The 68,752-nt window shown below is 55.0% G+C and overlaps 3 protein-coding genes across 3 annotated transcripts; 1 reads left to right on the top strand and 2 right to left on the bottom strand.

Annotated features, from left to right (window-relative positions):
• Positions 1-8,043: 8,043 nt before the first annotated feature.
• NID2 (nidogen 2) lies at positions 8,044-23,279 on the top strand. Its single transcript, XM_074149598.1, has 22 exons — positions 8,044-8,247; positions 9,325-9,633; positions 12,459-12,691; positions 12,952-13,364; positions 13,960-14,109; positions 14,187-14,432; positions 14,994-15,194; positions 15,365-15,583; positions 15,854-15,997; positions 16,295-16,423; positions 16,517-16,660; positions 17,170-17,289; positions 17,373-17,609; positions 18,186-18,422; positions 18,611-18,832; positions 18,993-19,162; positions 19,987-20,116; positions 20,294-20,465; positions 20,979-21,136; positions 21,417-21,540; positions 22,312-22,424; positions 22,512-23,279. Exons 1-22 carry the CDS (start codon positions 8,044-8,046, stop codon positions 22,520-22,522), a joined length of 4,086 nt encoding a protein of 1,361 aa, XP_074005699.1. The 3' UTR covers positions 22,523-23,279.
• RTRAF (RNA transcription, translation and transport factor) lies at positions 22,819-35,122 on the bottom strand. Its single transcript, XM_074150013.1, has 8 exons — positions 34,987-35,122; positions 33,450-33,574; positions 32,256-32,355; positions 30,943-31,029; positions 29,944-30,032; positions 27,778-27,846; positions 24,407-24,455; positions 22,819-23,780 (listed from the first exon to the last, which is right to left on the bottom strand). The coding sequence occupies exons 1-8, from the start codon at positions 35,045-35,047 to the stop codon at positions 23,626-23,628; spliced, it is 735 nt and encodes a 244-aa protein (XP_074006114.1). The 5' UTR covers positions 35,048-35,122; the 3' UTR covers positions 22,819-23,625.
• A 6,907-nt stretch (positions 35,123-42,029) lies between these two features.
• On the bottom strand, positions 42,030-63,900 carry GNG2 (G protein subunit gamma 2). Its single transcript, XM_074148919.1, has 4 exons — positions 63,633-63,900; positions 44,858-44,924; positions 43,592-43,707; positions 42,030-42,461 (listed from the first exon to the last, which is right to left on the bottom strand). Exons 3-4 carry the CDS (start codon positions 43,676-43,678, stop codon positions 42,333-42,335), a joined length of 216 nt encoding a protein of 71 aa, XP_074005020.1. The 5' UTR covers positions 43,679-43,707; positions 44,858-44,924; positions 63,633-63,900; the 3' UTR covers positions 42,030-42,332.
• Positions 63,901-68,752: the final 4,852 nt, after the last annotated feature.

Raw genomic sequence — 68,752 nt, forward strand, 5'->3', positions numbered from 1 at the left:
AGGAAGGAAGGGAGGAAGGAAGGAAGGAAGGAAGGAAGGAAGGAAGGAAGGAAGGAAGGAAGGAAGGAAGGGAGGGAGGGAGGGAGGAAGGGAGGGAGGGAGGGAGGAAGGAAGGAAGGAAGGAAGGGAGGGAGGGAGGGAGGGAGGAAGGGAGGGAGGGAGGGAGGGAGGAAGGAAGGAAGGGAGGAAGGGAGGGAGGGAGGAAAGGAGGGAGGGAGGGAGGGAGGAAGGAAGGAAGGAAGGAAGGGAGGGAGGGAGGGAGGGAGGGAGGAAGGAAGGAAGAGAGGAAGGGAGGGAGGGAGGAAAGGAGGGAGGGAGGGAGGGAGGAAGGAAGGAAGGAAGGAAGGAAGGAAGGGAGGGAGGGAGGGAGGAAGGAAGGAAGGAAGGAAGGAAGGAAGGGAGGGAGGAAGGGAGGGAGGCAGGGAGGGAGGAAGGAAGGGAGGAAGGAAGGAAGGAAGGAAGGAAGGAAGGAAGGAAGGAAGGAAGGAAGGAAGGGAAGAAGGGAGGGAGGGAGGAAGGAAGGAAGGAAGGAAGGAAGGAAGGAAGGAAGGAAGGAAGGGAGGGAGGGAGGGAGGGAGGAAGGAAGGAAGGAAGGAAGGAAGGAAGGAAGGAAGGAAGGAAGGAAGGAAGGAAGGAAGGAAGGAAGGAAGGAAGGAAGGAAGGAAGGAGGGGGGTGTCCTGCCGTGTGTGTGTGTGTGTGTGAGGATGTGGATCCTGCCGCGTGTGTGTGTGTGTGTGAGTGCAGCCCCGCTCGCCGGCAGCAGGCGGCGGCAGCGGGACGGGACTGGATGAGATGAGACGGGATGGGACGGGACGGGACGGGACGGGACGGGACGGGACGGGACGCGCTGTGCCCGCCCCCGGCGGCACCGGCCGCTCCCCCGGCCGCCCCGACCCCGCTCCGCCATCCGCCTCTTCCCCTCCTTCTCCCTCCCCGGCAGCGCTGCCTTGCACCAGGAAAAGGATCCCGCCGCAAAATACTCTTTTTCTCTTTTTCCCCTTTAAACTGGGGGGGGTGGGGGGGGGTGTCAGCGGTTCCGCTCCCCGGGCAGGGGCTGAGCTCAGCCTGGGCTCAGCAAAGGGGTTTAATTCGCCCCAGCCACTGCAAAGGGGTGAGGAGAATCCCCCTGGGAGCTGCACCCATCGACGAGCTATTCTGCAGCCGCAGCTCCTTCGGTGCAGTATCCCCTTTAGTATTAAGTGAGAAACCTCTCAATTCTCGTCTGAGCCTCGTGTTCCCAATCTGCATGGAGCCCCCAGGCCAGAGGCAAGCCCAGGTGGGGTGCCCCAGCTGCTGTGGGGCAGGGACCCACGTCCTGGGCGAAAAGGGACCCATGTTGGGGTGAAGGACCCCGAGAAGCAAAGCAAGACAGCCCTCAGCAGAGTTAGGTCTGCTGCAGAGCAGCCCATACTTCTGTGGGAAAATATCCTGGGAGATATTGAAGCTCACTTTAAGGGGAGATGGATCCTAAAGTTAAAAAAAAAAAAAAAGGAAAATAGTAGGAGAAAAAAAAAAAAAAAAAAAAAAAAGATGTATTAAATTAAAGCAGCCTGGCTTGCTTCTTTAGGCATGGGAGCCTGGTCAAACCTATATCCGAGAGCTTACACCCCTCTGAAACTTGGTGGGTCCGCAGAGCTTCCCTGCGGATGCGCAGGCTGTCCCGAGGAACGGGTTGAGCGGAGAAGGCAGCTCCCAAATCTGCTGCCCATGTGTTTCGTTATTTCCCATTGAATTTCAGACCGGCCCAACCGCTCTGTCCCCATTTAGCCGCATCGCTCAGCCCTAAAAATCCCTTTTAGCAAGAAACGCCCCTGGGTCTGCATCAGTCTTCAATTTAAAGAACAAATCCTCTTGCCTCCAGTTCGAGCTGGCCCATCCGCTGCCAGGGGCAGGGGTGACCTCTGCGCCGCTGGGTGCCTTTTTTTTGGTCACCGGTTTGATCACAGCAGACGGAAGGGACACGTGTCGGGGGAGAATAACCTCTTCACCCAGCTTGGAGAGGCTCCTGCGGGACAAAAGGCTGTCGGGAGAGCTGGAGCCAGGAAAATGTGGCTAAAAGCATATTTGCTCGGAGAGGCTGTCAGGGGGAGACAAAGGCAGGAAGCAGATAAACGCAGGGAACGAGGCTAATTGCTGGGATTAGTCACCCCGGAGCATTCGGGTGCCACAGAGGTCAGGGCTAGAGGTCCAGGGAGGTCAGGCGAGGAAAGATGAGCTGGAGAGAGGTTTTGGGGAGAGCCGTGGATTTGTTAGATCCATGGGAAGGGCTGTTTGGGTGAAGAGCAAGGGGGTGACCAGGGCCTGGACCCCATCTCTGATGGTGCTCCCAGGACACGCCACGGGGTCCCAGCTCCCCCAGGACTCCCTGCTGGGTTGAGCAGGTTCCAGGGACACCTAACTCTTACAGCAAATGAAGTCTAATTCTGCAGAGGACTCTTGATTCAGGGTATAAACACCCAGGAAAGTGTCTCAAAGCTGTATCAGCTCAGCCCGGCGCGTATCCGGGACGAGAGCACTGGGATGGGGATGGAGTAGGACCAGACCTACTGCGGGGGGTGATGGGGAGAAGCAATCCATCCCTGCTGCATTTTGTGCCACAGGAAAAAACACAAGGATCCCCCCAGGAACACAGAGCATGGGCTGATTTTATCTTCACTGGGATAAAGCTGCCATCCCGGCGGATGCTCCCGGCCCCAGCACAAACCCATCTGGGCTGTTCTCCCTGGCAGATGAAATCCCCTCTCGCCAGGGAGTTTGCTGGAGCCCGGACCAAATAAGGAACTTGTGGCTAATCCTGGGGGAACGGTGGCGCAGGAATCAGTCAGTGTCAGGAGAGCTGCTCCCTGCGAGCTCTGCGCCGAGATCCCGGCTCGGCACGCTCATCCGGCAGCTGCGGTACCAAAACCAGCTTTGTGGCAATATTTAGAGAGAGGAAGGAAGGAAGGGAGGAAGGAGAGCCCCAGAGATTAAAAAAAAAAAAAACAAAACCAAAACCCAACCGTTTTCTTTACCTTTATGTCTTAAAATACACTTTTAAAACCTGGAGCGATCCTTTGGACCAGAGCTCAGATGCCTTGGGAAGCTTTTCCACATGGGAGCGGCGTTTCCATCCCGCAGGTCTCCGGGTCCCCAGGCTGCTGGCAGAGCCAAGCTCTGCTACCTTTCCAGCTGGGAGGGCTCAGCACTCGCTATCTCACCTTCTAGAGCAGCAGCTTGATTATTTCTTGTCTCCATGGACCGAGCTGCTTCAGCCGAGTTGCCCAGGGCCAGGAATTCCTCCTCTTTTTCTATAAAACCCTTGTTTTTCCATATTATGGACTCACCTGTGACCTAGCACCCCATCTTCCCAGCTCTCCGTAAGGACAACTTCTCTCCCAGAGCATGTTTGATGCCCTGAGCAGAAAGATCCCACAGCTGGAGCGTGTGGGATGGACCATGCGTATGGAAATCATCTGCAGCGTGGGTGGACGCCCTCCAGGCGCTGCAGGCGGCCGTGCCTGGGCCAGGAACCTTGGGTGGCTTGGGATCACTGGGTGTCCACTGGGTGCTCTTGCTACTTGGGGGCTGGTAGCCTCCAGACCCACCCGGGCAACTCGCGCATCCTTGGGGATGCACCTGAGCAAGTCCTGATGTACCTCCTGGTCCAGACCCTCCAGGGAAGGGTGTCCGAGCGGGTGGGAGTGGTGGGCCAGGGCGAGGAGGAGGTGGTGAGTCATGAGGCGAAGCTGATTCAAAGAAGCGAGACCGAAGTCCGTGAGAACCGTTCCCAAAAATGGCAATGCCCGGAGAGCTGGGTGCTGTGCTGGTGGGAAGCAGCCCCCGCTGCCGCGGCTTCCCCGCTGTCAGCACCCGGCGGGATGTTCCCGGGACAGAAAACAGCCACGGGGAAGGCAGTGAGCCCAGCTGGGAGCTACGGAGCCCTGGATGGAGCCACCAGGAGAGATACCTTGACAGGGCCCGAGGGGAAGCAGAGCCACCCCACAGGAGGGGCACGAGCAGGCAGCCATTCTCCGTTTGCCCCCGACACAAGGCAGAGGTTGTTCCTGCCACCGGCAAGCTGGGCTCAGCCCAACCGCGCACTCTTTGTGGAGTCTCAGATGGCTCGTAAGGACTGAGCTCAAGCCCAAGGCTGTGCCCACCTCCTCAGGCAGCTAACAGGACCTCTCGTTCTCCTCTCTGATTTTACAGACCCTCAGAGATGCTACCGTCAGATTTGGCCGAAACCAGCCAGCAGATTCCAGTTTTTAAGGGGGGGTTGGGGGGGGAAAACCCTGTAGACATCTCTTTGTCTTAGGACACAAGGCCAAAACATCTTGTGCGTGCCGATTCAGGCAGCTCAGATGTGCACAACCCCTTCCCTGCCAGAGCCCTTTCCTACCACATCCAGAAGGATGTTTAAGGCACTAATTTACTGCCCTTCCTGCCAAATAGCTCGACCCTGAGCAGGGCTGGTTTCCGATAACCAGGAGGAGAAACGCTCCGAGGGGATTATAAGGGTGACCCCCTAACCCGGCTGGCAACGGGATACTGCCGGCAGATCCCACACCGGAGCTGACCGAAGCCCTGCTCTTACCCTTGCCCCACGCCATCCCTGCTCCTGCCCAGCATCCCAAAGCACCCATGGGTCCCGGTGCATCCTGTGAGCCCTTGCTTTCGTGCGGCAGCCCCCAGCCCCGCTCCGGTCGCCAGGAATCAAGTTTCCTTTCCCGGCCGCCCCGGGAGAGATGCATGTTTCCTGCTGCTTCCTTTATCTCCGCCGGCGGCTGCGGCTCAGCCATCCCAGGGCTGCCAGGTCTCGGGGAAGAGGCTGCTGGGATTTCCTGCCCGAAACGGACCCCGCGCCATTCCTGCCCTTCCTCCTCCTCACTGGGAGCCCAGGGCGAAGGCGAGCCTTCAGCGGGGCAGGGGGTTTCTGCTCCCCCCACACCCCCTCCCATGGGCCACATCTGGCAGGAGCCTCGTGGGGTGTTTGCTGGGCAGTGAGTGGTTTGTCCCAGTTTTCCCAGTTTAGCAGAGGGAGTTGTGTTTGTGGCGATGGGGGCTTCTGTGTCTGGCTGGAGCCCTCCCCAGCCCCATCACACAGACCTTCCTCCTCCAACTTCAGCACATCTGTTTCTGCACAAAATGCTGCCAAGTAAATGCCTATTGATTTCTTTTTTTTTTTTTTTTTTTTTTTTATGCCCAAGCAACGAGAAGAGCACACACCCCCCCGGCCAAAGGCCCTGCTGAGGCACATGGAAGCCATTACAGGAATCAGTCCCTGCAGGCATCTCCTTTCCAGGCACAGGGTGTCAGGCGAGCACAGCCTGTCCCCATCCCTATTTGCATCCTCGTCCATATTCCTATCCCCATCTTCATCCCCATCACTGTATTCATCCCCATCCTTTTCCTCATCCTCATCCTCATCTTCATTGTTATCCTCGTCCCCATCCCTATTCCTGTCCCCTTCCCCATCCCCATCTTTTTCCTCATCCTCATCTTCATCATTATCCTCATCCCCATCCCCATTCCCATTTCTATCCCCATCCCCACCCTTATATCCATTCCCATCCCCAGCTTTGTCCCCATCCTCATCCCCATCTCTGTTCTCCTCCCCATTCTTGTCCCCATCCCCATTCTCATCCCCACCCTCATCCTCACCCCTGTCCCCATCCCCTTCCTCATCCCTGTTCCCAATCCCATCCCTGTTCCCATCCCCAACCTCATCCCCATCCTTGTTCCCATTCCCATTCTTGTCCCCATCCCCGTTCTCATCCCCATCCTCATCCTCAACACTGTCCCCATCCCAATCCCTATCCTCATCCCTGTCCCTATCCCTATCCCTATCCCTATCCCTATCCCCATTTCCATCCCCATCCTTGCCCCCAGTGAGGCTCCCAGCTGCTCCCGAAGCCTCAGGGATGCCCATGCCAGTGGGACCCTGCTCCTGGTGCCAGGGCATGACTCCAGCTCTTCCCAACTGCCGCTTTTTTAGCTGACTGGTGCCAGTTTTGCCCAGGAGGTGGTAAAAAGCATTTTTTAAAGACCGTGCAAAAAGCCTGGTGGCTGCCCCTCCCACGTGGCAGAGGGTCCTCAGAGCCCCTTTTGCCTGGGGACGGGGTGGCACTGCCTTGGAACTTGTGGGGTGAGAAGCTTTTCCCTTGAAAACCCGAGTTAATTCACCCCTTAAAAATATCTATTAAAAAATAAGTGTCTTAATGAAACATCTCAGGACAGCGGCTGCAGCAGCTCGAAAATCATCCCCCTCGATCTCTCCTCTGCAGCAGCAAGATAGTTTATAACCATAACATTTCCATCCCCCCCCCCACGGGGACACTTAGGTTTATATTTTCAATAGCCCCCAAACGTCCCACGGGGCAGCAAGGCTGTGCCCCCCCCCTTCCCTACCCCCCCTCTGCCCATCGCCATCTCCTAGGTGCCACCAAATGCCACCGTTTCCCTTGGGAGGGTCATCCCAGCCAGGGTCTCGCCCCCAGGACAGATTCTTGGGTGCACCAGGGTGTTTGGGGGACAAGGCTGGATTTGTCCTGGTGGGTCCTGGGAGGAGAAGGGCGGGGAGGGGGGGACACACACACACAAAGGGGCTGCCTGGCCCCTCATGGTGCCTGAATTCCACGGAGAGCCCGGGGGATGTTTGGGCTTCAAAGAAAAGCCATTTTTTTTTGGCACGGGGAACTCCTCGAAGGCTGAGGACAGCGTCCAGCTGGCCTGAACCCTGCTCCAAAGCCCTAATGGTTTTCCGTGGCCAGGCGAGGAGTCTCCCTCCAAGGGCTGGAGCCGGCCAGATGACTGCAGCCGAGGGGGGCGGAAGCCTGTCCGGATGCGGCCCCCACGGTCACGCTCGCCGGGACAAGCCAGGCTTCCAAACCAGCTCATCCCGGCTCCCGGCACGGGCAGGAGCTGCTTTCCAGGATGGAGAGGACAGTGGCCACAGTGACATGTCCCCCATCACCACAACAGGGAGAGGGTGGAGAGCATCCAGCTGTTTCCCTTGTGAGGATTCCTGCTGGGAATGCCGCGAATGTGTCCCTGATTTATTTCTCTCGCCAGCCCACGGGGTTTGACACTTCTCTCCTTCTTATCTGGCATTCCTCGGGCATGGATAGGTTTTGGGACAGATGTGATACTAACGCTGGCCCGGGGCCAGGAAAGCGGGAATCACTCCAAGAAGATGGAGCAGAGCCTTTGGCCGTTCCCAGCCTGGATTTCCAGGAGCTCTTTGTGGGTCCGGCTGCTTGGATTTGGCGGGGTTGGGGGGGTTTGTCCTTTCACCCCAACACCCCAAAACAAAGCCAGGGACCGCTCCAGCTGCCTGTCCTCGAAGGATTGACACACACACACACACGCACCCCCCGACCTCTCTGGATGGAGAAGGCGGAAGATGGGTCTGAGGAAGCATAAACAGCAGCGACGACTTGACTCGCACGACAGAATTTTGGCCGGGTGGCTGCTCCAGCGTTCCAGCGCCCCCCCCCTCTTCTCACTCCCCCCCCCCCCCCCCCCCCCCCAAACCCCGCTCCCCTGCGGATAAGGAGTCACGGCTCAAGGGGGGGAACCGAGGGGAGCGGCCGGGGCCTCTCGCCCACGCTCCGGTCCCGACCCCTCCTGGCCGCCGGCCCGGCTCCGGGGGCGTTGCGGCGGCGGGGAGGGGGGGACGCGGGGCCCCGGGGAGCGGCGGGGCACGGAGAGGAAGGTGGGGGGGGGATCCCCGCTCTCCCCCCCCCCCCCTCCCCCGGGATGCCACCGTGGTACCCACCCCGGGGGGGAGGGGGGGGATGGAGGCGGAGGGGGGGGTTTCATCCCGGGGCGGATTTTGGGGTAAGACCCGATTGGTCAGGGCCGGGGCCGGGGGATCCAATGGCGGGTTGGACCCGCCCCGCCAGCGGCGCGCCCCGTCCCGTCCCGCCCCGCCGGCTCCGGTTCCCTCCGCCGGGTCGGGGCCGTCCCGTCGGGTCCGCTCCGCTCCTCCGCTCCGCTTCGCCCCGTCGGTGCCGTCGAGGGCCCGGGGAGGGGTTGTGGGAGCCCCGTGGGCCGGAGGAGGGATGCGGCTGGCGGTGGCGGTGGCGGTGGCGGTGGCGGCGGCGGCGGTGGTGGCGGTGGGGACAGCCCTGCCCCGCCGGGGGCTGCTGCCGCACGGCCCGGCCCGCGGCGATGCCCGGCTGCGGCCCGGCGACGACGAGAGCTCGCCCGGGCTACCGCTCCGCCGGGCCCTGCGCCTCTACGGCCGCGCCGCCCGCCGCCTCTACGTGAGTCCCCTCCTCCCCCCCGGCCCCCCTTCCTTCTCTCCATCATCTTCCCCTGTCCCTCCATCTTCCCATCCCTCCCTCCATCCTTCTGTGCCTCTCTCCACCCTGCTGTCTCTCCCACCATCCTTCTACCTCTCCCACCATCCTTCCATCCCTCCCTCTTTCTATCCCTCCCTCACTCCTTCCATCCTTCCCTCCACCCTTTCATTTTTCCCTCCATCTTTCTATCCCTCCCTCCTTCTATCCTTCCCTCCACCCTGCTGTCTCTCCCTCCATCCTTCTCCCTCCCTCAATCCTTCCATGCCTCCCTCCACATTTCCATCCTTCCCTCCACCCTGCTGTCTCTCCCTCCATCCTTCTCCCTCCCTCAATCCTTCCATGCCTCCCTCCACATTTCCATCCTTCCCTCCACCCTTTCATTCTTCCCTCCCTCCTTCTATCCCTCCCTCCCTCCCTCCTTCTGTCCCTCCCTCCATCCTTCTGTCCCTTCCTCCCTCCTTCTATCTCTCCCTCTACCGTTCCATGCCTCCCTCGACCCTTCTCTCCCTCCATCCTTCTATCCCTCCCTCCTTCCATCCCTCCCTGTCTCTCCATGCCACCCTCCTCCTCTCCATCCCTCTGTCCCACCATCTGTCTCTCCTTCTGTCTTTCCCCCCTCCATCTTTCCATCCTTCCTCCCCAGCCATTCCCCTTGACATCCAGCTCCCCCATACTCCTTCTCCCCACCCCTGCCCCTCCATACGTGTCCTGGTTTCACCACCGCACGTGTCTTTTCACCATCCATCCCTTTCCCCACTCCACCCCGCTCCCTCTGTCCCCTGCCTGGTGGCTCCGGCTGCGGAGGAACAAGAGGGCTTTCTCCTTCGCAGCTGTTTCCCCGCCAGCAGCGGCTGCAGCTGGGATGGCCCCTGAGCTGCAGCTCTCTGGGGGATGGAGAAGCCCGAGGTCTTTGTTTTCTCCCCGGCTGGATGGGGCCACCTGGTCTCAGGGCTCAGGGAGGGGGGTGACATGGTGGGGGGACCAATTGGTGGAGACACCTCTGCAGCTCCTGAGCACCCTGCGCCGCTCTCCCTGCAGGTGGGGACCAACGGGGTCATCTCCACCCAGGATTTCCCCAGGGAGACCCAGTACGTGGATGACGATTTCCCCACAGACTTCCCCGTCATCGCTCCCTTCCTGGCCGACCTGGACACCTCCGGTGACAGAGGGAACATCTACTACCGGCAAGACGACTCTCCGGCCGTGCTGGGCCAGGCTGCGGGCTACATCCAGGCTGGCTTCCCCCGCACCGCCGGCTCCTTCGTGCCCACCAATGCGTTCATTGCCACCTGGGAGGATGTGGGCGCCTACCAGGAGCTCTCGCAGGACGCCGAGCCCTCCAAGAAGGTGAGGCCTATGGGCTGAGGTTGGACGCCCATCCTACGTGTCGTGAGAGGATGTCTTCCTTGTGTAGCACCCAAAACGCTCGGTCTCTTCTTTCTGGGCAGCTGGATGGTGGGTCCAGCCTCGGATGAGCATTGAGGGAGACATGGAGCTTCTCCTCTCTGCATGGAGCTGCGGCCATGGTGGGTCTGGAGGCTTTGCTGATGAGCAGAATTTTAGAGGTTGCCTTCAACTCCATGGTCGGAGGGGCTCAGGCTTTTCCCTGCTTTTCAGGCAAAGCTTTATGGTGCCAGCGGCTCTGGTTTTGCAGGACAGGGGTGGCCAGGGGGAGCTGTGGCCCAGGTCACCCATTGGGCTCCAGACCTTTTGCTGGTAGCTTGAGGCTGGTCCTTCCTTCTGCCCACATGTTGATTAATACCACCGGCAAGGAACCAGCTTCAGAATTTCCACTGTGGATTGATTCTGTGTCTGGAAAACAAGCTCGTAGGTGGTCCACAGGGTCGAGGAGGTGACCTATGCTCTCCACCCACGGGCTGATAAGGCTTCTGCGTGGGTGGATGTTTCCCTGAAAATACTGGATCGGCTGCTGGGGCAGGAGCTGTCACGTTAGGCTGATGACGTGCCGAGGAGATGACGGTGACGCTCTGCTGGCAGGACAGGCTTCTTGAAACGAGCTGAGCATGATGAGCTGCGAGAAGAAAACGCTGGTGATGAAAAGCCAGAGCTCTGCCGTGGGTGACAGGCTCTCACCGCGGTGGGGTGGGCTGAACCCCAAGCCCATCACCGGGTCCCCATGGGCCACCAGGAGCCGTTCCCCCGTTCCGGGGCCCTTCAGTAGTCGGGTTGCTGAGAGAGAAGCCAAGCAGGGGAAGAAATTGAGGTTTGGAAGGAAACAACGCACATTTTTTCCTTTAATTTAAAACTTGGGAAAGCAGCTGAAGAGATGCCATCAGGGGCCTCGCAGCGACCTCGCCGCCATCAAGAACGCAGCCTCCTCTTCTCTTCCCAATCGGGGTTTTTTGTTTTTTTTTTTTTATTTTCCTCTCCGAGAAGTTGGACCAGGTTTTAAAATGAAACCGGTCTCGCTTGGAAACGGGCAGCTCCAGGGAAGGCTTTGTTCAAGAGGCACTGAACTGCAGCTTCTGCCCGTGCTTTGCTGACCACCACCACCCCCACCCCCCCCACCCCCCCCAGCCAAAACTGCTGAAAAACTTCCCCAAACACCAGGTTTTTTTACTTACAAAATATGCCATTTGTTGCAACGCTGCCCTCCCGCTGCTCGGAACCGGGAGTGACCTCGCAGCCTTTCCCCCCGGCGACTTTGGAAAGTCACGGCTCATCCTTTTTGAGCCTCGAAAGCAGAAACATGGGCTAAGATGGGGGGGTGAGGGGGGGGGGGGGAGTGTTAGAGGCTCCCCCCTGCCTTGTGGGTCCTGCCTGGCTGAGAGGTCCACCCCGTCCCCTCCAACTCCTTGGGGACACGCTCCTCGTCCCTGCAGTGACATTTTTCCAGGGCTGTGGAGCGGAGCGAGAGCTGACCCCGCTTCTGCCAGAGCAAAAAAATGCCCTTTGGGCTGGAATTTGCCCCTTCGCAGGGAGCAAAAGGGGAAGGAGGGGGGCTGCCCCCCCCCTCACTCTCTGCCCTGCGGTGCCAGCACAGCAGTGTCACCCACCGGGTCCCCCCTCGCCGCCCACCACAAGGCAAAATGAATCCTGCAGCTGCTGCCGTGATTTGGCTGCGTGGGGGAGGAATCCAGCCCTTTGGGGGGGGGGTGTTTATCCCCCCCCCCTCGAGATTTTTGGCTGCCTTTGCACGGGGTCTCTGAATGCCCGAGTGTGCGACGCGCACAACAAGGCTCTTTATATCCCGCTGGGAAACCCTGCGATGCCCCCGGGGGCCCTGCGCCCCAAAACTGGAGCTGGCGCTGCGGGGACAGGCAGGCCTGCGCTGGGGGGTGGTGTGGGGGGAGCCCCCCGCCCACTGTTCTGGGGGTGAAACTGGGAATTTCATCATCTTTCCTTCACTCGGGCGCCGTTGCCCACTTGCTGCCGTCGGCATCTCCTCGGGAAGACCCGCTCCTGCGTGCCTGGGGGTGTGTGTGTGTGTGTGTGTGTGTGTGTGTGTGTGTGTGTGTGTGTGTGTGTGTGTGTGTGTGTGTATTCTCCAGTGGCTCGTAAGGGTTGTGCTCGCCCTGCAGCCCACCCGTCCCTGGGTCGCGGCTGCGGTCCCCCCTCCCTGGGGTGGCCCCAAGGCTGGCAGGGCAGGCAGCCAGCGTGCCTATAGCGGGATGTATGGGTGGGGGGAAGGCGGGAGCACACGCATATTTTTTCCGGAGGAAACCGGGCTAAAATTGTTCTCGGGGTGGGGGGAAGAGGAGGGGAGGGGGCAGGTTTTCTTCCGGTGCTGATGGGATGGAGGGGGGCTGCTGGTGTCATGGGCAGGATGGGAGGAGGGGGACGGGAGCAAGGGGCTCCCGGTGCATGGGTTACCTGGCCAGGGATGCTCCTGGGCATGGCATAGGGCTGTCACTGCCCTGGGTGGCAGCTCTGAGGGACACCCCTGCCCCGATGCAGCTGAGAAGGGGGTGGCCTGACTGGGTTCTGGGTTCCCGTGGAGGATGCTGAGCATCCTCTCACATTGTGCTGGGGTTTGGCCGTGCTCGAGCAGCTCCTGCTCTTCCTCAGGAGGTGTCTGCAGGGTGATGGAGGGCTCTTTTGGGGTGTTTACATGCCCTGCTCTGTGCGGGGAGGTGGTTGTCACATCCCCAGTCCTCTACTGGGGTTCTGTCCCCATGTGATGTCCATCTGTCACCCTCTCCCCTCCGCAGCTCAACACCTTCCAGGCGGTCATAGCCTACGATGATGAGGACACCTACGCCATCTTCCTCTACCCTGTCGATGGCCTCCAGTTCTTGGGGACGCGCCCCAAGGAGTCCTACAACGTCCAGCTGGAGCTGCCGGCCAGGGTGGGCTTCAGCTGGGGGGACGGCGATGACCCAAAGAGGGACGGGCTCTTCCACAGCCTGGCCAGCAGCGAGCAGGCTCTGAGGCAACTGGAGAGGTGAGTGGTGCTGGGGGGGCACATGTGGGGCAGGCAGGGGGAGCAGGGTCACCTTCTCCCAGCCCTTGGGTCCTTTTAAAGGCTGGGAGCAAGCTGGGGGTGATGGGCTGTGTCGGGGTGGGGGGGCTAGTCCCACGTGCACGGGAGTTTTTTGGGATTTGTGGGTCCATGGTGAGGGTTCTGGGAGGGGGGGGGACATCTTTGGGGTGGGTTTCCTACCACGGCTGTGATGGACCTGTACGTGTGCTGCTGTCCCGCAGGGAGAGCAACGCGGGGGTACCCGGCGTGTGGGTTTTCCACGTGGGCAGCATGGAGCATGTGGAGCCGGGGGGCGGCGGGGGACTCCCCGTCCCCGGTGTGCCCCAGAGCCCCCTGCATCGTGGCCCCGGCACCGCCGACTACACCCGCCGCGCCGACCACGCGTCCACGGAGCTGCCGGCCCACCACGGCTCGGAGGCCACCTCATCCCGTTCCCACCACCGTCCCCACGCCCCGGCGCCGCTTGGCATTGTCCCCAAGGGGCTTCCCGCATCCCCGGGGCAGGAGCGGAGCCGCCGGCTGTACCCCGACAGGGATGGCGGAGCCTGGCAGAGCTATTCTGCCAACCCCTCTTCCTACAGCTCCGGCCACCACGGCGTCGGCGTGGAGGAAGAGGTGCATTTTAACCCCGACGGTGAGCCACGGGGGGACGTCTCGTGGCGGGTGGCTCCCAAAAAAAGGGCCTCTTTCCTTCAGGCTCATCCCTTCCCGAGCAGCCGGGGCTGGAGCGAAGTGTGGGCTGGCATCGCTCCTGCCAAGCTGCTGCTCTTCCAGCTCCCTTCCCCGGCTTCCCAGCCAAATCCTGCTGCCAAGGGGCTGCCGGAGCCATACGTGCCCCCCCCCCGACGCCGGGTTGGCGCTGCTCTGCTCCACGTTGCAAGGAGGGAAGCTGCGGGAATGGGGATGGGAAGCTCAGGGGACATGTCCCAGCATGAGGCCAGGGCTGGGGAGCCGCCGTGGCACGTGTCCGTGGGGGGAAAATCCCCGTCGCTGACCGGCTGTGTCCCAAAAATACGCAGGAATTCCATCTCTCGCCATCTGTCAGCTCTGCCTGAAATCAGGCAACAGGTTTGAAACCCTCAGCATCCCGGGTGGCTTTCTTGGGAATCTTTGTGGCCAGCTGTCCCATCTCCTGACAGTGTTTTTGGGACCAGAGGGGTGGCAGAGGGCTCAACCCCAGGAGGGATGGCTTTGTCACCGTGTCCCCAACCCTTTCCCCTTGGTCCCAGTGTTCACCTACAGCGCGGCCAGCAAGGAGACGTGCGCCCGGCACCACGGGACCTGCTCCCCCCACGCCTTCTGCACCGACTACGCCACCGGCTTCTGCTGCCACTGCCGGGCCACCTACTACGGCAACGGGCGGCAGTGCCTCCCCGAAGGTACGTGGCGGGGGCGGCGGGGACGGGCACCCCGTGCCAGGGTGGCCGCTGCCAGGGGTGCCCGTCTCCTTGCCCAGGGGCCGTGCATCGCCTCAACGGGAAGGTGAGCGGGAGTTTGACGGTGGGACGGGCGTCCGTCCGCTTCCAGGACGTCGATCTGCACGCCTACATCGTGGGCAGCGACGGCAGAGCCTACACGGCCATCAGCGGGGTGCCCCAGCCCGCCGCCCGGGCACTCCTGCCCCTCCTGCCCATCGGCGGGCTCTTCGCCTGGCTCTTCGCCCTGGAGGAGCCCGGCTCCGAGAACGGCTTCAGCATCACCGGTGAGCGGGGAGGCGGGACAGGAGAGGATGAGGGGGAACGGTTTTAAACCGAAACACGGGAGATTGAGATGAGATCTGGGGAAGAAATTCTTTGGTGTGAGGGTGATGAGACCCTGGCCCAGGTTGCCCAGAGAAGCTGTGGCTGCCCCATCCCTGGAGGGGTTCAAGGCCAGGCTGGATGGGGCTTGGAGCAACCTGGTCTGGTGGGAGGTGTCCCTGCCCAGGGCAGGGGGTTGGAACTGGGTGATCTGTAAGGTCCCTTCCAAGCCAAACCATTCCATGATTCTATGTGCCACCGTGTCCCATTGCTCCGAGAGACACAGCTCCGATGGGGTGGCCTGGTGCAGATGTGGGGTGACATGTGGCTTGAGGCATGAACCCCACAGGAACTGGTGGGGGTTCAGGTCAGCCCCACAGCTCCTCCAGTCACCTCCCTGGGGGTTCAGCTGGCTGTCACCTCCCTCCCTCGTGGTTGTGCCGCAGGAGCCAGGAAGGATGCTTCGGGGATGTATCCCTAAAATTCCTACAACCAAATGCCACCTGTTCCCTTTTCCTGCCCAGGCGCCGAATTCACCCAGAGCCTGGAGGTGACCTTCTACCCTGGGGAGGAGAAGGTCCACGTCACTCAGACGGCCGAGGGCCTGGGGCCGGACAACTACTTAAGCCTGAAGACCCACATCCAGGGCGAGGTGCCGTTTCTCCCGGAGAACGTCACCGTCCACATCGCTCCCTACAAGGAGCTCTACCACTACTCCAGCTCAGGTAGGACCCCCACGCTCAGTTTCCTGCACCCCATCCTTGCATGCCCCACTCAGAGCAGCCCAAAACCACCCCAAACCCCACCACGGTTCCCACCATCCGAGAGACATCGACACTGAAGCCGGTTTTCCCCCATCCCATGGTTTTGTTTTTTTTTTCTCACCGTCTGGCAGCCGTGATGTCCTCTGCTCACCGGGAGTACGTCCTGGCCGCCGGGACGGCCAACCAGACCTTGTCCTACCGCCTGCACCAGAACATCTCCTTCGCCGGTTGTCCGCACGCCCGCCTGCCCGCCCGGCAGCGGCTCAGCGTGGCACGAGCCTTCGCCCTCTACGATGGCCAGGAGCACGTCCTGCGCTACGCCCTGGCTGCCCGCGTCGGCTCACCATCAGGTGAGCTCCATCCTGCCCACCCCCCCCAAAAAAAAGCCAAAAGAGAGGGTTTTGGGTTGGTTTTTTTTGTTTTGTTTTCCAAGTAGCTTGAGCCAAAGTCCTCCCAGCATGAAGATGTCCCTGCTCGTGGCAGGGGGGTTGGACTAGATGGACTTGAAAGGTCCCTTCCACCCCAAACCATCCTGTGATTCTTTAAGTGGGAACAGTCATTCCCTGCTCCCCGTGTCTCCTGGGCCTTTTACCCCCCGAACACCCTCCCTTTGCCCACAGATGATGCCCAGAACCCCTCGGTGAACCCGTGCCACGATGGCACGCACGCGTGCGAGGCGCCGGCGCGCTGCCAGCCCGGTGCGGGGATGGAATACACCTGCGAGTGCGCGGCCGGCTACCGCCGAGACGGACGGGGCTGCCGAGGTGAGCGGGGGCTGCGGGCGGGTGTTGGGGGTGCCCCTGTGGGGCACCGTGGTGGCCACAGCCGTTTGGGGCGCTGAGACGTGCCACGGCATCCAGAGTCTCAAGAGTTCCCGGAGCTGCACCACGGATTGGGGTGAATTACGGGGGGAAACTGAGGCAGGTGCTGGGGAAGCGGAGAGGTGGGACAGGCAGCTTGGGGCAGGATGTCTCCCCCCAGACCGGGAGCAGTCGGACCCTGAAACTGGGGGTGTCCCAGCACCTCTTGGGGGGGGGGGGGTCTGGTGTCTCCCCTTTTAGACGTGGACGAGTGCACGGAGGGCCTGAGCCAGTGCAGCCCCTTCACCCTCTGCCTGAACGTGCCGGGCAGCTACCGGTGCGAGTGCCGCAGCGGCTACCGGCCGGCGGAGGACGGGCAAGCGTGTGTGCGTAAGTGACAGCCCCGTGATTCGGGGTCCCCCCCACCCCTCTGCCCCACGGGGCTCACCCCGGCCACCCCCTCACCCCCTCCTGTCCCCGCAGCGCTGGCACCAGCGCCCAACCCCTGCGAGGACGGGAGGAACCCCTGCGCGCCGGGGGACCGGGCACGCTGCCTGCCCCGCGGCGGGGGACGCCCTGCCTGCGAGTGTCTCCCTGGGTACAGCGGCGATGGCATCCACTGCTCCGGTACGGGGACGCGGGAGGGACCGCAGGGTGGCTGCCGAGGTGGCACCCCGCTGGGGTGACACCATGTTTGGGTGACACCGTGCCAGGATGGAACCGTGTTGGGGTAGCACCGTGCTGGGGTGACACTGTGTTGGGGTGACACCGTGCCAAGGTGCCACCGTGTCAGGGTGCCACCATGCCAGGGTAGCACCGTGCCAGGGTGCCAGCATGCCAGGATGGCACCGTGCCGGTTTGCCACCATGCTGGGGTGCCACCATGCCAGAGTGACACTGTGCTGGGGTGGCACCATGTGGGGGTGGCACTATGCCAGGATGCCACCGTGCTAGGGTGCCACAATATCAGAGTGCCACCGTGCCAGGATGGCACCGTGCGGGGTAGTACCATGCCAGGGTGCCACCTTGCTGGGGTACTACTGTGCCAGGGTGCCACCGTGCCGGGATGGCACTGTGCCGGGGTGCCACCATGCCGGGGTGCCCTGCCTGGCTGATCCCCACCCTCCCCATGCGCAGACGTGGATGAGTGCGCCGAAAACCCGTGTCACCCAGCTGCCACCTGCTACAACACGCCGGGTTCCTTCTCCTGCCGGTGCCAGCCGGGCTACGAGGGTGATGGCTTCCAGTGCACGCACGGTAAGGATGCCCGGCTCGCCACCGCATTGGCTCTGCCCGGCGTGGCTTCTACCATCCTCACTCTGCCCTTGTTTTGGCGGAAGGGGGCACGCAGCGGCTGACACCCTGCCAGCACCAGCAGCTGTACCCACGGGCGGTGCCACCGGGACCCTCACCGGTGGGTGACGGGCACGTGCCCCAGTGTGACGAGGAGGGTCGGTACCGGCCCCTGCAGTGCCACGGCAGCACCGGGTACTGCTGGTGTGTGGACGCGGCGGGGCAGGAGATCGCCGGCACACGGACGGCACCGGGCACTACGCCGCCACGCTGCGGGAACCCAGGTCAGTGCCACCCCGAGGGGACAAAGGGAGGAGGTGGGTTGGGTCCTTGGGCATCTCCTTGGCATCCGGTGAGGTTGACGGGCACTGGAGATGCCCTGAGTTGTGGTGGGTGGTGGAGGGTGTTGAGAAGGTGCTGGAGCAGGCAGAGCCCTGCCTGTCCCTGCCCATCCTGCACGGCTGTGGCACTTTGGCCCCAGTCACCAGCAGAGTGGGGTCGGGGGGGGCTGTGGCCAGCGGATGGGACCCTCTGCCCAACCTGGGGGCTTCTCTGCCATGGCCTGGGCACCTCAGGGGGCTCCTGGGTCTTTAGGGTGCCCTGGCCCACAGGGGTTATAGTGGCAATACCCATTGGGACACCTCCTGTGTCACCTTGGGATAGAGGGGACAGTCGAGGGGGGCTGGAGAGGGGCAGCCCCCACCCCTTGGCCCAGTGGAGGAGGTCAAGCAGTGCCAACAGAGCATCACCCACCACCTTCAGCCCTGGGTGAAGTGTGGCCAAACTGGGGTGGCCAAGCAGGTCCAGGGTACCTGCACGGCAGCCCCTGAACCCAGGGTGGTGGCGTTTGGTGCCGGCAGAGGCCATCCAGCAGCTGACCCCCTGCGAACACGAGAGGCTGTACCCATGGGCGGTGCCACCGGGACCCTCACCGGTGGGTGAAGGGCACGTGCCCCAGTGCGACGAGGAGGGTCGGTACCGGCCCCTCCAGTGCCACGGCAGCACTGGGCACTGCTGGTGCGTGGATGCATCGGGGCAGGAGATCGCCGGCACACGGACGGCACCGGGCAGCACCCCGCCACGCTGCGAGAACCCAGGTCAGTGCCACCCCGAGGGGACAAAGGCAGAGGGGGGGTGCCATCCCCTCCCAGCAGCACCCCAACCCCCTGGTGCCTCTCCAGCATCCTCAGCGTGGAGGGGCACCCAGCAAGGAGGGGGGACCCGGCAAAGCCCCGAGTCCCCCCAAACTTGCCGGAGGGGGTGACTGTCACCCTCCCCACGCCAGCGCCCACAGAGCGGCCCCAGACCATGTGCGAGCGCTGGCGGCAGAGTTTGCTGGAGCACTACGGCGGCAGCCCCCGCCGCGACCAGTACGTGCCGCAGTGTGAGCCGGGGGGGGAGTTCACCCCCCTGCAGTGCCACGGGGACAGCGGGTACTGCTGGTGCGTGGACGAGAGCGGCAGGGAGATCCAGGGCACCCGCTCGGAGCCCGGCACCACCCCACCATGTAAGAGCTCAGCACCCCGAGTGTGACACACACACACACACACCCCCCCCCACCCTGATCTGTCACAGCACGGACCCCTGGAGCCGAGGGACTCCGAGGGGCTGATGCTCCCTGAGCCATCTCTCCCTGTCCACCCCCCCCACCCCAATTTATGTGCCAGGTCTCCCCAGCGTTGCGCCACCCAGCGTCCGGCCGTCACCCCGGCCCGACGTGTCCCCACCGGCGGCGGGGACCTTTCTGCTCTACGCTCAGGGACAACAAATCGGGTACCTCCCGCTCAACGGCACGCGGCTGCAGAAGGAGGCGGCGAAGACCCTGCTCTCCCTGCATGTAGAGTATCTCCAGCGCTGGGATGGGGGTGCAGGACCAACGGAGGGACTTGGGGACAGGCTGATGCTGCGGCTCCGTGTCTCGCATCTCCCTGGACCACTCTTGTCTTGAGCCGTGATGGTCTGAGGGGGGGGGGGGGGTCACCCTCGTGAAGGTTGCCGTTGGTTTGTGAGGATGCTTGGCTGTGCCTCGGCACTGAGGTGGAGGAGGAGAGGTCTCCCTTCTTCTTCCAGCCGTCCCTAGTAGAGGGGCAGGTCACAGCCGGGGATTGCCTGCAAAGAGAAGGAGCACGGCCATCGGTCACGGTCCCCAGGGCTACCAGCTGCACGGCTCTACTGTAAAACTTGCCTGTTTCCCTTCCTCGGACTCTTCTTGGAGCGTGGCCACGTGCACCTCCGGCCAGGCCAGATCAAGGGAGAGGAACGCTGCAAGCTGGGCCACGACTCTCCCTGCCCCCCCGGGGAACCCAAACACCTTGCCAAGTATTCCCTCTCCCCATCCTGAAGGTCATTCCTCGGGCTGGCTTCGCTCTTGGAGCCATCCCTCCTTCAGCCAAAGGGTTTCCAACCCATCTGGACGTGGGTGTGTGCCTGCAACTGCCGGCCTGGAAACCTCTGCTGCGGGATTCAGCCCGGGGGGGGTGGGGGTGGGTGAAGTAGGAACCCGTCAGTGTTGGGATTTGCTGGGGGTAAAAGGGATTTGAGCATCATTCCCTGTTGTTGGAGCGCTCTCAGTGCCCGCTGGTGGGATAAGGGTGCTCATCGAGCCTCCTGGCCGTGGCCCAGGCAGGAGTTCACACCGTGTCCCTCTCCCAACCCTGGCAGGGCTCCATCGTGGTGGGGATTGACTATGACTGCCGGGAGAAGACCATCTATTGGACCGATGTGGCCGGCCGGACCATAAGCCGGGCAAGTCTGGAGCCAGGCGCTGAGCCAGAGACCATTATCAACTCAGGTGTGTTCCCATCACCAGTGACATCCGCCCAAAGCCACATCAGTGGATCCGCACCACTCTGTGCCCATCACAGCTTTGGGCATGTCCTGCTTTGGGGTCCTCCATCCACACTTCGCTGTGGGTCAGGCCCAGGAGCTTCACGTCCCCAGCCACCGACCAGGTCTGTCCCTCTGGTAGGTCTCATCAGCCCCGAGGGGCTAGCGGTGGACCACCTGCGCCGATCCATGTTCTGGACTGACAGCGGCCTGGATAAGATCGAGACGGCCCGGCTGGACGGCTCCGAACGGCGGGTGCTCTTCGATACGGAGCTCGTCAACCCCCGGGCCATCGCGGTGGACCCCGTCCGAGGGTGAGCAGCAGCGGTTCCACAGGGATTTGTAAGGTTGGACACGTGCGGTGGTGGCCAAGTTCTCATCCTGACCCTAGGAGCAGCCCTCCTACATTGCACACCTCGTCGGAGGGACTGGCTCCGTTCCCCACCTCCTCTTTTATTTAATAATTCAGGATTTGGCTAAACCAGCTCTTTCAGCATCAGGATGTACATTATTTTTAAAAGCTCTGAAACAACGCCTGGCGCTGGAAAACACAAGCTGTGCCTCTGGGGGGCTGTTGCGATACAAAATGTGCTACTCCTAAGACTCGCCCTCTTCTAGGAGCTGCAGTTTGGGTCGTAAACATCGTTCTTGTTTCCTTTTAGAGATTTTTTTTTTCAAATCAAATTAAGATTTATTTCAGGCACCCTCAAGGGGGAAAACCAGGCCTCTCTCCTGACAAGAACCAATAACGAAGAGAAAGCTGATAATTTCCTACCACTCCTCACTGTTGTGTGTCCTGTTTGCTCACGATGTGATTATTTCCCAAGCAACCTTTACTGGACGGACTGGAATCGCGAAGCACCCAAAATCGAAACTTCCACCGTCAACGGAGCCAACAGGAGGGTCCTGGTGAACAAGGACATCGGTTTGCCCAACGGCCTGACATTCGACCCCTTCTCCAAGCTGCTCTGTTGGGCAGACGCAGGTAACGTCACCAAAGGCAGGTCAGACTACGAGACGTTAAGCCTCGAGGGGGAAAAAATCAGTTCTATATGTCTTTACCCCATTGCTAAAGGGGTTTCTCTGCCCCTTTCCGCTGTCCCTGCCCCAAATACTTGCTGTGACACGGTTGGGGGACTCCCGGCATGAGCTGCTTCTAGAACCTTAGGCTGAGAAGGTGTTTCAAAATTTGGTGAATGTGTTTGGTGAGGGGTTTTTTTTTGGGGGGGTGGGGGAGGTGGTAAAATTGTCTTGTGTTCAAAAAGGAACGAAGCACCTGGAGTGCACATTCCCCGACGGCACGGGCCGGCGTGTTGTACAGAACAACCTCAACTACCCCTTCAGCATCATCAGTTACGCCAACCACTTCTACCACACGGACTGGAGAAGGTAAGGGAAGAAAACCCCGCTCCTTCCCACAGCTGGGAATGCCAGGGCTCTGTTCCCCAAAACGGCCAGGAGCCAGCCTCCTCCTCTCCCTGCCAGAGGCGCACTAGGGAAGGCTTTGAGACAGAGGGAGGGGGGAAACAAACACTGTCCCCAGTCCATTCCCTTGTCCCCAGTCCCGGCATCTCACCAGAGCGTTCTCTCGGGTCTCCTGCCGTGCCACGTTCAACAACACCCGCTTGTAAATCTCAGCGCGGAACCGTTGTTTAGAAACAAGCCCAACTTCCTGGGAGGAACAGAAATAGCGGTGGTTTTTATTTATTTATTTAAATAAAACTTGGCACAAATTTCTGAATCTAGATTTAAGTCGAAAGATTCTGTCCTCAGCTGTCCCCTCTCCCCCCGTCACCCAAGGCCCTCAGGAACTCGCCTCTGTTCCCGCTCCAGCTGGAAGCTCTCAAAACTTCCATCAAATCTTAGCAGATTACAACAAACACTTAAAAGCTCGCCACGCTTAGAGGAGCCTCTCAGGGAGATAATCTCTCCTTGGAAGGCCGTTCTCTGTGACTGCGCATCGCCAGAGAGAAATGCACTGAATGAGCTGGATGCAGATTTTATGGGGCAAATGTCTTTCCACTTGTTCTGCAGGTGTTGGGACCAATCTTTTTAGCTGCCTCTGTTCTTAAATGCACGTAGATGGGGAAAAAAAAACCAACACACCCACACCTCAATTTTCATAGCCAAGTACAGAACTTCTCCCCATTTTCTCAACAGGGATGGTGTGATAGCCATCGATAAAGAAACCGGCTCCTTTACCGATGAGTATCTTCCAGAGCAGCGATCCCATCTCTACGGAATAACCGCAGTTTATCCCTACTGCCCTGGAGGTAAAGCACAAGAAAACCCGCCCCCTCGTTATTACCTGACAGCATTTATATACTCGACACCCTAAAGATCTCCGTTTCTCTCCGCAGCAAGGAAATAGTAACTGCTATTTCGAGACACAACGATCTTTGCACCCCAAAAGAACTTCAGAGACCCAGAAAACTGTCACTGCATACAACTAAGGGGGGGAAGAAAGCCCTTAACCAAAGCCAACGAAGAGACCTACTTTCCTGCAAAAGATTATCAAGTATTTTTTTGAAGTTATTACCTCAAGTCTTTACTACTGTATTTTTTTAAAAGTGAAAAACATTGATATGTAACAAAAAAAAAAAGAATGGTCCTGTGAATCTTAGGCCATTACTCTAACTCTTGCTTATGCAAGCAAATTTAAAATGTAGCTTTCTTATCCAAATATTTTATTTTATCGGAAGAAGGATGGATTCATTTTTAATAAGTTTCGACAATCTGACCAACGGGTCCTTTTCTCCAAAACTATAAGCGCCTACGGGGAGCTTTGGATGCGGTATCTTGCTGGGTCTAAATAAATCTCCAGCCCTGAAGACAGAGACTGTGTGTGCTCCAGAGTGTGCAGAACAGTTACGGGAGACGGCAAAGGCATTGAATTTCCTCCAGAAGACAAGTCTGTATTTTCACCACTGCCTTCAATGCATGTCTTTTAGTATTTATATTAGAAGAATATGCTAGAATTGATCTGTTCATGCTTGTTGGTTCTTCCAAGTGCCTTCATAGACCTACCCCGCGTAGACCAATACATGTTCAGAAATACCATTTACGTTGTAACGCTTCACTTTTTCTAGGTTACTTCAATAATTGAATAAAAATGGTTGTTTTACGTTACCCTTTGGAGTTAAGTTTTTACATATTTCAGTTGGAGGGGAGGCTGGGGAGAAGCAGCAAGCCAGGAGCCAGCCGTTCCTGCGGCCTTTGTGTAACACTCCCTTCTCAACACAAAGCCAAACACAATGAAAAAGTCCTATTTGCCAACTCAGAGCTACTCGGAACAATTCCTGTGTTTTCCCCAGCTTCATTTATTTAAAGAAAAATGATAATTCATTAGAAGTCAGAACTCAATTTCCTGTTTTCTTTCAAAACAGTAAAATAATACAATTTCAAACTGCATGCCAGAGTTGTACAGAGTTCCTAATTCTAAGTACACAAGAGAAACTAAAAGCTTTTATCTGTTCATCTCCCGACTTTCCCCAGTCTGTGGTCCGTCTTGGGATCAGCAATAATGGCCTGAACTGCTACGATGGCTTCGTTAATTTTGGTTTGCAGCTCTCGGAGCTCCTCTATATGCAGCAGCCGGAGGATCTGGGCAGCTTCGTTGAGGACAGCATCTGGGGGGAGTGGCAGAAAGAGACGTCGTATCAAGCGCTTTCATCTGACACGAAGGTCTTAAGAAAAGCTTAATCTCAGTTAACGCTCCGCGCTTCGTTCCTGCTTGTGGCTTTCATGCATGAAATGGGTAATTTAGGGGCACGGGGGGGTAAAAGCGAAGCCAGGTAATGGTGTCCCAGGTCATCTGGCTATTTCTTATGAAATAATCTATCGGGTCACGCCAATTCCCGCTGCCTCCGAGTGGATTTTAGGTAAATTATGCAGCTAAAAACACAGGGAAGAAGCCCAGAGGGGCCTCTGCTGGTAGAAGGCAGATTTACAAGCAAACAGCAAGGAGGTGCATTCCTTCCGCTCACAAACGCGGCTGCCATTAAAAGCTGTTATTTAAACACGATTCTGAAACAACATTATTCCACAGTTAAGATTTATGCTTTTCTGTTCCAAAACAAAACGCTGAGGAGTGCTCGTAAATAACAAGCTGGGAGGGAGCAATTCTTTCCACTACAGGCTGCTAAGACAATTTGGGCTTTTTTTTACTGTACGTATTATCTTCATATTTGACAGTAATATACTCGTCAAAAGGCAAACATCGCTATTTGAAAGTAACATGAAGAGAACTGCTTACCTCCTGTGTCAAAACCAAGAATGTGCTTTTCTAAAGCAACAGGCAAACCCTTTGAAAAGAAAAAAAAAAACAACAAAAACACCACTTTTAAATGTAAATCGAAATGTCATTCTGCCTGTTTGGAAAATCAAATAGTGATGAATAAACTAAAATACTACAAGCAGGTAACTCCGGAGGAGAGGATGCTTGAGTTTTGCCTAGGAAGACATGTGTGACAACTTCCAAAAGCCATCACGCTGGATTAAATCAGCGCCTTTGTGGCCTGAAGCATCAAACCCAGAGTTATTAATAAGGAAAAATCTTCATGCTTAATAATCCCCCCCCCCCCCCTTACTTGTCAAGCAAACCCCATTGGATACAGGCTGCCCACATTCGATCCTTAAAAGGCGAACAACAGCACTGCGAAGAGAACACCCAATCCAGCAACCCAGACAAACAAAAAGCACGCACAAACTGGGGTTTCTGAGGAACTATGGCCTTTAGGCAGCTGCCAGTTCTCCAAACGCTGGCCGATTGGAGAGAGAGTTGTAAAAATTGCCTGTAATCAAGCGAGTCCCTCAAGCACTGAGCTCGCAACCTCCCATCAACATCCTCACCAGCATTTTCTCAAGTGTTAAGCTTAGGAATAAACCAAAACCATTCGATTCTCTAAACATTTGCTCTATTAAGGCAGCACGAGGAAAAGTTTTATTAGTGGTAATTTATAAGCATTGCTCTCTCTCCTTTACCCTCTCCAGCTGTGGGGGAACGGTCAGGCTAAACAATCCCTCGCCATGTTCCAACATGCACATAAAATTAGACTTAAACAATGCAAATCTTACAATTTGCTTTTACTGCCTCCATAACTCTTTTTTCAACATTTGCCTTACATGACAATTGGAGTTCAATACCATTAATTTCTACAATGATGGGGTTGTAAAACCTTCTAAGCAGCGAGGATTTCTTTTAAAGGCTTTTATAGACATATATAAAAAAAAAAAATAATTCTGAGTTGATCAAAACAACTCAGAATAAACTAAATGCTGATTGAAACTAACTCTAATGCCCCATTTTCAAAAAGTGGTTCTTTTCCACCACCTTTACAGTAAAATGGATGTTCTGCTGCAATCTTAAAAATATTAAATATTGGTACCCACTGCTGCTACAACCACACCAGGCACACGCTTATTTATTTGCGCACCAGTTTCAAAGAGGGAGAGGAGCGAAGAGCACCTCTGGATCTGTTACCATACACACTACTTCATTTCTCAGCCTCATTCCCCAAAAATTGAATTTAAAACTGTTGCACAAAACGCTTGCAATGGGCTTGACCACTGCAGCCAACTGGTCAGTAACTGGAAGTGTTGACAGTAAAACTAAATTACCTGGGAGTGGGAGGGGAAAAAAGCTCTCCAGATTTCAGAGTAGGGGGGAAGTGTACCCACTTTGTGGTGCTTTTAAACAAGCCCCCGGTACAGCCTTCGGGAGCATCCTTAAAGTGATTCTGATGGGTATTTGTTGTAGTTGATCCTTCCTGGGAACCACTCATCAGGCAAGGAAAGCCCAGGACAGGCTACGAGTGTCAGTATAAATTTGAATCCTGTCTAGACATTGAGTATATTGTATTACCAGCCATTCAAAACGATCTAAAATAAAACGTGTCATGTCTTATCTTGAAAACTGTACCTTGACAACCCAACAAGATAAATCTCATTTTATTTGGGACATTTAAACCACAAGCGCAGCGGTGTAAGTTTCCTCAGCACACTCCTCATGCACATCCGTCAGTGAGGGAACATTTCTGGATCTATTTTATCTTCTCCCCACTCTGTCTCGATACTGCCAAGAATGCAACTCATGACATTTTGGATACGAAGTCATCTGCCATGCAGCAGCTGGACATTTATAACCTGTTTCCAGGGACAAGACTTAATACACAAAGCGTCACTGGCTAGTATTTTGGCCATTAACGAGGCAGCCAAAATCAGAAGAGGTTTATTTTTTAATCTCCTTCTATCTTGCGACCCACTTAACTCCCTTCTGCTTTTAAGATATCTTCTTCATTCATCTGGTACATTACGATGCTGATGATCGCTGCTGGTACAGATAAAGCTGTTTTCCTGCCTCCAACCCCCTGCCTCTTCTCCACCCCACTTGAAATTTGTCGTTCCTAACGAGAATACACTCCCAGTGACATTTATCGCATTCAGGGACACAGTGACGTTTCAACCTAAGACCTGACGATGCTTCGAAGGATCTATCGAATCTGAACAATTCTTGGTCATGAAAAAATTCAATTCCTTAAAGAAACTAACCGAAAAAAATCCCACTTTGATCCCTGCATGTCAGCTGTGCAGCTACGCAGACAACAACTAAAAGCAGCTTTTTATTAACGTTAGTTATAGAACCTAAACTGACTACAGCAGTCTCAGCTGCTTCCATATTTTTCTGCTCTTTTAACGGTTTTATGGATATACAAAACCAAAGTTTTGATTTACTGGTCCAACGCTTCCAGTAATTACCGCACTGCAACTCAGAGCACCAGCAACTGCCACTTGGTAAACACCATGAGCGGCATTATGGTAATAAAATAAAGCATTGACTGCTCTGAGCAGCCCAGGAAAAAATGATGGGACCTGTGCTTTTTGTCCAGATCCAGTTGTTTTAGCGGAGACGCTTCTAAACCTCCACCTGCAGAGCAACGGAGGCTGCTTGTCCTGCCTGTGCCCGAGACCCAGTGCCACCAGCTGCTGCACCAAACGCCAGAGAGAAGAGCTGGAGAACTGGGATGTTTAAGAAAGGACAATCTGAAAAACCAGAGTCATCCCCCAGAACATCATACAAACGGACAGCTCGTGGTTAGAAAATAATTCTGCAAAATCTAAGTGCAGAAGTTTCCTTCACTGTTTCTCTTTGGGGAAGGTGGGGAGGGAGGAGCTGGATGTCCAACACCCCATTCCTTACATGTGTACGAGGTGTAAATATGAAGCAAAACGCTCCATACAAGGAATGTTTCAACCTGTTTACACAGCCAACGCTGCCGATTCCAAGGAAAAGCCAGGTCATACGTTTCTTCTCAGGCTCTAGACCTGCTGCACTAAACAGCAGGAGTAATCCTCCAGCAAATATAACAATAGGAGAAGAGCTATTTACACAATATATCATACAGGTACATATATTTGTATTAAAGCCAAACTTTGTGCACTCTCTATAATCCTCTGGGCCTTTCAGAATCAGGATGGCAAAGATAAAGCAAGTTTCTACCTCTCCTCCTCCTAAACAAAGTGTTTAAACAGACCCCGTTTGGACCGGGATGGCAGACATTTACGCCTCACACTTCCCTACTCGACATGGGATAATTAACACCAGACTCGTGCACTGTGTATACAAACCTCCTTGGACTGACTGGCCTTCGCTATGGCCTCCTGCGTCAAGCGCTCTTGAACCAAAATGCGAATTGCCTAGGAAAAAAAAAAAAAAAAAACAACATTGAAAGGCGAGAGTAATTAATCCATGTCTTGATGCATTTCTCAGCTATTCCCAGGGGAAAGGAGCCAAACATCATAACCCGGCATAACCTCAAACCCCCAGCTTGGTGAAAGGTTTCTTGGAAAACTCTTTCAGACCTTAAATCTTTTCAAATAGCACTTTTTTTTTTGTTGTTGTTGCAAGTAGAGTCTTGCACACGTGTAGTCTCTTGAGCTGTGAGAAGGCAGTTTAAACAGAAAAGGATATTACAGTATTAAATTCAGCCACTACCGGGTCAGAAACTGCTAAGTCCTCGGAACGGTCAAAAAAAGCTCGTGATTCCCAGAATGAGCTGATTGTGACCCCAAAACGGCAGCACCATTTTTATTTTTCTGAGACTGCACACCTTTAATGAAGAATCAATATAGCTTCTTCAGGAAGGAATTCCTGCTATTGGGATCTTTCAGTAAGTGCTGAACCATCTTCCACATGCAAAGAAACCCGGAGCAAGGCTACGCACCCGGGTTTTAAAAAGACTGAGAGCAGAAAGGAATTATTTTCAGACACAGGAAGAAGAACACCCTTGATTTTAACAATCCTGCTGCACATCTGTTTTTACTGGTTGCTGTACATAGCATGAAATCCTATCAGAGCTATCAGTTACTGATACCTACAGCTCTAAATGCCTCTAAAAATAACTGAAGGAATACCATGCAGGCAGACTTCCACCAGAAAGAACTGGGTCTGTCAAACACATTCCTCAGCCTTTCCCTGATAAGTAGCCAAATGTGACAGAAGCAGTCTTAAAAGAATCACAGAACCGTTCTTACTGCTTCATGTTTCTCTCCCAAGATTTCTCCCGCTTCTGGTCATGATTAAAGTTGAGAACATACTAGAAAGTTGCCACTGAATACTTCTAGAATTTTTTCTAGCTGAAGGGAGTAGCCTGGATAAACGAGCGATTTGATGAGGAGTTTAAATGCCAGCAGTGAAACCAGACCCTGTATAAAGAGAATTTTGAGTGCCTTTTGCATTAGAAAAAAAAGGATATCCAACTGCTACACAGATGTTTTCTGATCAACAGGCCAGATTTAAATGAATAAAATGGGACTTTAGATATCTCTCTGCTCACTCTGGCCAGATGTCTGTGGCACATTTGCACCCTTTGGCCTTCCCTAAGCATCCGTTCCAGAGTGTCCAAGCCTGAACAGGGATCACAACTTCTCTGCAGGCGCACGGCAAACCTGCTTATTGCAGCGTGGAATTAAGGAGTTTTGCTGACACATTCTAATATCAGAAAACCCTGAAAACTAGCACGGCTGTTGTTCATGTAACATGAATTGTCATTGCAGGAACCTGTTCTCACTGTAATTAAAAGCAAGAAAAATCAGGCTGGTGGTCCAACCTCTTCTGTCTGAAAAAAGGGAGACTAAAAATGTGGAAACAGTGACAAAGATAAATATATTTATGCAGAAAACACAGTCTGCTTTCTCTTTGCGTTGCTAGTACCAAGTTAGATGAACCCAGATGAAGTTTGCTAGCCTTGAGACTATCCCGTACGGAACCTGAAGGAGCTCTATCTAATAAGAGCTGAGCTTATGCTGCAGATCATAGAATCACAGAATGGTTTGGGTTGGAAGGGACCTTAAAGATCATCGAGTTCCAACCCCCCTGCCAAGGGTAGGGACACCTCCCACCAGACCAGGTCGCTCAAAGCCCCATCCAACCTGGTCCTGATTCTCCAAAATAAGTTTAACAAATATCACAGCTACTGTAATGAATGGACCTTTTTGTTTTTTTTCAGTGAATTTAGTTTATTTTGGGGGCAAATAAAACTAAACTTGTTTCCATATCATGACACTACTCAGCTACAGTTGAACTGTTTACCAAGATAATTATCCCTGCATAAATTTCCATGATTTATATTCTGTGTTCTCATCCTGCATGTGCCTTTTCGAGCAGATAAGTTTTACTTTCTATTTGTGCCTAAAAAGTCAATAATTATCAGTAACGGCACCACAAGCTATTACACACACACACCAGCCACTGGGGAAAAGAAGGAAGAAAGGTTTAAAAACTGTGAAACTCACCTTAAGCATTACCAAGTAATCATCGTGTCGCTGAATTTGCAGCAGATTAGCTAAAGCCATCACTCCAGCCTTGAAATCGGGATTATTCACTGTAAAAGTAACCATCATCATTAAAAATTGTTTTCAGTGCCAAAGGCATTTTATACTCCCAACCCCACATGAAACCTGTGTCTTTAAAATGGAAGTATTCTCTTTTATAAGTCTTTCTATCACTGCAGAGCAGAACTGTGCCGCCTGGGTGAGGGCAGGACCAATTCCTTGCTGTCTTTTTTGTAGAAGGAGCAATGGGAGAAGATTTGGGGGATTTAGAGCTAATTTTAGTGGCTATTTTCCACCACTTCCATTTATTATGAATGTGCCTAGCAGTCACAAAGAATAAATCAATTATGAGAGGTACAGTTGGGGAAGACCTAGCCAACATGCAATACGTGACAATATTGAAGTAAATAGTTTCCTATCACATTTCCTTAGTTTTTTGAGGTTTTTTAAAATGTTAGAGTCTATAGTCAAAAGGCATCTTCCTATTTCACCCTAGGCCACAGTAAGTACTCATTAGAGCTGTTAAGGTAAACACCCTTCAGCTGCTTCCTCATCACTTGATATGACTAAGTTGGGAGGGCTCTTATCTCATCAATTCTCTGGGAATCTCGTTCTCCTGGGAAAGATTCCCCCCTCTGCCTTTCCCTTTTTTCCCCCCAACAGGAAAAGCTCTGCATCAGCGCACATCCAGACACCTGGGATTCACACGGAGCAGTTCCTCTTCCCTTTGGTGGGAACGCAGATGAGTGCAAACAACTCAAAGTAACTCTCAAAACACCATTCACAGAGAGGCGGTTTGATCCAGCAGTAAAAAAATATATGAACTCTGCTTTCCTAAAGCTTTAAATTGGGCTTTATAAAGTTTTATGTACCACAGTAGTGTAGCAAAAAGCATCACACAAGCCACAGAACACATTCTCACACACAATGCACCCATAGAGCAGGTTGCTGCACACTTACCATCCAAGTTAATCAGCGGTTCTGCATTTTTTGCTGTGTTGTCAGTATTTTTAGCACCATCAGGGGTAGAATCCTTATACTTATCAGCTGTTAAATTAAGAAGCAAACACAAAGACCATTAGAGCTAATGACAATGAGAACCAGTTAAAAGTTTAGAGCGAAGCTGTAGTTTGCAATAGGTGTATTTTTGGGGTGTGGCAATTGCCCAAGAGCCTTCTGGCTTTATAAATTGATGTTTTGGAGCTCCCTACTAAGGTCCCCAAAAGCTGCCCTTCTAGCAAGCTCCCCTAACAGCTCCCATCTGCAGAGAGCTGACGTGCTATCCCAGAGCAGCATCAGAGCATGCTCCACACTTACATAGCGCATTACACTCTTGATTGAGGCTCTTCCCAGAGTCTTCATCCCAGAAGGCTTGAACAAGCTGCACCTTATGGTTCTACTCCTTTTAAAAATCCATCAGTTCAACTAGCACTGGCCCTTTGCCTCCATCAGCACCATATGTAGGGCTCAAGAACTACAGATTGAAGTTGGTTTTGATCAGCGAGTAAAACATTTCCAGCAAAGGGCTTTGCTGCAGCATTGATCTACAACCCACACAGGGAGTTTTCAAGCCTTTTGAGGACGGGACCTCCCGTCTCCTCCATCTCCATGCACCCCTGAGTCACGGGCAGCTCATTTTCTCCATCATCAGGGACTGAGAACCAGCTCTACGGATTCCAAGTATTTATATCCCATGTCCATCTTGGGCAGACCTCAGCCCCGCAGGAATTAAAGGTAATGGAAAATAGCACTTTGGCTCTTATTACGTTTGCCACCAGTAATTACATTTGTATTCGCACTCCCACTATAAGGAAATGAAACTGCTGCCGATTGTTGAGATTTAACTCAACTTTTTTTTTCCCTAACCTTGCCCTAGTTCCCAAGGGTTCAGGATCTACTCCCTGTGAAACAAGGGTCTAAGAATAACTTAGTCAAATAAATGTAGTACTAAAGAAAATGCATTTAATACACTTTAGAGTGAGTTCTCATAAAGGCAATCCCACAGGAAGAAGGGTATAAATATATACAATGGGGTTTGCTATATCCAGAAATGAAGTAATAAACACAAGTATGTGACTGCACTGTCCCACAGGAGCTGAGCTGAAGAGAAAGAGTTCACATCCGAATACGGTGCGAAATCAAACAGATGAAATCGCATTTAAGAAAGCAATATATACTTTTGACATCGTCTAAATTTGGCGGATGCTTCATAGAATTAAACAGCAAATCACATTTCCCCACCATTTGGAAATATTAAATATATTCACCCCTACCATTATCTCCATACTCGAGCCTAACCGCTAAGCCGAGGAGCCAGTCCACTGTTTCTTGTCGTTCTTGTATTTTAAAAGGACAGTTTACGTCTTTCATATACTGTGGAGTAGAAAGAGGAGAAAACAAGTACATGTTACTGACCTGTATGAATTAGCCAGGAGCACAAAACTGTTTTGGAAACTATTACTTTCCCACAGACCTCACAGTTGTTAGAAATGTTGACTGTCAGACTGCAACCAGAGGAACCAAAGGTACCTCCTTTCTTTGCTCTCTGTTCACTTCACATAGTAAGCAGAGACACGGGAAGGGGAAAGGACAGAGTAAAAATTACAGCAAAACTTTCCCATCTAAAACAGGGAGGAGGAAGGAGGCTACACCTAAAGCTTTCACGCTACTGATATTGGGGTACAACCCTGCCTTTAAACCACCTGGAAAAAAAAAAAACAAACAAAGGGAAATAATTTTCCCTTTCTTAGAGACTGTGTACAACAGGAGAGGACAAAATGAGGAGGCATGAGCACTGCACCTCCAACCCTCCTGGGTGTTAAGCAAGGAAAGCAGGTCCAGGGGGAAAAAAAAAAATAAAGTGAGATGAACAGGCACTGAGCATTATGGAGCAGCATTTTCAGCTCCTCGCAGGGCTGTCTGGAGAGAAAGGGAGTGGGAACCAAGAGAGAAAGCTCAACAGCCCTGCGGTGACTCAAAACGCTCCCAAGCACCCAGGAGATCACTCACAAAATGATGGCTGCCTGCCATGCTTTGCGCTAGCAGCAGAGAATCATCTCTCCGGAATAACAGGAGGTGCAGAGATGAGCTGCAGAAGCTTTCTTCCACGTGCTTGCAAAGCCTAAGAGTACATTAGCCTAATCCATTTTCCTTTCGGTACATAAGAATCTTTAACGCACAAAAAGCTGTTTATTTGCAGTGAATCTTCTTTCTATTTCAAGAGCTGAATCAAATCAGACAAAACCCAGATTAGGATGGATACCACCTATTGCAAAATCAAAGCTGAGTGAAAACTATGTACAAAAAGTTCTACCTTCTTAACTCCTACAGTTTAGCTTCAATAAAACATTTACATTCCTAGCAACGTAAAAGTTCACATACAGGACAAATATTCAGAGTCATTTACACTCAACAACTACAGCAGCTGTTAATCGTCATTTAAAATTGTGTTTTAATCAACAAAATACCTTTTCAAACGATTTGGGCCAGTCGTCACTGTGTATGTTTCTTAAATTCCCTCGGTCTTCAATCTTGTAATGTCTGATTTTCTGGTCTTCAAGCCAGACAATAAAATTTCTGAATTCTGTTTCATCTGTTGGGAAAAGTAAACAAAGCAAGAATTAAACCAATATCTTAAGGGCAAAACTCCAATTAATACAAAAAAATACTGGTGCCCCCGAGCGCTTTCATATTTTACCATAAAGAAAGATCTTTACGCTAAAATCCCATATGCCAGGATAACCTCAGACTAAAACTCAACACTGAGTGTTTTCCATTTTTCAAGTCAGACTGGCTACGGCTGACTGACCACACAAAACGCATCAGGCAACAGATCGGTGTTTTTTGGAGGGAATATAGTTATAAGCAAAGAAGGGAAGATGAAACAATGATAGAGAAATTCAGTTCCTAATGTCGTTATCTGGACAAACATGATACATGTAGCAGTAACACACACCCACCCCCTTGTCTCTTCCAAAGAGCAACACACACAACTCGTGACTGCGCAAAGACATTTTCTTCCTCCGCTGTTGACTCAGTTTTTCTTGGTTATTAACCCAACATCCCGTTTATTTGGGAGCAGGAATTCCACAATACAGCGACTGTGGTCCAAACAAAGCTATTTGTACTGGGTGAGCAATTAGTCTGCACCTGTGCTTCACCAACGGAATTCACTTCTGGACACAGCAGATTACAGCTCTGGGGTATTACTGGCACCTCAAAAACCAGCTGTGATATTTGGGCTCTGGATGACCTTTAATATCCCGAGTTAACGAGTATAATATCCTTCTGCATCTCAGAGTAGGGTAAGCACTCCATTTCCCCCATGAGGGATAAGAATGATACTTCTGCTTCTCAAAAGCATCTTCTCGGCGATACAAGTGCCCTACTTTTATCCGACGTGGTGTAAGAAACAGAGACACGGTCACAACACACGCGAAGGAAAGCTTTCAGTAAGACCTTTTAAAACTTCTACACCCACAAAACGAACCTCAAAGGGAAAAAATAAAAAGGAATGATAAAGGAATTTAAGACCTAGAATAAAAGAAAATGCCAGTAGACAACGTCTTTTGAGGGAGAAGCGAGTCTACCAAGGCAATGAAGAAAAGACAACCTATTAAACAGATGACTCGAAGCTTATAATTGATCGCGCTGGATAAACACATCGAGCAAACCGCTGCAATGCCTGGAGGTCGCGGTTTTCCCGGCCTAAACTGGGGATTTTCCCTCAATTTGAGCCCAGAGAGCTGCACTAACGCCCAGAGCCCAGCAGATCCTCCCGGCCTTAACCTTCCTTCCTCGCCCGGGACACAGGGAGAGAGGGGAACAGGGGGTGAGGGCGGGCGGGTTCCGAAGCGCTGAGGCGAGGGAACGGCAAGGGGAAGGGCGAGCGGCCCCGGCAGCCCCCGGCCACGTAGAGGCGTCCCGGGGGGGACAAGGCCGCGGGTCCGCGAGGAGAGCGGCGGGGAGATGGCGACCCCGCGGAGCCCGGCCGCAGCCCCTCACCCCTGCAGTTGAAGCCGGCCGGGTTGTGGTAGTCGAGCGCCGAGAGCTTGCGGCGGAACATGGCGTCGCTGCCGCCGCTAAGGGCCGGGCCCAGCCGCTCGCCGCGCCGGACAGGAAGGAACACCCCCCTCCCCCGCTCTCTGCCCGCCTATTGGCCGGCTCCCGACGAGCGGCGGCCTTGACTGCCAATCAGAGGGCGGAGGGGACTGCCGGGAGGGGAAGCGGCACTTCAGCCAGCTTTATTGACACACCGGCGGGCGGACAGCGACAGGGGCGGGGCCTGGAGCAGGGGGCGGGGCCTCCGGCGGGCTGGGGGCGGGGCCTAGGCCGCAGCAGGGAGCTGTGGGGCGTGCGCTGGGCTGTGCTGGGCAGCACTGGGGAGCACTGGGCTGGACGGGGGAACTGTGGGGCGTGTACTAGGCTGTCCTGGGCTGTACGGGGCTGTACTGGGCAGTACTGGGCTGTACAAGGGAGTACCGAGCTGTACTGGAGAGCACTGGACTGTACTGGGGAGCACTGGGATGGACTGGGGAGATGTGGGGCATGTGCTGGGCTGTACTGGGCAGCACTGGGTAGTACTGAGCTGGACTGGGGAGCACCGAGCTGGACTGGGGAGCACTGGGATGGACTGGGGAGCTGTAGGGCATGGACTGGGCAGCACTGGGTAGTACTGAGCTGGACTGGGGAGCACCGAGCTGGACTGGGGAGCACTGGGATGGACTGGGGAGCTGTAGGGCATGGACGGGTAGTACTGAGCTGGACTGGGGAGCACTAAGCTAGACTGGGCTGGACTGGGGTGCTGTGGAGCCTGCACTGGGCCTTGCTGGGGAGCACTGAGCTGTGCTGGGGAGCACTGGGCAGTGCTGGGCTGTACTGGGGAGCACTGGAATAACCCCACAGCATTGCCCAGAGCCCTCTTGCCCGGAGTTCTTGCTCCCAGATACATTATGGTCATCTCCGAGGGGTTTATGGCTGGGAAAAGCTGCTGCTCCAGTGACATCTTGCCCAAGGGCTCTGCCCCAGGTGAAGGATGTCCCTTTAAGGGTTGTTTTTTTGGGGTGGTTTTGCCTGGAGGAGGCGATGAGCCTGGGGTTGGGAGTGAAACCACCCCCTGTCCCCCCGTCCTCCCCCTTCCCCTGGCTCTGGTGGCACTTTGCAGCCATGGTGGTGCCAGCGCCCGGAGCCCATGCAATATTCATCCTGACATTTCTCTCGGTGCCAGCCCATCCCTGCGCTCCAGCTGGCAACCGGCACAGCCACCGACTGCCGCGCTGCCACAGCCGGGTGGCACGGGGCTAATCCAACCCCCCCCCCCATGGCCACCTCAAGCCCTGGATGGAACCAGGAGGGGGTTCTGCCTCCCTTCCCCTTTAGGACCATTGCTTTCCCATTCGCTGTATCTCCTCCAGCTCGTTCCTGGACTGGTTTAACTGGAGCAGGCAGGGAGCCAGCTCTGCCTCCTTCAGCTTTCGGAGCCCACGAGCGCTTCAGCGTGACAGTGACATGTGTGCGAGCGGTGACATGCAAGTGAGCTGTAAAGATATGAAGATTCCGGGGCGGTTAAAAGGAGCTCCGGATTGTCCCCAGGGTGTGCCCTCAGCCCACACGACGTGTGACAATGTCACCCATTGTCCACCCCAGCAAGGGTGACCAGCGATGGAGGTAGTGTAACATCTGTGTAGGTGTGAGGGGACAAATACCCAGCTGGTGGCCACCGTGGTCCCGTGCCAGCAGCCGGATGGTGCTCCCCACCCTTCCTCCCCCTCTCCTTCCTTCCTCACCCTCAGCACAGCCCTTGCCTTTCCCAACCCACCCCCTTTCACCCTGGGTTTGGGGATCTTGCCCTTCCCTGGTGGGTCCAACCCCTCCTGTGGTGACGTGCTGCAAGTCCCTGTCATGGTTTCGGCTGGGATGGAGTTGACTTGCTACATTTGGGATTTGGGATGAGAATGTTGATAGAGCACTGGTGGTTTGGTTGTTGCCAAGCTCTCAAGGCCTTTTCTGCTCCTCACACTACCCCACCAGCAAGTAGGCTGGGGGGGGACACAAGAAGTTGGGAGAGGACACAGCTGACCCCAACTGACCCCTATTCCATACCATGAATGTGCCCATGGACATGGGCTGTTCCATGCCATGGGATGTCACGCTCAGTTTATAAAGCTGGAGGAAGAAGAAGGAAGGAGGGGACATTCAGAGTGGTGGCCTTCATCTTCCCAAGCCACCGTCAGGCGTGATGGAGCCTGGCTTTCCTGGAGATGGCTGGACAACCCGCCTGCCGATGGGAAGGAGGGAATGAATCCTTGTTTGCTTTGCTTGCGTGCGTGGCTTTTGTTCTACCTATTAAACCGTCTTTATCTCAACCCTTGAGTTTTTTCTCACTTTCCCACATAGGATCATAGAATCATCTAGGTTGGAAGGGACTTTTAAGATCATCTAGTCCAACCATCAACCTACCTGATAAAAAACCATCACTAAACCATGTCACTAGACACTATGTCAACCTTTGAATCCCTCCAGGGATGGTGCCTCAACCACTTCCCTGGACAGCCCATTCCAATGCTCGATAATCCTTTCCATGTAAAAATTTTTCCTAATATCCATCCTAAACCTCCCCTGGCGCAACTTGAGGCCGTTTCCTCTTGTCCCATCGCCTGTTCCTTGGGAGAAGAGACTGACCCCCCCCTGGCTACACCCTCCTTTCAGGGAGTTGTAGAGAGCGAGAAGGTCTCCCCTCAGCCTCCTTTTCTCCAGGCTGAACACCCCCAGCTCCCTCAGCCGCTCCTCATGAGACTATCCTCCCACCCATCACAACTGGGGGGGCAGTGAGCCAGAGGCTGCCTGGTCCTACCTGCCGGCTGGGGTTCAACCGTGACAGTCCCCATGGCAAAGCCACCTCCAGGGTTGTGCTTCTCCTCTCCTCTTCCCCCCCCGCCCCCTTCTGCTTGCATCTAACGAATGCAATTAGTGCGAACGGGTCTATTCTCATTAACGAGCCCTGCAGGGCCAGTGTCGGGGCGGGTGCGGGGAGCAACATCTCACCCCCCCAGCTTTCCCCGGGCGCTCCACACCTCCTCCGGCTCGGCAGATGCTCGGCAGTGGTGCCACCGCTCCGGCGCTGAAGCCCCGGGAAGCGAGGATGAAGCAGAGCGAGCCTCGGAGATGGAGGAGAGCCAGCGAGGTATGGCAGCAGCTGAGCGTCGCCGGGCTTGGCACGCCGAGCAGGAGAGGCACCGTGGGAGCGACAGTTGGCTCGTCCCTTCGCGGTGACACCAATGTTTTTTTCTTCTTTTAAGCTGTCTGGATGGGCACAGCAATGGATGGGGAGCTGAGAGTGGAGCCAGCCGGTGGGGAAAAGCCGGGGCACGCTTCTGCTGTCCCCCCGGGACTGGGCAACGTTTGCCGCTCGCTGAGATGCTCTCCACGCAACTGGAAAATGGAAACACCCACACAGCATCCACGCATGGCTCAGCGGTGATGGGTTTCATTGCAAAACCCTCGCTGCCACCTTGCTCCTGGCCCCAGAGATGACCTGAGGATCATAGAATGGTCTGGGTTGGAAGGGACCTTAAAGATCATCGAGTTCCAACCCCCTGCCCTGGGCAGGGACACCTCCCACCAGACCAGGTTGCTCAAAGCCCCGTCCAACCTGGCCTTGAACCCCTCCAGGGATGGGGCAGCCACAGCTTCTCTGGGCAACCTGGGCAACCAGGCTCTCACCACCCTCATAGTCAAGAATTTCTTCCCCAGATCTCATCTCAATCTCCCCTCTTTCAGTGTCAAACCCTTCCCCCTCGTCCTATGGCTCCCCTCCCTGATAAAGAGTCCCCCCCAGCTTTCCTGAAGCCCCTTTAGGGACTGGAAGGCCACTATAAGGTCTCCCCATCCCACCCTGGTTGACAGTGATCTCCCCCAGGGTTGGCTCATCCTGCGGGAACAGAGAGCTGTGGCTCAGCGAGGGCTGAAACCCCGAGAGGCTTCGCTTTCCCTCACTGATGGGCAAAAAAAACTCCTGCCAAACCCCACACCCCACCAAGGAGATCCCCCAAAAACCCACTGGGAGGGGGATGCAGCCACAACTGGGATGGGAAGCCTCCCCCCCCACCCCTCCCCACGAGCTGCCCACGCACAGAGCGTCGTCTCCGAAGGCTTGAAACAAATCCAAAATTTTATTTCCAACGAGTACACAGAGCACATGGGATGGGGATGCGCTACATCACAACGCCGACCTCCCCGCGCTGGCTGTCGGTTACCAACCGCCCCCCCCTCCCCAAAAGCCTGGCACCGGAGGGATGGGCTCAATGCCCCCACCCCCGCCACCAGCAACCTTGGCAGAAAAAATTTAAAAAAATGAGAAAAAAAAAGAAAAAAAAAAAAAAAAAGTCGTTTTCCAGTACTCCAGATATTTTTCTTTAAAAGCCTGGGGGTAGAGTTGAATGTCATTTAATACCACGCTGGAAATACGGCGTCGGGATGGAGAGATGACTGGTATTTTTGCTGCGAGGCGAGGGGGGCGGTGAGAGGAAAGGGGCGGGGGGGGGGGGGAAACGATCTTGGCAGGCGATCTCTACTTGGCTAACAAAGGCGTATCTGTGTAAATATAAATACCGGGGTGAAATACCTGGCAGCACACCAATGTCAACACCGCTACCAACAGAAAAGAAAAGACCAGCAAGGTAAAACACCTTCAAGGAATAGTTTAAGCTAATTCAAAAATTCCCCCCCACCACCCTCCCTCCCCTCCCCACCGCCCACTCTTCATGCAGCTTTATTTCTTCGTTTGTTTATTAAAGAATTCAAGTTGTAAAATACGCAAGTCGTTAAAAAAATTATTACAAACCACTTCATGACAGCGTTTGAGAAGGGTTGGGGTGCGAACCTCCCCCCGCCCCAGCCCCGGGGGTCAGCCCGGCTGCGCTTCGCTCTCCGTGACGGTAAAATCAGCCTTAAAAAGAAAAGACAAACCCTGGACGGGGTATTTAGGGGTATTTACACCTCTGCCTTGTGACACCACAAGTGAAACCAGCCTCAGAGCGAACCGCTTCATCCGTCCTTCGTCCTAAAGCTACGTGAGCTGCAGTAAAAAGATCGAAACGGGGTGGGGGCGGTTAGGGGAGGGCGAAAGCCACCACGGGAGGGCTGGGACCATCTAGGCTACTGGTGTCGTATAAAGGTTCCCAGGTGCCAAAAGTTTTGAGTCCAGTGTAAGAACAAACTGGTCTTCTCCGCAGAAGACTAGAAAAAGAGTATGAAAAAGGTAGAAAAACCAAAAAGCACTTGTTACGGGCTAGAAAGATTCGCCAAAAGGTACCTAAAGACTATTGCCCTCTTGAATCCGCAGGGATTTTTAAGCTGATATCTGACTCAGAACGACAGTTTAGCCCCCGAAACCCTATGTGACACCCACCTAATTTTGTACCCAGATCCCCAAGTTATGATTCCCAAAGTTTCCCAGGAATGTGGATGAGCGGGGAAAGCCGGGAGGCGTTTAGCAGTGGAAAGGAGAGGCAAGCCACGTCCGCGAAAGTATTAACCCGAGGCGGAGCCAAAAAAAGGTGGTCTGTATCCCCCGAAATGCTGAAGGTGGATGAACCGGACCTGGGAATAATTCCCCAGCCTGACATGGAGCTCAGGCTGCGTGTAAACAAGGTATCAGGCACCTCCGGGAAGGGGTGACCCCACGGCTCCCCAGGCTGCTCCCCTGCCCATCGCAGTGGGGTGGCAGCAGGAATGGGAGAGCCGGTGGGTGCAGGAAGGGATAGAAGTATCCCACCGTGGGGCAGAAGCATCCCACTGTGGGGTACCATCCCACCATGGGGCAGAAGCATCCTACCACAAGGCAGAAGCATTCCACCGCGGGGAAGAATCCCACCACGGGGCAGCATCCCACTGCAGGGCAGAAGCATCCTACCGTGGGGTACCATCCCACCATGGGGCAGAAGCATCCCACCATGGGGCAGCATCTCACCATGGGGCAGAAGCATCTCACCATGAGGCAGAAGCATCCCACCGTGGGGTATCATCCAACCACAGGCAGAAGCATCCCACCGGGGCACAGCATCCCACCATGAGGGAGAAGCATCCCACCGTGGGGCACCATCCCACCGTGGGGCACCATCCCACCGTGGGGCACCATCTCACCACGGAGCAGAAGCATCCCACTGCGGGGCAGCATCCCACCATGAGGGAGAAGCATCCCACCGTGGGGCACCATCCCACCGTGGGGCACCATCCCACCATGGGGTACCATCCCACCGTGGGGCAGAAGCATCCCACTGCGGGGCAGCATCCCAGCCCAGCCCCGAGGGGAGGAGATGCTGCCGGAAAGCCGAAAAGAGCAGGACAAGGACCAAGCGAGGAGGGCAGAGGCACAGAGGTGTAGGAGAAGAGGAAAGACCCGGAAAGAAGTGGTCAACTTGGATTTTCGGATTTCTAGCTTACCCCACGACGCCCGGGGCGGGGGCACCTACCCTAACGCAGGAGGTATTTCAGGCACGTCTAAGGCATCGCAGGAGCTCTCTTTGCTTGCTTTCAGCATCGCCTCAGTTTCCTCCCTACAGCTTCTCCCACCAGCACGTGGTGTCAAACGATAGCAAAGAAAAGTCTGGAAGCGGATGAACAAGAGACAAACTCTCATGCACTACCACCGAACGCCGTCACAGGAGTATGAAGCACCAACCACGACACAGGATTCACTTTTACTCGCAGAGCCGAAGCTAACCATAACACAAAAGGTTAGGAAGCGGGGTTCGCCAGCCACACGGAGCTGCCGGCACGTTGGGGTGCCGGCCTCCTCGCTAACCCACCGGCGGGGCAGCTCAACCCCTGTGCTACCCTACCGCCAGAAATTAAAAAGCACAAGACCAAACACTGAGTAACAGCATAGTCATCTAAGCCTGTCGCTATATATCTGACAACTTAAATAAAAAATAATATTCTGGAAAGAAACCAACAATATCATTCCAAGAAGGTTATACACATCCTTAGCAGTTACTTTGCTCAGCACAGCTCTGGTGCTTTAAATATGGAACAATCAAACAATTTTTGTGAGCAGAAAAGTGACACAAATTTATTCTTTACATATTTTTTTTTTGTTTGTTTTTGTTTTTGTTTTTTTTCTTTCTTTCTAGGCAACTCTACAGACTTCAGATCTTTTGCCTTGCAATGCAGATCATCTTATTCCCCCAAAGGTGGCCAGGTTCTTTAAACATGCACATCCCTGTAGCTTCCAGGCCGTGTATTTTACTTATTTTTGTTTAAATTCTGTGGACTAGCAGGTCGTCCCCGTTCCTAAAAACTCTACATCAGTGTTCAGGGTGGCCTGAGTGCCGGTCAGGCTCCTCGAGGGTTTACAGGATCACGCAGAAGAACTTCTTCTCTCTAAAGGGGTTTTCTGAGGCCGGGACGGGGGTCAATAGAGGGTCCTCCTTGGCGTGGGCTTCGCAGTACGCCATCAGGTCTGCTGCCGCTTTTGACACCTGGAATAGAAGGAGCCCCGCGTTAGGGACAGGCTGCCCTGGGGACATCCCACCCCAAGAGGTTCTGCCGGTGGGGCTGGGCTCGCAGCACCCCTAACTGGGGGTATGTACCATCATACTCTGGCCAAAAACCTGACCGATGAACTCAAGCACATCCCCGGTGGGGCTGGTTTTTCACCTCTGGGCTCTAAGCTCGCCTGTCACACGTGCTCCCGTGAGCATCCTTCACCACCTCTCACCCGTTCGCATCCTTCACCACCTCTCACCCGTTCGCATCCTTCACCACCTCTCACCCGTTCGCATCCTTCACCATCCCTCACCCGTTCGCATCCTTCACCATCCCTCACCCGTTTGCATCCTTCACCCGACTTGATCATAGTGAGGACCAACTTCAGCAGGCACCATCTCTTCCCCCCATCCCTCGGCAGGGCCATCCACAGCTGCTATAGCAACGTTTGCTGCCCGCAGGCACCCACTTGGCTATTTATTTGGGACACGGCGGCAGCTCCTGAGCCGCTGGAGCTCACCCCGGCCCCGAGAGGTGAGGTTTTGCTTGCAAGCACCCCAGACGTGCCTGCAGCCAGCAATCAGCCCCAGAGCGACTCTCTCCCCAGGACTGGCTGTCCTCCAAAGCCACCTCGGTGGAGAAGGCAAACCCCCCGGGAACTCAGGCTTGAAGCCGATGAGCTTCCGCATGCCCAGAAGCAGCAATTCCACCGGGGTGGAGCAGAAGAGCTCAGAGCACAGGAAACACCTCCCAGAAAGGACCAGGTTTTCCAAAGGAAAGAAGCTTCAGGACGGCCTCAGACAGGGTTTCCTCACTAACCTCAAGGCTGAGCACCGAGCATCACCCAAAGGACAGTTTTAACAGCAACTGTGACAAACAGCGTGGCTTTAACCCGTGCCCAAGAAGGTGAGATGCCTTGGGGGGAACCACTCCTTCCCACCACCCAGTAGAGCCCCGGGAGATGCTTCCAGCTGCCTTCCGTGGGACGAGCATCTCCCGCTGCCTCCATCCACGGCCAGCGAGATCATTAGACAAGCATCCTCCACAAACACCTCCCGCCACCGCGTCCTGGTTCCCACGGAGTTTTGGGAGCAGTTTTGGGCAGCAGACCCCAGCAGGCTACCTTTATCCTGTCGATGTTGGCCTCCATCTTCAGCTGCTCCACCAGCTTGCGGGCTTGGGCTATGCTAGCAGTGTTGTTGCTAGCCATGGGCGGGCCAGGCGCGCTCTCCGGATGGGCTGCGGGCACAAAACACACCTGGGTGAACCCTCAGGATTGGCAGAGAGTGGCTCCCTGCCCCGAAATCCCCCAAAACGATGGGGTGTGGAGCTGTTAGAGCCGAGAGGTGTGAATGAGGGCGTGGGGATGGGAGATGCGGACCTGGGCATTTCAGCCAGGGTTTAATCCTGTGTTTTTACAAGGGCAGGGAGCCGCCAGCCTTTGTGGGTGTGCCAGTGGTCACAGGCTGCCAGCAACCCCCTCCTGCACCCTCCCCATCATCCCCAGAGCCGGGGATGCCCTATGAGCCATGCTTAGGGGACACTGGGACCTTCTAGCGCACAGCAGGACCCCAGCTGAGCTGTGCTTTGCCTTTTGCTGTTCTAGAAAAGGCTGTGGTGGCAACAAGGCAAAATAAAATCCGAGAAAGGGCTCTCCCCGAGCAGCCCCATGCTGCCTGGAGCCAGGCACATCATCCAGCCCCGCGCCGGTGCCCAGCCTGCGTCCGGTGTCCCTTGGCCTCCCTTGCTTTGTCCCCGCTGCCAGCTTGAACATTAAGATGCTAAACAGGATGCTGGAGTTTCCTGTTTCTCGAGGTTTCTACCCGGGGCAGGCGGGGGAACGCTCATTAAGTCCACGCCATCTCGATCACGGATGTTTTTCCGTTACCTTAGAGCAGGCACGAGCTCCGGCAGCCACAAACCCAGCGTTTGGCTGAGGCTTTCACAAGCAGCGAGTATTTTATAGCAGAGTCACAGCCGTTCTGTGCTGGTCCCCGCCTGGCTAGGGCTGCCCATGAGCTCAAAAAGGGGTTTTTTGGGGGATGAGCTGCAATAGCAGGGTGCAGCGAGCCCCCCCCCGCCACCCCCCCCGCTAGCCCTTCGGGTGATGGGGCAAGGATGGCACAGCCCTAAAATAAGGGGCTTGTGGTGTTTTAGGGAGGACACCGAAAAAGCTGTGGGCACGTTCAGCTCAAGCCCGTCTCGGGTGTTTGGACAGAAGCTCATCCTGGCACCTACAGAATAAAGCAACCCGCATCTGAGCAAGGTGCCCACGCTCAGAGGTGACTGGGGAGTGAACCATGCCGGGGCCAGCCGGGGTTTGGGGATGAGCCCCCTCCCCAGCCACCCCCCTGCCTGATGGGGAGCGTGAGGAGGAATTATTTTTTACCAGAAGCGGGTCCCTCCGGTGGTTTGTGCCTCTAGGGGAAGATCTGCTCCTCTTGGCCGCTGGCTACCTTTAAATAAAGAGAATATGAAAAAAAATAATAAAAGAGGAGCCAGGTTAGGGTGCTGCGATGCCAGCCAGGGCAACGAGAACATTATTTATGGCACCAGGAAACCCAGAGCCCTCGCAGACACCGAGTCCCGTACCCGCCGGGGAGGCAGAAAAGCTGCGGGTTTCCTTCCGTATCCCCCCACAACCCCTCCCTCCCTCCAAGCACAGCCCCCAGCGACATTATTTGTTTGCATTCAGTGAGGTTTTTCGGCACAGGAAGAGGTTTCGAGTCAGCGGGCAACTATCCGAGGGCTGTTGGCAGCCGGGCTTTTAGCTGTCGCCCAGCTGGTGGCCCCACGGCACATCCGAGCCCGCCATGGGATGAGGGGCGAGAGGGGATGCAATTTAACCGTCTGGTGCACAGAGCATGTGGCCAGGGTGGAAAGAGCATCCACAGGGGGAAGGCTGCCAAAATTCCCCCCCCGTCCTCCTTCACCACAGCCCTGCTCCCACCGAGCATCCCTGACATCCCAAGCTCCCGCCAGGTCTTCCATCGCTCGAGGTTCAGCTCAAGCATTTGAGGGAGTGGAGTGATAGGACAAGGGGTAATGGTTTTAAACTGAAAGAGGGGAGATTGAGATGAGATCTCAGGAAGAAATTCTTTGCTGTGAGGGTGGTGAGAGCCTGGCCCAGGTTGCCCAGAGAAGCTGTGGCTGCCCCATCCCTGGAGGGGTTCAAGGCCAGGTTGAAGGGGGCTTGGAGCAACCTGGTCTGGTGGGAGGTGTCCCTGCCCAGGGCAGGGGGTTGGAACTGGATGATCTTTAAGGTCCCTTCCAACCCAAACCATTCCATGATTCTATGATTTGTGCTGTTTCCACACTGGTTTTGCTCAGCTCTCCCCCAGTTTCTTTACTGGAGAGGCGTTTCAGCAGTGGCAGGGACACCTCCCACCAGACCAGGTTGCTCCAAGCCCCCTCCAGCCTGGCCTTGAACCCCTCCAGGGATGGGGCAGCCACAGCTTCTCTGGGCAATCTTTCCAGACAGCTCATTTCCTAGCAGTGTCACCCCTCTGTGGGCAGGCACTGTGACAGGAGCTTTCAGAGCCGGGGTTGGAGACCAGCTGGACCCAGTGATCCCCCCGACCCCGTTCATGGAATCCGGGTATCCCCAGCAGGGCGGGGAATAAAAAAGCTAAATATCACTGCAATTCCCAGTATTTCCCAATCCCCCCCCTAGTTGTCGTAGGGCTCTTCTCACACCCGATGCTGTCATGCTGAACTTTGCCTGCAAAGAAAGGGATTTAATGGCACTCACAAGGGAACAGAGATGGCATCTTATTTCACCCGCTTGATGGCACGTGTGCCTGGATAATGGGATTCCTGCCTTGGAGCCCCGAGGTTAATGAGTAAGGATGCTATTTTATTTTCATGCTAATGATGTTTAGCATGTAAAGGACACGGATACGGTCTCTTTCGGGGGCTCTGCGCTGTAATTACAACTCAGGATCTCGCCAGGTTGTTTTGATACTTGTCTGCTGTGCAGAGGGGTCACGGGTTGTTTACCGCCTGTGGCGAGAGGTTGAAGTCATTTAAACGGATGCAAAAGCGCTTGCAACCAGTGCCCGGGCTTGGCAATTTTGCTGCTGATTCTTGCTAGCTGGTACCTACGCTCCAAAGAAGCATCTAATTTGTTGTTGTCTCCGTTTAGTTGACATATTTGAATGATTTTTTTTTTTTTTTTTTCCTTCTTTCACCAAGGGCACCAAAATTTGGGAGGTAGTGGGGCAAACGGTAAGGGGTGCCCCTGACGTCGGGGCGCTCATCCAGCATTTACGGCTGTGTCTGCTCTTGGCCTGCTCACTCTGGCTTTACCAAAATCTTCAGCTTTTACCCACGATGTGGAGCAACAAATCCCAGCCCGTGAGCCGCCCACCGTGATGAGGTTCGGCTTTAATTGGCTCTGCGTTAAAAGCCACCATTGCCTGGGGCCAAGGGACGACCAGCCACCCTCCTTCCTTCCCTCCCTCCCTCCCAGCGAGCTCACCACATCCACCTTGCTTTCTGGATGCATTTCTTCCTCCCAGCCCATCTATGGATCCTGCACCCTCCTTAAATATTCAGCACGGAGGCACCGACCCCCATCCCTCCAGCCTTTAGGGACTCGTTTCAATCAGCAGTAAGTTAATTTGCCAATTTTTGCCTGCTGCTCCCCATCCAGCTCCGGCCCGGTGAGCCGCCGGCGCTGCCTCTTGGCACAGCCTGGCACGAGCTGCTTTGCCACCACCTCGACCGAGGAGCCATGCAAAATGCTGTGTACAACCCCAAAAATGCCACCGTGAAAGGAGCATTTCTTGACGCCGGAGCAATCAAGCCCTCCTGCTAAGCTGCCATCCTCCTCCTCCTCCTCCTCCCTCCCAAACCAGGCTCCAATGGGGCTCTGGCATCCTGCAGCTGCCAGCCTGGCTTGCAAGAGTAATTAGCCTTCGTTTGCCAGCTCCTCGTCAGCACAAGCTTCTTTGCACAGAGCTGTGCTGAAAGGCTGCGCTGGGCAGAATGGTTCCCAGCACCGGCTCCATCACCAGCCCCAAACCCACATAAATCTGAGCCCAACCTCCTTTTTTGCTTTTTTTTTTTCCCCCCTTTTTCCTTCGGGTTTTATCACAAGTCGCGTTGGGGTGGAGATCAGATTTCTCCTAAATGTTTTTAAAAAACTGGCATTTTAAGGGTGATCATTTAGTCCCGTTGCCTTAATTAGGCAGCTACCATTAGAGAAGGGGGATCTCGAAGCACGTTCCGCAGGGGGTTGGGTCCATCGAAGGCAGCGCTAACCCCGGCCGGCACACCGGCGTCTTTGCAAAGCGTTTTCTTACACCCTTAAAGGTTCAAACAGGCATCGAGTGAGATTTTACGGGGGTCAGGAGACGCCTCCCGCATCTCCAGGGGTTCTGCAGCCTTTGCCCACACCAACGTTCCTCTTGCCGAAGCGAAAGGAAAAGGGGTGGCTCCGCGGGAAGGGAAACCGAAAGCGCCGCCACCCGCCAGGGCAAAAACTCGCCCTTTCTCCACCTTTCAGACCGAAAGAGCAGCTCCGCAGGGCACCACCCGCCACCCAGGACGGCTCCTTGGTGGGGTGAAAGCAGGAGCCTCCCCGCTTCTCGGTTTCAATTAAAAAATAGAATCATAGAATCATAGAATCGTCCAGGTTGGAAGAGACCCTTGGGATCATCGAGTCCAACCATCTACCCTACTCTACAAAGTTCTCCCCTACACCATATCCCCCAACACCACATCTAAACGGCTCTTAAACACATCCAGGGATGGTGACTCCACCACCTCCCTGGGCAGCCTGTTCCAATGCCCGACCACTCTTTCTGTGAAAAATTCTTTCCTAATGTTCAGTCTAAACCTACCCTGTTGGAGCTTGAAGCCATTCCCCCTCGTTCTGCCATTAATTACCTGTGCCAAGAGACCAGCACCAACCTCTCTACAGTGTCCTTTCAAGTAGTTGTAGAGAGTGATGAGGTCTCCCCTCAGCCTCCTCTTCCTCAAACTAAACAGTCCCAGCTCCTTCAACCGCTCTTCATAGGATTTGTTTTCCAGGCCCTTCACCAGCTTCGTTGTCCTCCTCTGCACTCGCTCCAGCAAAAAAAGAATATATCACGCTTTCCGTCACGGATGCACCGGTATTTTCCACCCAGTCAGCAGCGAAGTGGGTGAACCCCATTGGGGCAGCCAGGATTTGGGGGGGGGGACGGGACGGGACAGAGGGCTCAGGCTTGTTCCTACCAGGCAGGCATCACCCAGGGTGGTTTTTTTTTTTGGGGGGGGGGGGCAAAAAAGGTGCCAGGGTGGGTATTGTAACGGAGGGATTTGTTCCAGCTCTCGCTGGTGCTGGGATTGTGCATCCCAGCGGCTGAGGCCGGCCCAGCTCGCTGCATCCCAGGCACAGGACCAACGCCGTCCCCGCTGAGGCAAGGGATTTCTCCCGCAAAATGCTTTTTTTTTTCCCCTCAAAAAAACAGGCGTAAAGTGTCATCCAGAACAGATAACGGAGCGTACGGCCGTGCCGTCACCCCCCACGCAGCCGGTCACCGGCCGGCTGGAGCGTGGGAATCCCTCGCGCGGGGCGGGCTGGCTTTTGAAGGCAAATCCTGTTGCTTTTGCTAAAAGCCATGGCTAAAAATAGGCGGCTCGGCTGAAAAGGAATTACTAAATATATACAGAAAAACTATAAAAATATGACAGGCAAAAAAAAGAAAATAGCAAAAAAGCCACGTTTCCAGGGGTTGGGAGGTGGCGGCAGTCACATTGATCTCCACAGCAGTCGCAGACCTGGCGGGGAAAGGAGCCTTAATGCACCCAAATTACATGTGTTTCATGATTTCCTTAAGCAAAGGAAACCTTTACGAGCCAGATTTATGCCCGTGGGCTGCCGTCACACCGCTTCGCTGGGGCAAAGGACCTTAATCCTCCGCGGTGGTTACAGCCACAGCTCCCAGTCCCCATCCACAGGCGTTTTACTCCCTTTTCCAACATCCATTTTTTTTTTACGGCCGACATCCAATACTGTGCTTAAATCACAAAAAAAACCCCAAACAGCTCGCAGGTTGGAGACGTGCCGGCAAAGAAATAAATAAATTAAAAGGCGCCCGAGTGGAAAACGAGCCTGTTTCCATGGAAACAGCTTCGTTATCACACCAGCATCCCATCCCTCCCGCCCAACAGGGGCGAGGTGGGATGGGTGCCCATTTTGGCCCCGATGCCGGTGTTTTCCCCGTGTCAGCGGGTTTTGGTGCCTGGTCTCCCACCGCTTCTGCTGCAGTCAGGGAGAGGATACAAAATCTATTGCCCGTCTTCGCCTATTCAGCCATATTTCACCCCAAAAGCAGCGCGGGGTCAGTGCCAGCCCACCGCTGCTCAGCCAGCCCTGGCTACCCCAGCAAATCCCATTCTCAAGGCACAGGGAGCTGCTGCAAAGATTTTTTTTCTCTTCCCTAATTTTGCTGGGGCATGAAATAAAGAGGGGAGCGCTGGAGCTGGCTTTGCAGAGAGCCCGGCTCGGGATGTCCCCTCCGGCCACCCTGTGCTGCTGGAGCCGCCCGCCGCTGCAGCCCACACCTCATTAATATCTGCCAAAGCGAGAATCTCAGCTTTTTTTTTTCGTTCTCACAGGCATCCTAACGGTTCAAAACGAAGGCAAACAGAAACCAACCTCTACTTCCTTTTCTCTCATTTTTTTTTTTTTTTTTTTTTTTAAAATTTGCTTTGGGTTTTTTTATTTTTAAAGAGATTATTCGGGTGAAGGAACAGCCACCAGACAGCACAGCCTGAGACATCTGCTCCTGTCCCTCCTGCCACCGTTCGTAGAGAATGGTGGCTCTCTCCAGCCAGGTACCGACCTGCTCCAGGGTCGGCACAAGGCTCTGGCACCGTGGGAATGCCACCGGAGTCCCCAATCCCTGTGCTGAGGATCAGGGGTTTAACAGCAGCATCGTTTCCCCGGCTGATGAAGCCGGAGATTTCCAGCAAGCCCAAAAGCCATGCGACCCCCAAAGTCGTGTGACCCCCAGACCTACCCCAAGATCATCGGGGATGTACCCCTGAAAAGGAAAAGCCACCATTTGGGGGAAAACCCTGGGAAAAAAGTGTTTAACACTCAAGGGACAAACTCAGCAGTGTGCACGGATCGGGCGGATGCCCCGGGAGCTGGGCCAAATACTGGGGAATAAGGATGCCCAAAGAGGTGGTCCAGTGGCCCAAGCAAGCAAAGCTGCAGCCGAGCATCGCCTTCACTGAATTTCACTGAATTTTTTTTTAGAGTTGGAAGGGACCGTAAAGATCATCTAGTCCAACTCCCCTGCCGAAGCAGGATTGCCCAGAGCGTGTCAGAGCCTTCATCCCACAGCCTGAGTTTTCATCCAGACTAAAAATACCCATCATTTTGCCAACTCGCGTCTGACCCCCGGTTGCCCCCTTGTCGCGCTCTCCGCACCCACACTGGCTCCCGGCGATGCTTCCTGGGGATAAGTGGGGGACAACGCCTGCTGCGGGGGGGGCTACCGGGCTCCCCCCTGTCTGCTTATGCTGTGGCACAGAAAGGAAAAGGCCTTGGCTGTCACGTTTCGGTGTGAGACACCAGAAGGGACAGATAAGGGCACGCATCCTGTCACGCCACCCCCTGCGCCGCCTTTCGGGCTCTCCCGCAGCGAAGGGTTTAAGCACAACATTTGAAATGACAAAAAAACCCCACATTAATGCAATTTTTATGAAACTTGCCTGACAGGAGAACATGCATCTTCAGAAATTCCCTAAAACCACCGGCACTCCCTGGAAAAACAGGGTTTTTCAGAAATGCCCCATTAGCTGCCTCCTGCAAAGAGGTTCCCGCGCTGCTGAGGGCATCCCTGACCTCCTCATTGGACTGGACGATGGAGACATCTCCACGATCTTTGAAGTCCCCTGGATAGACCAAAGTGTCTCCAGCGTGCAGATGGCCCAGTAAATATGGAAAAGGGAAGAAGGAGGGAATTGCGTAGAGAAGCGAATCACAGAATGGTTTGGGTTGGAAAGGACCTTAAAGATCATCCAGTCCCACCACCTGCCCTGGGCAGGGACACCTCCCACCAGACCAGGTTGCTCAAAGCCCCCTCCAACCTGGCCTTGAACCCCTCCAGGGATGGGGCAGCCACAGCTTCTCTGGGCAACCTGGGCCAGGCTCTCACCACCCTCACAGCAAAGAAGTTCTTCCTGAGATCTCATCTCAATCTCCCCTCTTTCAGTTTGAAGCCATTACCCCTCATCCTATCACTCCAAGCCCTTGTAAAAAGTCCCTCTCCATCTAAGTTTCTGCTGTAAAGGAGACTCTAGGTCTAGGAAACATGCATCACCTCCCAGCTGGCCAGAAAAAAGCAGAAACCCTCAAAAAACCTCTTTTTTCCCCACGGAGAGACCTCTAGAAAACCAAAATCACCCTTTAATCAGAAGCATCATCACACCTATGATTTCTCAGTTCCTGCATTTCTTGATTTCTTCCTCAAACCGACTCAAATTGACTCGGAAATAAATTCTTTGCACAAACTTTGCTCAGAAATCCTAGTTCCCTGCTGCTCGTCCCGGGTAAAAGAGAGATGGTTAAAGCTGCCGAGGAAGGAACGCGCCCTTGTACCAGGAAAAGTCGTTCGACATCTGTTCATACAGCGCTGAACTCCTGACCCTTAATTAGGGGAAGCAGCCAAGAGCTATTATTTCATGTTAATTAACCGATCCGTCCTTGGGTTTCAGTTTTTAACATCCTGCTCTTAAGGATTTGCCGGGGCCAAGACAAAGACCTTTAGGGGAAGGTGCGAAATGAGGTTTGGAAGCGGAGGGAGGGAGGAGGGAGCGCTGCCAGCCGGAGGCGTTTCACCCGGCGTCACGTTTGCCGAAGGATTTGGGGATTTGGCTGCGTCAACACACGGGACCAAACCCGCAACGTCACCCAGGGTTCGAGGCCACGGGGACTTACCGCCCGCCTGCCCGTCAGCATGGGGGGTACAGCCACCCCGGAGGAAAGGGGGCAAGCCAGGGAGTTGCCCTGATTTAGTTAAAAAGTCACGGTTTTTAGGGGGTGAGCTCCCCGTGACACCAGGAAATGGGAAGGAACGCGGGAATTTTGCCGCGGTGCCAGGCTCAGCCTGCTGCAAAGCGTTTTCCAGCCCCCAGCTAAAACAAAAGCCAACCTGCCCCCCCCCCCCCTTTTTTATTTTTTTTTTTTGCTTAGAAGGCAAGAGCCTCCCCCTGCCTTTTTTGCCCAAATAACTTCTGCAGCCCGTGAAGGCCTCAGCCGCAGGAATCGTTGCGACGAGAAACCATTCTCCCATGATTTCACCCTTTATTAGAATTTTATTTTAAGTAACACTCACACGAAGCCTCATAACCCTTTCCGGCCGCTGGGGATCGCCCAACAAGTTACATCAGCAAAGAAACAACCCCGTTAACCATCCCATTACTTGAAGCCCCCCCCCTAGGAATTACCTTAGACTGCTTTAATTAGGTATCCACTGTACAAAAGAATTAATTAATTAGTGATAAGCACCTGAACCACATTACTCATAAGGCTCTATTTCAAGCTTCAAATACAGCAAACAGGTCACAGGCAGTGCTGCTGCCTGGTATTTCTCTTCCCATCCCTGACATCAAAGCAGCGAGGCTGGGAGCTTTTTTTTTTTTCTCCTTCCCCTCTTTATCTCATTTTTCAGGTTTTTCACAACATCCAGAGCCGGTGCCTTTAGAGCTGCTACTCAACTAGTGGATGCACCACGTGGAGATGGGCGAGCTTTGATTACTTTCCGAGATTTGGCGTGCTTTGGGCGCGGGGTTATGGGGTAAAACCTGGATCTCGAGGTTACGGTTGGCCTGCAAAGGTTTCGCTATAAAGCTGTCACGCTACGGCATCGCTAAGATCCCCATGAAATGAGTAAATCGTTTGCCCGTGGGCCCGGTCCCAAGCTGCAGGTGGAGGAGCACCACTAACCGTGGGCGGTTTTAGCAGGTTTCTGGGAAGAAAAAAAAAAAAAAAAAAAGAAAGAAAGAAAAAAAAAAGGAGGGATAAAAAGGAGGAAGAGAGGGGGGAAGAGAGGGGGGAAGAGAAAAGGAGAGGAGAGAAAAGGAGAGAAAAGGAGAGAAAAGAGAAAGGAGAGAAAAGAGAGAAAAGGAGAGAAAAGAGAGAAAAGAGAAAAAAGAGAAAAAAGAGAAAAAAGAGAGAAAAGAGAGAAAAAAGAGAGAAAAGAGAGAGAAAAGGAGAGAAAAGGAGAGAAAAGAGAGAGAAAAGAGAGAGAAAAGAGAGAGAAAAGGAGAGAAAAAAGGAGAGAAAAGAGAGAGAAAAGAGAAAAAAGGAGAGAAAAAAGGAGAGAAAAAAGGAGAGAAAAAAGGAGAGAAAAAAATTTTCCCCACGTTATTCTGTATTTTCACAATCAAGAACTTTGAAAAGTAATTTATTGGGGCTTGCTTTGGCCCTGACATTTCATGGCCTGCAATTTCCCTGCTGGCAAACTTGAGGCTATCAGGGGGGGTTTCTCCCCGCTGACAGCTTAGGGCAGGGATGCGGGGAAGGATGCGGGCAGGGGGATGCAGAGCCCTGGCAGCGCTGCAAACCGGGTTAGCTGGGGCTGGCTGGGGAGAAGTAGGTTGCTCCTCCGTCCTCGGCCGCTGAGCTGACCCATATTATCTCAATTAAATTTAACTTCTGTGGCCCGCTGCTGCCTCTTTCTTTCTTTTCTTTTTTTTTTTTTTCCCCTGTAACCTAATGCATTTTGGTGTAAAGTAGGACCCAGTTATGGAAACTGGGAGTACACCTGGCTCCTTCCCCACGCGATGAGGAGAGGAGGGCACGGCCACCGTGGCAGAATTGGGACAGGGATGTTGGAGGGGGACGGTGACAGCACGGTGGCCGTGGGCTCGGCAGCTTCCCCCGCCACCCCCCCCCCCCGCCTCAGCCCTCACCCACCTGCGTTTCTCCTGACCACGATGCTCCTGCAAAACAGCAAAATTTGCTTTTCTCTCCCGAGCTGCGCCCCCAGAGCCTTTCCCACGCTATTCCCCAGGCTCGCCCAGCCCGTCTCCATCCTCACCCCCCTCTCCGGCGCTCTCGCCGCTTGCTTACTAACCCCCGCGTACAACACCTTGGTTTTCCCACGGAGCCCCAAATCCCTGAACCAGCCCCTTTTCCCTTTAAACCGCAGGCAAAGCATCCCTGCCACGCTTCCCGCTGAGTCAACGGCCCTGCTTTTACCACCCCACGTTATTCCGGCTGCATCGTGCAATGACACACGCTCAGCAAACACTCACATTACGCAGACGGGAGGCGAAAGTCGGTGGGTTTTGGTTTGTTTTCTTTTTTTTTTTTTTTTTTTTTTTTTTTACATTTGCGATATCAAGCATTGCAAAAAATAAAGGAAAAAATAAAATGTCAAGCCAAACAAACTGTGGGAAACCCGGATTAAGCGGCCAAAGACGGCGTCGCCCCTGCCGGCTCGCCCCCCCATCCATACCTCCTGCGAGAAGGGTCCATCCTGGCCCCACGTGCTTCATTTATCCCCCCCGCTCCGTGCCCGCTCCCGGAGCTTTAATCCTTCTGCCCAACCAGCCGGAGCTGCTGCATTTGGGCCCCGCTGCTCCGTGAGCTGCTTTCCCAAGGGCAAGCGCCTTTCCCTGCCTACCTGGCTGCCGGGAAACCTCAGCGTGGGGCTGTGCCGTTGAGTTCTAGCTTTTTCCCAGCGTGAGTTATGAAAATCAATGGAGGCAGGTGCTTTTTGAAGGGGGGGGCGGGTTTCGGTTCCAGGTAGGATGGAGGAGCAGCATCGATTCAAAGCCCAGCCTAACTTTTGCATCAATTAATGGAAACACTCACACAGGGCTTAGATTTAAGCTTAAAAAAAAAAATTAAAAAAAAAAAAAATCAGTGCCTCCCTCATTTTCTCCTTATGCCTTTCCATAAGCCTGGATTCCTGCATTAAAATCATTTGTTTATTCCCTGCTGGCACGGTGTGGAGGGAGGAGGCAGGGTCCCCCCCCACCGGCGTTAGCTGGGGAGCGAGGGAAGCACCGGACGTGAATACCAACCCCCCCGAGCGAGGATGTGAGGCTGAGCAGCAATTATATTAAATCAGCTGATAAATAATGCAACGTATTTTGATGGTGCCGGCCCTGCAAGCACCGCACAAACACCACCGCGTCGCCACGGTGTTAAAAATACAAGGGATGAAGCGCAATCAGGTCGGCGTGACTTGAATAATTGAACCTAGAGCCCTTCTGAAACGCTGTCCTCGGGGCACGCCGGAGGTCTGGCCCCACGGCAGAGCCACCTGAACCACTGCCCCTTTGTGAGGTCCTACACAAGACCTTACACAAGACCACAGAATCCACCAGACCTGGTCAACGTTCAAGGCTTTCCCATCCAAGGTGAGAGACCTCTGCTTGGGCACCTTCCAGAGTGAGCAGAGCTGCTCCAGCAGCAGACACAGTCCTGAAGACTAATCAGAAGAGGTCCAAAAAGGTTTACAGGTTGTGGATGGCTGACAACCCCTGCTAAGAACCCCAAACCACTGCAGACCCATTGAGCGGGTAGGAAGTCCCCGAGAAGGCACATAGAGTCGTGAAGACCTGGCCACATGGAGAAGACCTGGCCACATTTCTGCATGACACTTTGGGGACACCTGGACACACATGGATTCATACAACATCTGAGGGGATAGCCTTGATCTATCCATGGCATTGACCAGGAGGAGGTGGGACCAGAGACCTCCAGAGGCCCCCTCCACCTAAATAAGTTATTGACCATGCTGGTTTGTTACCAAAGTCTATCTTTGCTCACTGGAGCAAAGGAGCCCTTGGAGCCAACGCAACCATAGTACAAACGAGACAAAGCAATACAAAGCTGATGGAGCATCCTCCAGAGCAAGTAAGGAAGACAAAACCCAACAGTGAGGACAAAACCCAACCTCCTTGTACCTGGGAAACCATGGGAGAGGAAGCCTCCACCACACAAATGTGATGGTCAGATGTTTTCTGCACACCCACTGAGACACTGGGAAGGAGGACATGTCCCCCAAAGGATCTGCTGTCCTGCAGCAGTTCAGGGCTCACGAGAGCCTTGCTATGGAGTGGAGGAGAAGCAACAGCCCGAGATACCTCCCATGAGCAGCTGTGGTCAGGGGAGCAAACAGCACAGCTCCGCTCAAGAGAAACTTGATGGAGATCACAAGAGGTCTGGTTTTGTCAGATAAGAAGAAAGAGCAAGAAATGTCATGAGGTTTACAACCAAACAGCTAAAGATTGAGTCCGTTCACCTCCAGGGTGACTGATGAGCTACATGCAGCTCCCAGTATGTTCAGGCCATACTTCAGGGCTCCCCAAGGCTGCAGAGAAGAAACTCCCACCAATAAACCACCTCCAGACAGGTACCAGCACTAGGGCTGCCCGTGCCCCCATAATGCCTTAGAAAAATGGGCACTGAGAATTTCTCCTGGAGCTTTGGTCCTCAGGAGACTCAGACCGAGGTCTTGGTGTCCCTCCATCTGAGATGACCCTTTCAAGAGGTGAAAGGCAGCAAGGATCTGGCAGGAGCAATGATGAGATGGTGCCCCTGGAGCTCCATTTAACCTTCCCCCAAAGCCACAAACCTCAACAGGCTGGATGTGGCCCATGCATAAAGAGACACTAACATCACATTGACCTGAGAACATGCCTGTAGACGCTGGGGACACACTAATCCCCATCAGAATGGTGTCTGCAGGTGTGAAACCAGAAGAAGCAGATAAGGTGGTCTCCTCAAGCCATGCCCCATACATCTCCTGCCCCACAGTGTCCCCTGCATCCTTGGTCCCCTCTCTGCAGGCCACACAGTCTCAGCCCCATGATCAGATGATGGTTGCTTATTTACTGTCCTGCACCCCTGACACTTGTGTGTTCCTCCCAAGGTCTGGTTGAGGAGAAACACATCAAAATGGAGAATAAACACTTGCAAGGTGATTTCTGCCTTGAAATGGCTCATGTGTCCACCTTCCTCCTGCTGATGGCAGCAGGGAGAGCAAGCTAGAGCCCTGGTCCCCCACCCCAGCTTGGCTGGCAATCACTTGTCCCACTCTTCTCAGTGGGTGATGGATAACCCACCATGGAGGGTTTGAGGAAATCCAGCCCAGCCCCACATGCCACAGCTCTTCGGTTGGGGTTCAGCCCTGTCAAGGAAGGAGAGGGACAAGCCCAGAGGCCAAAGCTCATCTTAGGGGTGCTCCTCACCCCAGCTCTAATCCAAACCAGGCATCAATGCTGCAGACATAACGAAGCCCTAACGATGACACTACACGCGAAGACATGCTGGCACCGTCCTGGCATCCCCCGGTGACAGCAGGATCGTGAAGACACATTTCTGGCACCCGTGAAGTGTTTGAGATCCATTCCCCGACTCCAAACCAAACCCAAAGGCACTGGGACCAGAAAGGAATTCAATCAATACCGAGTATCTCACGCATCCGCTGGCAACTGCTGCTTTCTTACCCAAAATGGCCCAAAAAGCACAACTCCTCCAAAGCCACAATTAGCGCAACACGCTCAATCTGCAGGAATTCACGGCTACGGGGGGTTTTTAAGACGACGGAAGCCTGAAGCATCCCTTCAGCATCCCCCTGAAGGAGATCACACCTCAGGCTGGTGACTCTCGGATGCCCGGCAGCCCTCCCCGTGCCATCCCGAGGGGATGCTGCAACAGGTTAAAGGCGCTTGCACTTCATCCAGCTTCAGCTCCCGGTCTCTCCTCTGGGACCTGGCTCAGATGGGAGCAGGCGAGAGAGAAAACACTTCTCCGCATCCCTTCAGGCGCTGGCGGGTGCACGGGGACACCCTGCCCGTCCCCAAGTCCCCAGGCTGGGGATAAACCCTCCCAGAGCTGTAAATGTGCTGGTCCTGACCACGACCGCTGCTTTTCCTCGGCCGTAAGGACTCAACGCCACGTTTGCTTATTGGCAAATAAGCCAATAAAAAAAAATAATATTAAAAAAAATAATTGGCAAAGCCAAGTGTCGGCGTTAGCACGAATCCTGCCCTTGCACAAGACAGAGCTGGAGTGATGCTGGTGTTCGTGGAGGAAGGGGCTTTCTCAGCATCATCTGACTCCATGCATCTCCCATAATTAGGTCTGTGTCTCTGCGCAGAGGCGCCGGTGGTGGCACGGGGCGCCGATGTCCCCGCGGTCCCCGCTGCAGCTGGTGGCTCTGCCCGCAGGGACAGGGACAGGCAGCTCAGGGAGCAGCTCAGGCCACAGCAGGCAACAGCCAGGCTCAGGGCTGGGGTCCAGCAGCCCCGGGAGGATGCTGTGGGCAGCTGGAGGAGGAGGGATGCAGAGCAGCACGACACGGGGTAAAACCAGCAACGCAGCGGGGTTTGCAGTGGGAATATTCCCTGCTGTGCCAGGGATTTTCCCCCTTTGGTGGGATCTCACGGGAAGGAACACTGATGCTCGGGATCGTAGAGGCACAGAATGGTTTGGGTGGGAATGGACCTTTAAAGCCCATCTAGTCCACCCCCCCTGCCATGACCAGGGACATCTTCAACTAGATCAGGTTGCTCAGAGCCCCATCCGGCCGGGTCTGGAATGTTTCCAGGGATGAGGCATCTCCCACCTCTCCGGGCAACCTGGGCCAGGGTCTCACCACCCTCACAGGCAACAATTTCTTCCTGAGATCTCGTCTCAGTCTCCCCTCTTTCAGTGTCAAACCCTTCCCCCTCATCCTATGGCTCCCCTCCCTGATCAAGAGTCCCTCCCCATCTCTCCTGGAGCCCCTTTAGGGACTGGAAGGGGCTCCAAGGTCTCCCCGGAGCCTTCTCTTCTCCAGGCTGAACCCCCCCAACTCTCTCAGCCTGTCCTCACAGCAGAGGGGCTCCAGCCCTCCCAGCATCTCCGTGGCCTCCTCTGGCCCGGCTCCAGCAGGTCCATGTCTCTCCTGTGCTGAGGGATCCCTGATGAGCTCCAACGTTCTAGGAAGGCTTCTCCTTCCCACCCAAGCTGCTCCCTCTTTCAAACCCAGCTGCCCACCCAAGAGAGCCACTCATAGGGAGCATCACAGGAGGGATGGAGCCAACTTTCCTTCCCAAAGCCCTTGGGAGAGCAAGCGAGGGAGGGACGATAAACCTGTTAAACCAAGACACCAACTCAGCTAAAGGAGCTTATCTGCAGCACCTCCACCCCGCGCCAACTCCTGGGGTGCTGGGTACAGCACTTTGGGGTTCACAGCAGCACCCCTGAGAATAACCAACCTGCATCTCAGCTGGCTTTTGGATGCTGAACAAAAGCATCACCCACCACCGGGGACCTCCCCATGATGCCCCCAGCCACAATCCAGCAACGCCTGGACCCTCCGTCAGATAAACTAATTAGTCCAAGTGACAACGATGACAACAGTCAACAGGGGAAGAAAATTCCTGTGTGAAAAGCAAGGGAAGGACGAGGTAAGGTGAAAACTAATTGCGTTTGGTAGGATGAGCAGGTCCTGGCGCAGCTGCTGCCCAGGAATGGTGGAGGGTTTCCCAGCTGCATGCAAATAGCAAGGTAGCAATTTTTTAAGGTTTGGTTCGATGCCATTTCGGGGATTTATTTATTTAATTTTTGTTGCCACTGAGCACGTGAAAAAGTGGGTTTGATGTTTGAAGCCCACCATGCCTACACGAAATGCAGGAGATGCAAGTATTTAAGACTTCAGCCTCGGCAGGGCTGCGTCCTCGCCTATTCCAGGGGCTGGATTTATCCACGTTCCCACTGCCTCCCAGCCCTCAAAGCGCTGCCCATTCACTCGCACGGCTCCGATCGAAGACATCATTCATTAACCGCTGGCCCGACCCAAAGCCCACATTCAACGGACACCATCCCAAGCGACTTCGGATGGGGTTTTTGGAGCAAGGCACCTGCTTCTCCGTGGTGCCAAACCCGTGTCCTGCCAGCAGCAGGAGCCCATCCTTCTCCCCAGCTCAGACCTGCCTCCCAACGGGGCTGGTGCCAAACGGCTCGTGCCAAGCGTGTGCGGAAAGCCGGGAGAGACAGCCTGCCTTCCCCCGCCGCCGTCACGTGCTCCCCCACCAGCAGCAGAAGCAGAATCCCCCCCCTCTTTTCACTTCTCCCCATGAGTTTGGGGGGGGGGGATGAGGGGGGTAAAGGGGCAAAGCTGCTCCTGCCCTTCCAAGGGACCGGTTTGGGGGGTGTTTGCACCCAAAATGCGTGAGGAAGGGCTGAAGCCCCCACGGGAAGCGGGCAGGCAACACAACTCTGCAAGGACAAGCACAAAAATCCCCCTGCTGATGGACCACGCTGCACCCCACATCCTGCCCCACAGCCGGGGGTAGCGTCTCCCTCTGCCTTTCATCCCATCCCTCCCCACTGCGACCCCACGAAGCGGCTGAGCAAGAAACCAGAGGGGGAGAAACAGCCAGAAAAGAGTCCGAAAAGCAAGGAGAATCAAAAACCCACCCTCATCCCTTTGCTTGTTCCTCCTGCTTCCGCGCTGGCTATGAACGCACACAGCCGTATCCCGCTCCCGCATCCCGCTCCCGGCATGGGAAGGAAACGCTTGGAGAAGTCACGCTGAGAACAGATGCAACTCATGCCAAAAATGGTGCTTTTCCCGCAGTGGAATAAGGCTTTTCCCCTTATTCCCAACCCGAAACGGGGCGATGGGCCGGTGGGAGGGAGCAGGCGGTGCAGCCCCGTGGTCCCCGATGGCAGCACACGTGTCACGAGCGTGCCGGCCTCGAGCATCCCGGCACCGACACGTGGGATGGGGAGACACGGCTGCCTCCAGGCAGCACTTTTCGGGGGCATGGGGGTCTGCGGGGCTCCGGCGCCGACTCGCCAGCCCTAATTACTATGGTAACAGCCTGCGCCGGCGCCTGGCTGTCCTCCTTCGGTGACTCACCAGGTTTCAAAAGGAGAAGTGTTGCCTCCGATGCCACCGTTCGGAGGCCAAAGCGCTGGAAACCCAGCGGACACATCCACGTCTGCGGGGCCACTGGGTGGGAAGGCATTGCCCCCCAACCCTTGCAAAGTTTGGCTTCTTATTGTGTTTTCCACTCATGGCAACCCCGGCACGGGGTGGCAAAGCAGCAGGCTGGCTTAGGGATCAGAAATAATAATAATAATTGAGTTTCATCACGGTCTCGCAGCCGTATACCCTTGGGAATCCCACCGGGCACCCCAATGCGAGTGGCTGCTCCTGGTCTCGATAACCCCCATGCTGCAAGTGGGTTAAAATTTCCCCAGTGGAAAACAATAATCACAGTGCCACGAGGTAGGACCAGTCCCTGCTGCACACTGGTTATCATCCCCCCCCCCCGGGGCCAGCTGGGCCACGGTACGGCCACCCATCCAAGCCTGTCTGCAAAATGTGCCCCACAGGGGCCACGACTGCAAGGAGCCCAGAGAAAATGCAATGAGCATCCTTAATGACTGTATATGGCATCTCCCATGGAATTTGGGAGAAAGGATGGGCATGTGCAGGTACCGTGCTGGAGACGGGGTGACCTGTGGGTCCCCCCAAGCTGGGGATACCCCATTTCAGAGATGAGGCTGACTCTGGTCATCATCCAGGCAATGCTGAGACCGCCAAACTCGTGTCACAGGTGAGCAGCCAGCAGCACACGGTGCCAGCAGCCCCTGCTTCCTCTTGCAAGCAAACTCAAGGCTGAAAAAAAGCCAGGAAAAAAGCCCCAAAAATGCTGCCAAGGGAGCGGCACGGCCGATGCTCGACCACATGGAGCCAACACAGGAGCTGGGGTGGGATGAGGCTGTGCCACGTGCTGCCATACCCCACGGCACGGGGTGGGAAAAGCCCCGTTATAACCCCGGGAGCGCCTCGAAACATCCTCCTGGAGAAAGGCTTCACCCCGGGGCTTTCCTGGCAATAATTAATTGAGTCATATTTCAATCCAGCCAGCGGCCATATGGTAGAAAAGAGGATTAAAATCGCATGCTCCAGCTGCATTGAGGGAAATCCAGTTATAAGGAAAAAATCCTCCGTGCCTGGCCCCAGCCTGCTGGCAGGCTACGTGCCACTGCCACCCGCCCGGCCCCTTTCCCTCCTGCAACTGGGGAGTGTGGGCTCGCTGGTGGGGTGATGGTTATTTGGTAATTTGGGGGCCCAGGGGGAAAGAAATAAAACACCCCAGACCCGCAGCGATGCCCTTTTCTGCAGGGAGCAGGTACGGCAGCAGCAGATAATACATGCCCCAGGACATTACCCTTTGGGGTATCACGCTTAAAGTCCATCAGTAACTCGTTAGTAATGGGCAGGGGATCGCCGTGCCTCCCGATTTTCCTTAAATATAAATCCCTTTTCCACCGAGGAGGCAAGAAGGCAAAAGTTTTTTTTTTGCTGGGTTCCCCTCCCGCTGGGGCAAGCGAGCCCTGGAGAGGGTTTTCCCGAGCACATCTTCCCGGCTGAGCGGTGATTTTCCCAGGGTTACTCTACCCGAAGCGCTCATCCCACAAACCACCGCTGGGAAAAATAAGGATTGCAATGGAAATGATGGGGAAAGGGCCGCCGCCGTGAGGATGGTGGGGTGGGGCGTGGGGTGCCCCTCCACCTGCACAGCCATCACCCCCAAATCCCTCCTTCCCAAGCCAGGCTGGGGGCTGATCCATCCCAGCTGAGGTTCCTGCGGGGATTTGGGGGTGGGAAAGTCTCACCCTTCCTTCCCAGGGAGAAAAAAAAAAAAATTAAAAAAAAAAAAAAGAGAGAAAGAAAGAACACTACGTCTCATTCATCCACGGAAAAAGCCTTTCCTGTGATGGCAAATCAGTTGATTAACTGAGGATCAAACCCTCTAAATCAAACCTTTGTTGGGGAGACTGAACTCTTTGTGCCAGAGGTACCTTTCCCCCGGCTCCCGGCCCCGGCAGCCCCCCCCCCCCCGGCGGGATGGGGACCCTGGCGCCCCCCCTAATCCCTCCCGCAGGTGCCATCTCCACCCGAGACCCCCGTGGGGTGGGGGGTGATGCGGGGATTGGCACCGGGCGGCGGGGGGGGATATTTTCTACTGATTTTGGAGCGGATCGGGGCCCCACGGGCGGCCACTGGCAGCGGGTGGCCGGGACTGGGGACCGCCCTGCCCAGCCCCAGTGTAGCCAGTGCTTCCAGTCTCCATCCTCCCAGTGCTCCCAGTGCCCCCAGACCCGGCTCCCCCCCCCCTCTCAGTGTGCCCGGCGGTACCTGGAGGCGGGCGGTGCTGCCCCGAGTCCCCCGCGGGGCGGGCGGTGGCGGAGGCGACGGGACGGATGGAGGGATGGATGGAGGGATGGAGGGATGGATGGATGGAAGGAGGGATGAAGGGAGGGATGGAGGGAGGGATGCGGGCTGGAGGCAGGAGGAGGGTGGTCAGCAGCAGCCCCGAGCGGCGAGTCCCCACCCAGCTTTGTCTGCGCTCATCCCTCTGCCTACAGGAAGCAGCTCGGCCCCGACTTCCTCCTCCTCCTCCTCCTCCTCCTGCTTTCCCTTCTCGCCTCGCCTCTCCTCTCCGGTCCCCCGGGTTTTGCAGATCGCTGTTCTCCAGACGCCGCAGCCTCCTGCCCCTCACCCTGCCTCAGGCCCTCCCCCTGTCTCTGCCCGTGTCCCTGCCCCAGCCTCTGTCCCCCGCCCCTGCCCCTTTCTGCCCCCGTCCCTTGCCCCCCTCGCCTCGCCCTCCCCCGACCTTGCACCCCACTCATGCCACACAGCAACCCCACAACCCTCACACCCACCCACTGTACCCCTGTCCTGCACCCCACACACCCCCTGCACCCATCCCACATCCTGCACCCCACACTCCCCTGCACCCATCACACCCCCTGCACCCCACACCCCCTGCAACCATCCCACATCCTGCACCCCACACTCCCCTGCACCCATCACACCCCCTGCACCCCACACCCCCTGCAACCATCCCACATCCTGCACCCCACATCCCCCCTGCACGCATCTCATACCCCTGCACCCCACACCCCCTGCACCCCATCACACACCCATCCCTGCACCCACAACCCCCATGCACCCAGCCCTGCCCTCTCCTGCGCCCCCACCACCTCACAGCTCCAAACACCCCACGCCTGGATCCCCTCTTCTCCCCCCTGAGCCCCCCCAAGCCCCCTAACACACCTCTGCCCCATCCAACACAGCCCCCCCCCCCCCCCCCAGCCTCCTCCCTAACCCCCTTGACCCCAGCTCAAAAGTTCCCATCTGAGACCCCCCCCGGGGCACAGCTTGGGGGAACAGCCAGCACTAAGTATTTTGTATTTTCTTTTTAATCAATGTGAGCCCATATGCCCAGTTTTTAGGATTTCAGAGGCACAAGAGAGCTGGCGAGTGCTATATACTTTTATATTTATATTTATATTTATATTTATATTTATATTTATATTTAAGTAGCGCATGGAAACATCCGCAGCCAGCCCAGCTGTGTCCTCATGGCTATACCTTCAGGGCTGCTCTCTAGAGGTCCCAACAGCCCCATGTTACATTGAAACTTGTTATACGTTTATATATAAATATATATATATATACATATTTAAAATCCGGGCTGGGTGCAGAATGGCTTGAGAGCAGCCCTGAGGAGAAGGTCTTGGGGGTGTTGGTGGATGAGAAGTTCAACATGAGCCAGCAACGTGCACTGGCAGCCCAGAAACCACCCACATCCTGGGCTGCACCCCCAGCAGCGTGGCCAGCAGGGAGAGGGGGAGGATTCTGCCCCTCTGCTCCGCTCTGGGGAGACCCCCACCCCTGCAGTGCTGCCTCCAGCTCTGGGGCCACCAACAGCAGAAGGACATGGACCTGTTGGAGCGGGGCCAGAGGAGGCCACGGAGATGCTGGGAGGGCTGGAGCCCCTCTGCTGTGAGGACAGGCTGAGAGAGTTGGGGGGGTTCAGCCTGGAGAAGAGAAGGCTCCGGGGAGACCTTGGAGCCCCTTCCAGTCCCTAAAGGGGCTCCAGGAGAGATGGGGAGGGACTCTGGATCAGGGAGGGGAGCCATAGGACGAGGGGGAAGGGTTTTAAACTGAAAGAGGGGAGATTGAGATGAGATCTGGGGAAGAAATTCTTGGTGAGAGCCTGGCCCAGGTTGCCCAGAGAAGCTGTGGCTGCCCCATCCCTGGAGGGGTTCAAGGCCAGGTTGGAGGGGGCTTTGAGCAACCTGGTCTGGTGGGAGGTGTCCCTGCCCAGGGCAGGTTGTGGGACTGGATGGTCTTTAAGGACCCTTCCAACAGGAACCATTCTGTGTTTCTATGGCACGTGTTGCTCCGTTAAATGAAAGTGTTGCATTCAATGATGCAGAAGGTCCTTGACCTAAAGAGACGCCGGCATGCGGGTATTTTTTGCAATTCTCACCAATTAGTGGTTGGTGCCTGATTGGGGTGATGCCAAAGGGTGCGTCCAGCAATGCTCGTTGGGAAGGAGGATGCTCTGCCAGGCACCCACCTGGGGACCGTCACTGCATTAACGGTAGGCAGAAGCACTGCCTGTTTTGATCTGGTGGCAAAATTTAAATTAAAAATAAGGCTATGACTGCAAGGTTTCTATTTTTAAAAGTGCATTTTGCAGTTGGCTCTGTAAAAGTGGCATTTGCATGTTGTCCCCCTACAAAATCCCAACTCTTCGGTCTCTCGGGCTGCCATGCAATGATGGCGAGAGATGCGAAATCTGCACGTGGAGCGACTGGAGACGAAATGACCCAAGTGCAGCTTTTTTTTGCGAAAACTTGAATTCATGAAACAGGACCGCAGAGCGGCACAAGGGGGAGCAGCCCCGGGGAATAGGCCAGCGCGGGTGCAAGGCTGCCTGGGGACACGCCGGGCTGGGAACGGGAGGACCTTTCCCCCCCTGGGGACCTCTCCCACGGTGAGATGATGGAGCAATGGGGGCCAAGCCATCAAACACCATTAAACACAGAGGGATTAATTTAATAGTGGAGCTGGGGGCGCTCACCTTTGCGAAACAGAGCCCACGGGGTGGGGAGACCATCTTTCCCTGGGGCGGCAGGGCTGGCTCGCGCGATAAGAAGATTCAACATCTGGTTTTAGGAAAATTTCCCATTTTTTTTACAGGCCAAAGGATAAAATCTGGAGGCTAAATTTAGCAGCAGACGATGCAGCCCCCCTCCCAGAAGTCACTCGCTCCCTCCTGCTCCTCCCTCCGGCATGAGGCAATTAAGCTGCCCCGAAAATGTCCGATGTCAGCAGCGATCAGCAATTAGGGACCGGGACCCACAGCCGCCCAACGGTCAGCACCCGCCTCGCTGAGGACGAAGATTATTTTTGGAGGACAAGGGGAAATCGCTGGTGACACACAATTATTTTCAGAGCCCATAGAAAAGGCACGGGGTGCTCCCTGGCACCGCTCCGCTGTGGATGCCGAGGGGGGCAGTGGGGATAGCCCCCACCAGAGGTGCCCAGCCCCACATCTCCATCCCCATCCCTCTCCCAGGGTGTTTCATAGAATCATGGAATGGTTTGGGTTGGAAGGAACCTTAAAGATCATCCAGTCCCAGCCCCCTGCCCTGGGCAGGGACACCTCCCACCAGACCAGGTTGCTCAAAGCCCCATCCAGCCTGGCCTTGAACCCCTCCAGGGATGGGGCAGCCACAGCTTCTCTGGGCAACCTGTTCCAGTGTCTCACCAGCCTCACAGTCAAGCAGAGGAGAAGGGAGAAAGGGGGATGAAAAGGGTGGAGGGCGGCGGGCAGAGGACGGCCTCGCTCATCGCACTGGTGGCCGCTGCCTCTCTCCTCGCCGTGCCGCAGGATGGCAGCAAATGCCACCTCTCGGGCTGGGGTGGGGGGGGGTCGGGGACAGGCTATACTCCCCTCCCAGCCCGCAGCAGCCCCCGCACCCCAGGGCTGTCACCGTCACCCGCCCAGGCCAAGGGGTGATGCCCGTGTGGGCTTCTCTGCTCTGGAAACCGGGGGAGCATTTTTTTTTTTTTTTTTTGGGGGGGGGAATCATTAGAAAAAAAACAAATCACGCCTTGCTCAGCAGCCTGCCCCCCCACACCACCCCGGGCTAGTGCAGGGATGCTGTGAGCCGTGGGCTAATGGCCCATGGGGGCGCTAGAGCCCGGGTGACACCCTGGGGTGGCCCCTGGTGACATCCCTCCTGCCCCCCTCTTCCCATTGGGGCTGCTGGGTCCATCCAGCTCCAGGATGGAGCTGTCTGTATCCCAGAGTTGAGCCCCTCCAGCTCCTAAAGGTTGAGGACCCCCCCCAACTTACATAGGAGCGAGCTTTGAGCCGGCTAACACCTCTTAAAACAACAAAATGAAAATTAAAATTGGGTTATAACGGACAGTTCAGTGAAAACAAAAAAATTGCCTAATGCTGAGTAGAGATCAAAAAAAGGAATCTGAAAAATGGGAATTATTAGGAAAGGATTGGAAAACAAGACAGGGATTATTATACCGCTGGATAAATCGATGATTCACATCCTGAATGCTTTCTGTGCTGGTGGCCCCGTGGAAAAAAAGAGTGTAGAAGGAGGGGTAAAGGGATCAGAGAAGAGGATCAAACATATGGATGGATGGATGGATGGATGGATGAAAAGAGGGCATGGAAGTAAATGTAGCAGCTTTTCTATGAGCAACAACTGGACTCGGGCTCCCCACCATCGAGAAGACAAAACAAAAAGGGAAATGACTGAAGTCTAAAAAAAATTATAAGCCATCTAATCGAATAGGGAACAGTGGGGGTTTTTTTGTCTTTGTCAGTATATCACATGACACTGTGACTCGTGGATTGAAAATACACAGGGATTGACCGTGAGGATGGTGAGACCCTGGCCCAGGTTGCCCAGAGAAGCTGTGGCTGCCCCATCCCTGGAGGGGTTCAAGGCCAGGCTGGATGGGGCTTTGAGCAACCTGGTCTGGTGGGAGGTGTCCCTGCCCAGGGCAGGGGGTTGGAACTGGATGATCTTTAAGGTCCCTTCCAACCCAAACCATTCTATGATTTTATGATTCACTTAAGCCCGGGATCATTTGAAATCACTGCGAGTCAAAGTAATGCAAACAACTGTCACTTTATTGTCATTTCCAGCCGTACCGCAAAAGGCACACATCAAACTTCATTGGTACAAAATAATTTCGCTGCGGGGGTTTTTGTCTAGTTTTTCCTTGTGTTTTTTCGTTGGGGTTGGTTTTTTTTTTTTTTCTTTTTTGCAACACTGCCCCCCCCCACCCCCCCCCACCCCTCCGTTGCCCCGACGGTAAGATCCTTTCACAGAAAGGACTATTTCGTTCGTGCAGACAGATAGCTCATTATTGCAGGGGGAGCGGCAACAAAGGGCACGGCCACCCCGGCCACCCCGTGTCTGTCCCCC

Source organism: Numenius arquata, chromosome 6 (assembly GCF_964106895.1).
Source record: "Numenius arquata chromosome 6, bNumArq3.hap1.1, whole genome shotgun sequence".
Lineage (NCBI taxonomy): Eukaryota > Metazoa > Chordata > Aves > Charadriiformes > Scolopacidae > Numenius > Numenius arquata.

What these genes read in the sequence shown, in the direction of transcription:
- NID2 (XM_074149598.1), top strand. Translation starts at nt 8,044, where the DNA reads ATGCGGCTGGCGGTGGCGGTGGCGGTGGCGGTGGCGGCGGCGGCGGTG. An exon ending in GCTCTGAGGCAACTGGAGAG is followed by an intron (nt 12,692 to 12,951) that starts GTGAGTGGTGCT and finishes GCTGTCCCGCAG; the next exon opens with GGAGAGCAACGCGGGGGTAC. An exon ending in AGACGGACGGGGCTGCCGAG is followed by an intron (nt 15,998 to 16,294) that starts GTGAGCGGGGGC and finishes CTCCCCTTTTAG; the next exon opens with ACGTGGACGAGTGCACGGAG.
- RTRAF (XM_074150013.1), bottom strand. Translation starts at nt 35,047, where the DNA reads ATGTTCCGCCGCAAGCTCTCGGCGCTCGACTACCACAACCCGGCCGGC. An exon ending in ACCGCTGATTAACTTGGATG is followed by an intron (nt 30,033 to 30,942) that starts GTAAGTGTGCAG and finishes TTACTTTTACAG; the next exon opens with TGAATAATCCCGATTTCAAG. An exon ending in AGGCCAGTCAGTCCAAGGAG is followed by an intron (nt 24,456 to 27,777) that starts GTTTGTATACAC and finishes TTCTTTTCAAAG; the next exon opens with GGTTTGCCTGTTGCTTTAGA.
- GNG2 (XM_074148919.1), bottom strand. Translation starts at nt 43,678, where the DNA reads ATGGCTAGCAACAACACTGCTAGCATAGCCCAAGCCCGCAAGCTGGTG. An exon ending in CCAACATCGACAGGATAAAG is followed by an intron (nt 42,462 to 43,591) that starts GTAGCCTGCTGG and finishes CTTCTATTCCAG; the next exon opens with GTGTCAAAAGCGGCAGCAGA.